Below are 72089 nucleotides of genomic sequence, written 5' to 3' on the forward strand. Positions count from 1 at the left end.
GTGACAGAGGACCAGTTTCAGAGCAACTGTGACAGAGGACCAGTTTCAGAGCAACTCTGATATGGGTTGAGAATGTTGCTTGTGATTGTTTTGGATGTGTAGTCCATCCAAATGATAAGGATGGGAAACAACAGGTTCCTGCCTTGGTAGTGACAAGAGCTGCAAAGTTGAGAAAGTTAGAAGCAAGGTTCAGAGGAAGTTAGACAAGAAGAAGCCAGCTTTGGAAGAACTATTGTCAGAACAAATAGAAGAGGTTTGTGAAGAAAAAGGATAGGACAAAGGAGAAGAGGAAATTTCTATGGTTGACTCACTCTATGAAGCTCTGTTACATTCAAAACTTCAAATTTCTCTTGACCAATTGCTAACATTAGTACCAGGGTTCAGAGATTTGCTGTTTCAAAGAATTCTTCAGAGAAAAGGTATTGATTCACCTCAAAGTAATTTTTCAATGAGCAATATTATTCAAGTGGAAGATGTTGATTTCAAAGTTCCTACCATATCAGTCAAATATCAGGGCCAGTCCATACGTGGAGTTCTTTTGGGTGGAGGATCAGGAGTTAACATACTTCTTGAGTCAGTTTATATTCAATTTGGGAGCCAAGAGTTGCATCCAGCACCTTTTCAAGTCAAAATGGCTGATCAGAGGAGATTACAACCTTTAGGTTTGTTAAAAAACCAGGAGATCTTCATTGCAGGGTTGAAGTTTATGGTCAACTTTGTAGTACTTAGGATGCAATCATGGAACTTGGCCTACCCAATGCTCCTTGGAAGACCCTAGTTCAGGCAGCAGGCTCAGTTAAAGCAAGATTGGGGAGCCAATATGGTAATCTTGAAATAGGGGAATTAGAAACAGACTTTACCCATGACATCTACTATAACTATGTCAAAGGAGCAAAGAGCTTTGTGGGCAAAAGGCATACATCTACCCATAACTATGTCAAAGGAGCAAAGAGCTTTGTGGGCAAAAGGCATACACCTGGTAGATGAAGTAGAAGATGATGAGGAAGAGGAATATTTGAAGGCCAATCCAGCAGTTGTCCCAGTGTTTGATATAAATGTGATGACTATTTTGGGAGATTATGAGGATTGTTTTGCTGTAGCTGCAGAAGGAGAGACAGACCAGCAATTACAGGATATTCAAACAGGGACTGAGATGACTAAGGAACAGTTTAGAGTTCTACAGGAATCAGAGCTGTCACAGTCACAGGAGATGCAGAATGGTCTATGCAAAGATATGAAAACAGTATGAAGAAATCAGCTAGAGTTATGGAGGATGATCTGAATGAATGGAATTTGGGAACAGAAAATGACCCTAAAGTTGTCAAAGTTAGTGTTCATGTGGAAGGAGAATTCAAAGACAATCTTCTGAAATTATTAATGGAATACAAGGATATTTTTGCATGGAAATATTCAGATATGAAGGGGATTGATCCTGCATTTTATTCCCATAGGATTAATTTAAAGATGCAAAGTCTGTTATCCAACAGAGGTACAAAATGAATCCTAACTATGCAAAGCAGGTTAAAGATAAAATTGACAAGCTGCTCAAGGTGGGATTCATTAAGCCTGTACATGAAGCAACATGGCTATCTCCAACTGTAGTAGTTCCCAAGAAAAATGGAAGAATCAGAGTTTATGTGGATTATAGAAAGCTCAATGCAGCCACCATCACAGATCCTTTTCCATTACCTTTTGCAGATACTCTGCTAGATTCAGTTGTTGCAGGGCATCAAATGTATAGTTTTCTGGATGGGTTCTCAGGATATAATCAAATCAGGATGCACCTTGATGATGAACACAAAATAGCCTTCATTACAGAGTGGGGAGCATTTGTGTTCACAGTAATGAGCTTTGGATTAAAAAATGGACCACCAGCTTTCTCAGAGGTAACTCCGTAGGCACTACTGCTTCCAACCCATACACCAACTTGAATGGTGTCATGCCAGTAGTCACTTTAAATGCTGTTCTGAAAGCCCAGAGTGCTGTTCTGAAAGCCCAGAGTGCTGAGTCCAACTTCTCATCCCAATCTGTCCTGTTCTGGTTCACCAACTTTTTGATTATCCTAATCAAAATCTTGTTGGTACTCTCTGCCTGTCCATTAGCTTGAGGATAGTAAACAGTTGATTTTTTATGCAGTATCATGTGTAACTCTCTCAGTTTACTGATCACTTTATTAATGAAATACCCTCCTTGATCAGAAACTAACTCAATTGGACATCCAAATCTGGTCATAATATTCTTATACAAAAATTTAGCCACACTCCTTGCTTTGTTATCCCTCAAAGCCACAACTTCTACCCACTTTGTACAGTAATCAGTTACAACCAAAATATACCTGTTCTATGTGAACCTAGCAGGTGGCTTGATGGGACCAACAAAATCTAATCCCCACTTTTGAAACGGTTCCAAAGGCAAGATAGGTTGTAGAGGCATTCTGTGCACATTCAATCTGCAATGACTGTAAATGGTTTACTTCTTAATGCTAATCTTTTCCTCTGATCCTTATTCATTTGTGCAGGCAACACTCCTTCAATTAAAAGCTGAAGCATATCCTCATACCAGCCCCCTGATTGGTCACCCCTGATTGGTCAGTCACCTAAACTAGAAATAACTCTTCATCATGCAACTTATCAGGTACCCCTGAAGAATCACCTTCTCCTATCTCCAATCTACTTAGATAATCAGCCAATACATGAAGTCTTCCTGGAGTATGTATCACCACATAATCAAACTCAGATAATCAATACATGAAGTCTTCCTGGAGTATGTATCACCACATAATCAAACTCCTGCAGAAGCAGTACCCACCTGGCCAACCTCCCTGAAAGGTGGGGTTTATTGACCAAGTAAATCAATGCCAAATGATCCACATGAAAAATTACCCTATTTGCCAATAGGTAATGCCTGAACTTTTGAAGTGCATAAATCATCCCCAAGCACTCCCTTTCAGTAACTGTGTAATTCTTCTCTACAGGTGTCAGAACCCTGCTTGCATAGTAAATTGGCCTGAACCAGCCCCTGATTGTTTCTTGCATTAAAGCTGCACCCACTGCTACATTAGATGCATCAACAAAAATATGAAATGGCAACTTCCAATCTAGAACAATCAAAACTGGTGCTACAGTCAACATCTTCTTCAGAACCCTGAATGCTTTATCTTGCTCTTCTCCCCATTCAAATACAACACCCTTCTTTGTAAGCTTTGTTAATGATGTACATACATAAGCCAAATACCTCAAAAATCTCTTATGAAACTTCACTTGACCCAGAAATCTGCTCAACTATGTAATTATTCTCAGTGCTGGTGCCTTATAGATAGCCTCCACCTTTTGTGGATCAATAGACACACCTTCTTCAGAAATGACATGTCCTAAAAGAACTCCTCTTTTTACTGCAAATGCACATTTGGCTGGATTTAATGATAGGCCAAACTCCCTGCATTTTTTGAAAACACAACCTCAAGTGTTCAAGATGCCCCTGCTTTTTTCCAAAAACACTAAAATCATCCAAGAAAACCCTCATGAATGTTGTAAGGAAGTCAACAAATACTCTCTGTATCACCCTTTGAAATGTAGGGGGAGCATTTTTCAATCCAAGTGTCATCACATTACTAGCATAAACTCCCCATTCAGTCACAAAAGCTGTTTTATCTCTGTCTTCAGGTGCCATTAATATTTGGTTGTAACCACTAAACCCATCCAAAAAACTGTAAATCTCATGTCCAGCTACTGCATCCAGTAGTGTATCACAAAAAGGCAAAGGAAATGGATCAATGATTGTAGCTGCATTCAGTTTCCTGTAGTCCACACACACCCTGATCTTTCCATTCTTCTTTGGAACTACAACAATAGCCAAGTAACCTCATCCAAAGGATAAATGAATCCTACAGCTAACAATTTGTCAATCTCTTCTTTAACCTGTTTGGATAATTAGGATTCATCCTGTACCTTTGTTGCACAACTGGAACTGCATCTGCTTTCAAATTAATTTTGTGTTGACAAAAACTAGCATCAATTCCTTTCATATCTGTGTATTTCCATGCGAAAACATCTTTAAATTCTAATAACAATTCCCTCAATTGGTGTTTAAACTCATCCAAATCTACTGACACCTTCACTGTCTGTGGTTCCTCTTGAGTATTCAGATTCAGTTCCTGCAGTTCATCCTGAGTTACCCTAGTAGTTCTTTATATCTGATGTTCAAAGGCCCTCTCTACCTGCTTAACTATCTCAATAGCTTCCTCCTCTTCTTTGTTTATTATCTGCAAATTCTTTAGCAGCTCACTACCCATTTCATTAGTTAATTGCTTACCCTCCTAAGTAATCACTAGTTTCTGAGTTAAAGACTGTATCCCATCATCTTCAGGCTGCAAAACATACTTGGTTGCTATCTTTTGCACATCAACTTCAAAGATAGGCACAACTGATGAATTAGTTTTAATTAGTTCTAAGAAATTCTTCTTCTACATCCTCTCCAATCTCTGCTACCATATTCAGTCCTTCTGCATGCAATGCCCTGAAACCAAGTGGAATTGCCTTTTTTGCATGCAATGCCCTGAAACCAGGTGGAATTATCTTTTTTGCATCCATCTGCATTCTAACTTTCTTCTTCCCTCTTTTCATTACTATGGAGTCTGATCCCCATAGTTGCTTCACTCTTGTTGCTCTTAACCAAGGTCATCCCAACATCATTGGATAAGAACAAGCAGATTCTTCCAACCTTAGGACTACACCCGTCTCTGCCATCTTCACCTGAAAAGGTGCTAGATCCCACTTCAAAAGATTCAGATGTTGGCAAGTCGACTCCGGAATGATATTGACTCCTGACCCCCCATCCAAGAGCATGCCTGGAAAAAACACCTTTCCAATAGATGCCCCAACTACTAGTGCCTTGTAATCAACATCTAGGGGTTGCACTTCACATATTTCCCCACAAAAAGTTTTCTCAGTTTCTATTTCTTGTCCCTGTGTCTTTGCTTCCAATTCTTCAGTAGCTTTTTCAGCAATTGTCGTCGTGAAAATGCAGGTACTAACCTCAACATTTGCTTTACAGTAAATGCTATTGGAGTAGACATCACAAAGCTTCATAAAATTCATCACCATTGTCTTACTCTTTCAGTGCAATCTTGCTTCCTTCTGATTGTCTAATTCCCTGGTCATCCAAGGATCTAATAACAAAATTCCATTCATCTGGTGGTACACTTCCGCTTTGAAATTTCTGCACTTCTTTGAGTGCTCCTATTCTAACTGCTTTCTGCTCCTTCCAGTTCATACTATCCGGATTTTCCTCATCTTCCAAAATTGACTTCCTTGTCTTTGCTTTTGCCCTTGTGACCACCATAGCCTCAGTGCATCCACTTGTCTCTGGAATATCCTCAATTTGGATACACGTCGCACAATCACAATTATAATGTTTAGCTATTCCCTAAGCAACTTGAGACTCCTGTACTTTTTTATCAATTTCTTGTTCCTCCTTATGAAACTCTATTGGTTTCTCTTCAATCCATTCTATCTCAGTCCATTCTTCAAGTATCACCAAGTTAGCTTGACCTGGAGGCCCTTGCTGTTGTGGGAGAGGTTGTTGATTTTGAACAGGAGGTCTATTGTTATTGTTGTTATTATTGTTATTGTACCTAATAATATGGATTCCCCTATCATTCCTATGTCTGCACCACAGCTCATAATCAGGTCCTTGTCTATGTCCCACAGCTCATAATCAAGTCCTTGTCTATGTCCCACAGCTCCACAATAGTAGTTACTTGTTGCATATTATTTTGACCTCTATCGTGATATCCCCAATTATTTGGGTTCTAAAACCTTCTTTGAGGTGCAGGTCCCTGATACCTTCTATTAGGACCCTGAGGAGCCTCAGCTTTTGAGTAATATATTCACGTCTTCTTCCCCTGAAGTCTGGATTATAATAACAATTCCCATACTGATGTCCAAATCTTTGACATACCTGACAGTATGGTTTCTCTGACATTCCAAACTAGCTCATGCCAATTGTCTGCAATTTATCCTGAATAATTTTGTTGACTAAGTCTGCAAAAGTCACCACATCCTTTTGCTTCCTTTCCTTCTTTGGAGTACCCTTATCCTCCTTCTGCTTCTTCTTTGCCTTAACCTTCTTCTTTTTCTTTTTTGAACAGTCTTCTTCATCTTCATCAGTGTCAATTTCCACTTCAATATCCTGATCTGAATCCTCATCTTCTGACTCTGAATCTTCTGATTCTGAGTTTGAGTCCTCGCTCTTCTTTTTGCCTTTTACAATTGTCTTACCTCCATACCTTCTTTCAACTCTGGCAGCTGCTTCAACCAAGTCAATGAAATCCTGTACATTGGCTAATGGCGGTCTCCCTGCTACTGCACTTCTATATTGCTTGTTGAGACCCTTACAAAAGTAATCTCCCAACTGCTCCATGGAAGGCTGTTGTGCTACTTCCAACCTATTATTCAAGTTTCTGAACTTCTGTGCATAATCTTCAACCAACAAATCCTTTTGTTTCAATTTCCTCATCTTCTTCAAAATATCTTCAGGTGTTTTATCTTCCCTGAACCTCAATAAAAATCTCTGTTTCAAATCATTTTAGTTCAGCAAAAGCTGCCATGCCATATTGTAAGAACCAATCCATGGCTTTTCCTTGCAGTGTTGCTGCAAAATGTTCCTTCTTCACTACATCCAGATGTAATACCTCTCATAGCCACTTGCAGACCACCTTGTCTGAAACTAACCAACATGGCTTTTCCTTGCAGTGTTGCTGCAAAATGTTCCTTCTTCACTACATCCGGAAATAATACCTCTCATAGCCACTTGCAGACCACCTTGTCTGAAACTAACCAACATGGCTATCAGCATCTTGGGACTTTTTCCCGCTGAACTTTGCCGCACCCACTTTGGGATTTGGTGCAGCCATTGGGGGTATCGGAAGTGGTTTGAGTGTTCTTACCGGAAGTGGGTTAAAAGATATATTAGATGTCCCTGTTGGTGCAAACTGTAACTGTCTTCTTGCCTTCAAGACTATCCGAGTTAACAATACATTGACCAATGTTGTTTGTTGGCCTTGTTGGTTTGCAGGTGGGTTCTCCTGTAGCCTGTGTTCAGGTCCTTGCAATTCAATCCCCTCCCCAACAATTTCTACTCCTGCAGCTTCCCGCCTTATAGGTTCTTCTTGGTCATAACTACCAGACTCATCTTCTTGCCTTGCTCGTGCTGAAGCTTCTCTCCTAAATCTAAACCTTGTGCCATATGAATGCTGTGGTACATTGAACCCTCGTCCCGACTCACTTCTTCTTTGTCTTAAGTACTGTACTAGCACTTTCTTCTCATCATACAGGCTATAACAATTAGGTAAATTGCAAGCACCAAAAGGTAAGAATGATGTAACTACCCTGTCAGCAATGGAAATCTTGATTTCTCCTGGTAGGTTGGAAAGAATTCCTGCAGAAACTTTGTTGCATACTCCTCAGCCTCTTCTTGTGGGTTTACCCAATTCGAGAATTCCCTCAGGTGGTCTATGTCAACCAACATGTTAGTACCTTGGTGTATTCCTGAATGCCATACGGTTCAAACTGAATTCGATACAACAACAGGATCGCCAAAGTGTTAGGGGCTTACCGCCTTAACAGCTATTCAATCAAGACACATGCAGTTCAGGGGAAAACACAACAGAAGACTGCACATATAAGCATGAAACTACACAGTATAGAAGCAATAAACATCATAACATAGAGAATCAAAGGTACTGCTGTCTTGTATTCATCATCATCAAACTACAAGTCCCAAAACACACAGTACAACAGTAGGATGATAACAACTAACTGCTCATGTAGCATGAAAAACTACTTCTTCGCCCCAAGAGATCATTCGGGTACATATAACTACCAAGGCACTTGTGTAAACATGCCTTTAAGGTTCAAAGCTTCAACTTTGATTGCTACCAAAGAGTAAGTAAAGGGTAATTACTGACAGCTCAGGCACTAACATATATCAATATAGACACGCTTATAAACGTACGGATAGACATGCTTATAGACTCCATTAAAGACGTGCTCTAAAAGTTAAAAAAGTTTCCAAAGAGATGCCTGTACAGTTGTATAGTTGCTTATAAACGTACGGATAGACATGCTTATAGACTCCATTAAAGACGTGCTCTAAAAGTTAAAAAAGTTTCCAAAGAGATGCCTGTACAGATGTATAGTTGCATTTTTAGCACAAGCAGGTCTCTCGTTTAAGGTTTTGCTTACTTGTACATAGACGAATAAAGATAAGCAAAGATATCAACATAAAAACTTAAATTACAAATAGATATGCACAAAAAGATTTGTGAACACACTTCGAATATTGATTAAAGACGGTGAGAAATTACATTTTATATCCAAAAATTTATCCATACATGATCGTAGCCACATAAGGTTTGAATAAAAACATAGATACATAAAGAAGATGAAAATTTTCATCTTATATCTAAAAAGTTGTCCATACATGATGGTAGCCACATGAGGCTTGAAAAAGAAACATAGTTGCATAAACCAAAACTATACATGAAGAAAAACTAGCGGGCGACTACTCGAAGGAGTCATCACTCTCCGAGTCATCTTGTCCACCTTGTGCCTACACAAAGTGAAGATATATATAAATAAATATATAAAGTATTATAAAGGGCGAAACATGTTTTGTAAATAAAAATAAAAAGTATTACCTGCATTGCTGCTACAAGATGTCAATTGTGCATTCCTTGTGAACTGCGCATCCCTCTACAGTACTACTACATATTGAGCATCCTAGCACATCACATCCTAACGATCTACAGTACTACTACATATTGAGCATCCTAGCACATCACATCCTAACGATCCTTGGAAGTGAGGGAAATTTCTACATCTCGTTCCACGTCTGGTACTTGGCTACAGTGGACCAGCGAGACAGATCTTCACTACATCTTGACCATCCTAGCAGATCACATCAATGTACTCACCAGGAAAATGTGAGAGGTTTATGATTGAGAGGCCAGATGCAGCCTGCCAAAAATCTTACATTTTATGTTACTCTCGATGCATGAACTCGTTAATGCTCTAGATGCCACTCTAGCAAGCTCTCCCTTGGTTTCTTTCATATGGAGTCTCCGCACATGTGGTTCCATGTTCTTAATTGAATAAGTCGTTATTTTTAAGTGCTTAAAGTGCATGACGTACTGTTGGATTGGAGGTAGCGGTAGTGAGGCACACACACATGTAGATGTAGCAAGTAGAGAAGCAAGGAAGCACAACACTCAAAGATGGATAGAAGAATACTAAGTGAAGTACAAGAGAAGTGACCTAGTTAGGTCACTTACACACTCATAAGAGTGCGTACACACACTCGGGGGAGAAAACCTTCTAAAGAGGGAAAACGTTCCTTAGCCCATTATTAGCCTAAGTCCACATATCACTACCATATAAATGGCTACAAATACCTGTTGTTATAATGATGATGTGAGCATGTACAGGTATCATGTGGTTGATCAATCCCCAAATGGAAATAAGCCCATATAAATGGCTACAAATCCCCGTTATAGTGATGATGTGAACATGTACAGGGATCATGCGGTTGATCAATCCCCAAATGGCAATATGACCAAAGCTTTGTAAAAATCTTTGAGCTTCTCATGCGGGAGAGCCTACGTAAACATATATGCCATGTTATCATGTCTAAAGAAATAAGCTAGGCTAATCTCTCCTCCTATATGAATCCTCTCTCCGACATAACAATGCACCTTAATGTGCTTTGTGCAAGCATGGAACATTAGCTTCTTTGCAACTACCAATATGCTTAGGTTGTCAATGAAGATAGAAGTGGGGGACTGTTGTCCCCACCAAGATCTGCCAAAAGATGTTTGAGCCATACACACTTCACTACCACTATAAAAGCGGCCCTATAGTCGGCTTCATAGCTTAAAGTCACTACTACTATGGGCTGCTTCTTGCTAAGCCATGATATATATGAGTCACCGAGGTGAAAGAAAAAAATACTAGTGGACACTTGCATGTCGTAACATCAAGCCTAATTAGAATCATTGAAAGAATGCAACTAAATATCACCCCCTTGGCGTAAAATAACCCAAGGGATTGATTACCCTGTAAGTATCTAAATACTCCCTTGGCAATGCTAATGCTTAGTTCTAGGACTTTGCATAAACTTGCTCAATTGTGAGACCCCAAACTAAATGTCTACCCTTGTACTGTGCATAAATAGATAAGGCACCCTAACAACTTGCTGATAAAGTGATGCATCAAATGGTTCACCTACATCTTGGATACTGAGTGTGGCACCTGTCTCAACTAGTGTAGAAATAGGCTTACAATCTTAAAGACCAAACCATGTAAGGAATCTTTGTATTATTTTTAATTGCAACATCACAATTCCAACATCACGCTGCATAAATTGTATGCCTAAATAGTAATGTACTGGTCCCAGATATGATATCTCAAACATAGCATGTAATTCAGACTTGAGTTGCTAAAATAATCCCATCATCAGGGCCTATGTCATCAACGTATAAAACGATGACCAAAAAAACATCTTGAGTCCTCTTAACATAGAGGGTACCATCAGTTGGACTGTTGCAAAAATCATGTGTAACCAAGTATGCATGTATCTTTTTATACCATGCTCTAGGAGTATGCAAAAAGCTTTCTTAAGTCTACATATTTTATTTTCTTGCCCCTTTTCCATAAAACAACAAAGATGAAATACATAGACTTGCTCATGCAATTCACCATTTAAGAAGGTAGCCTTTATGTCCTCCAATAGCTGATGTACAATCCACCCACGTAGCCAATGCAACAATACACCTAATGGTAATAATACATTGAATGGAAATCATAAGAGATGTGGGAGAAAAGGTCTCATCAAAATCAATGACCTTCTATTGGGCATAACCTTTTGTAACAAGTCTTGCCTTGTAGTGGTCAACGCTATCATCTGTCTTTCTCTTTAGCTTGTAAACCCACTTTGCACTAATGGCCTTTTTGCCAAGAGGAAAATCTACCAAATCCCAAGTGTCATTTTTTAGTATGAAACCATATTCATCTTGCATGGCTTGCATCCAATGATCATCTTCCTATGCAAGAGGCAAATCTGCCAAATCTCAAGTGTCATTTTTTAGTATGAAACCATATTCATCTTGCATGGCCTGCATCCAATGATCATTGGAAAGCACGGGCGATTCCTCCAGGATAACTTTTCTCTAACGTAGTCAAAAGCCTTAACTAACTGAACTGATCTGACCGAACCCGTAAGTCCCATAGTCAGATCAGGGAAAAGATTGTACTTGGATCATAGAGACCAACGCTTTTTTCCTCATTGAGAGGCACAGCCATTGATTCTTTTCCATAGAACAATTTTTGTCCGGGATTTACTTCATCTATCGAACCAAAACAGAATTGAGTCTCAATTTAGGGATCCATCAGTCCAGCCTAACCCCATCCGGTCCCATGGATTAGCCAACCACCCAACCACTGTAGTGATGGGATCTAATTAAGAATTTAGTTAGATTGTCCCGGGTACCAGGGAAAAGAGTTCCCAGGTCCCCTAGCCGGATATTGATGCAAACTTAAAACTAGTCACACCACTTACACAGCCAATATGAAATCACCTTTTTCACATATTCAATAGTCTTTGAAACAATCATTTAATGAAACCATAGTGTCACTGATCATAAGCCTCTAATTATCCAGTTGAATCCTTATTTCCAAACATTCCTTCATCGGTGTACCTATGGTATCATTGGCAACCAGAACGCTCACCCCCTGTCCACTCAGGGGCCTTTTTGATAGTTCCTAGCTCACAAGTATTCACTTTAACAAAAATGGAGTCTCCGTTGAAGATCAGCAAGATCAACCAACAGATCCATATAAAAGAGCCATGGACTCATTCATTGAGGACCAGCAAGGTCAATCAACCAGATCCATGCCCGAATTCAGAAAACAATTCTTACTCCTTATTCCAATATCTTCCCCGACATACGTGTGGGTATCTTCGGTGACCTAGAGCCCGGCCGAGCACCGTATGGTCAGCACCCTCTAGGATCCTTTGCAGGTCACCTAGCGCTTCACTCATAGGCCGCTTCCTTGGTCCCTCATCCACTGTACCAGAAGCTTACCATTCAAATCAAACCACGGCTGTCCAAGACCTCCCTCGGCCGACCTCACTACGCGAGACGTCCTTTGTTGACTCTCCGTCTCAGCAGTTGCAACTTTAACAGATAGGTCTCCACGACCTCATTCACAAGACGGTCAAAATGCTTCCCCAGCATTCTTGACATAAAACAATCATTTAAAAACAGATTTCACATACAAATACAGTTCCAACAATATTTCCATCTTTTCTCATCACTCCACATCCTTTCACATTAGTCTCCATCTTTTCTCATCTTTCCATAATTTTTTTTTCTTCATCGATCCCTATCACATCACATCATTCCCACATCAAATCACATCCAAGCGCATCATCCACACATCAATCCACATCATCCATACATCCATCCACATGAATCCACATCATCCATACATCCATCCACATCAATCCACATTATCTACACATCCATCCACATCTTCCATACATCCATCCACATCAATCCACATTATCCATACATCCATCCACATCAATCCACATTATTCACACATCAATCCACATCATCCATACATCCATTCACGTCAATCCACATTATCCACACATCAACCCACATCATCCATCCACATCATCCACATCAATCCACATCATCCATACATCCATCCACATCAATCCACATTATCCACACATCAATCCACATTATCCACACATCAACCCACATCATCCATACATCCATTCACGTCAATCCACATTATCCACACATCAACCCACATCATCCATACATCCATTCACGTCAATCCACATTATCCACACATCAACCCACATCATCCACATATCCATTCACGTCAATCCACATTATCCACACATCAACCCACATTATCCACACATCAACCCACATCATCCACATATCCATTCACGTCAATCCACACATCAACTCACATCAATCCACATTCATTTCATAAGTATTCCCATTCTCATCTAATCATATCTTTTTCTATCTCATCACTTATTTTCTCATTTATCCTCATCAGATCTCATCCATTTGCATCTACCCATACATCTCATCACTTCACATACATTAACATCTATCCAGTTTACATCGCATCTTATCACATTCATTTCACATTACATCTCATTCATTCATATCCTGATTCACATGCTAACACATTCATTCACGTCCCTTATCGTTCATTCACATTCCGATTCACATCACATCACATCCATTCACATCCCTTATCATTCATTCACATCCCGATTCACATGCTATCACATTTATTCACATCATACATCATTCATTCACATCCCGATTCACATGCTAACACATTCATTTACATCCTATATCATTCATTCACATCCCGATTCACATGCTAACACATTCATTCACATCCTATATCATTCATTCACATCTCGATTCATATGCTAACACATTCATTCACATCCTATATCATTCATTCACATCTTGATTCACATGCTAACACATTCATTCACATCCTGATTTACATGCTATCACATTCATCTATTCATTCACATTTATCTGATTCACATCACATCTTATCACATCTATTTATAGAATGTAAGAGAATTCTTATTTTTGATATAAAGATTCTTTACGCATCTATTTATGCATAAGAACAACTTCAGTGAGAAATAACACTTTTATAAAAATTCATTTATGCATCTATTTATGCATAAATTCAATTTTAAGAAGAATAACACTTTCGAAATAAAAATAAAGCTTTTATGCATCTTTCTATGCATAAATTTAATTTTAATGAGAATAACTCTTTTGAAATAAAAATAAATTTCTTTATGCATCTTTCTATGCATAAAATCAAAATTGATAAGAATAACTCTTTTGAAATAAAAAATAAATTTCTTTATGCATCTTTCTATGCATAAAATCAAAATTGATGAGAATAACTCTTTTGAAATAAAAATAAATTTCTTTATGAGAATAAAATCAAAATTGATGAGAATAACTCTTTTGAAATAAAAATAAATTTCTTTATGCATCTTTCTATGCATAAATTCAAAATTGATGAGAATAACTCTTTTGAAATAAAAATAAATTTCTTTATGCATCTTTCTATGCATAAAATCAAAATTTGATGAAAGTAATGCTTTTATAATAATAAAAAATTCTTTTATGCATCTATTTATGCATAAATTTAATTTTAATGAAAGTAACACTTTTATAATAAAAAATTCTTTTATGCATCTATTTATGCATAAAAATTAATTTTGATGAAAGTAACACTTTTATAATCAAAATATTCCCGATATGCATCTTTCTATGCATGGAAATAATTCTAATGAAAATAACACTTTTATAATAAAAATATTTCTAATATGCATTTTTCTATGCATAGAATAAAAATAACACTTTTAGAATACACAAGCGGTGGGGATTACTCTTTTTCAATAATAAAAAGATAAAACTTACTTCACCAAATTTAAGAAAATTTTACCATAACCTCCTTTGTATGGCTGATCATTTTTTAATTTTTTCACTCTAAAATTTACTAGAAATTATTCAAGATGATTTAAATCATTCTAGTCTAATCAATTTTCACTTTATTAAGAGTAAACAATATGAAAAGTTTAATTCCATCAATTTGATTACACATCTAGGATAAAGAAAGGCTGAACTCAATAATGAAAAGAAGGGGGAAAGTCTTTCCAGCAAGGCATAACATCCATTTTTATTTTAAAGAAAGCAAAAATCAAAAAACCATAAAATAGAATAAGAAAAAGTAGAATTTCTAACTTACTAGAAGTTTTGTGAGCTTTCTTTTGGCTTGATGGTTTGAGGGATCTACTCTTGTTTGCAACAAGAGTGGCCACCAATTCTTTTGAAGAGGAAATGGTCAAAAACAAATGAATTATCAATGAATTCACTGTTTTTGGCTCTGGGGAGAGGAGTAGAGTAACAGTGCATAAAACACTATTAACCATTTACAAAGGAGGAGGCTTCATTTATAGGAAAAAGTGAGCCTCTAACCAAGCAAACTGATTCTAGAATTTTCCAGATCAGTTTGGTCAATTTTTGACCATTTTTAGGTCAGTTTAGCTTACTTTTTGGATCTAGTTGAAGAAGCAGGAGAGAGGAGAGATGAAAATATCTCATTATTTGTGAGTTTAAAACTCAACCACACATATGAAATAGGCGCCTCCTTCATGAGGGGAATTTCCCACACTGATGTGTCAAAAATGCATCATTTCTTCTAAATATCTTTTCTTTTTTAACTAATAACCTTGTCCTTAGTCAACTCTTCATCTTATGTGAGCATTTACTCATTTTTGGGGGATCTCATTTTATTCTTCCATTTATCTCCTCCCTACATTTGGATTAATCTATAGGAACTTTAATTTAAAAATTTTAAAAAATCTGGACCCTTAGGGGGGCTAAGGTCCTTTTTACCTGATTTCAATTTATTCCAATTACACATTGGAAATTTCTTTTTGAATATCTGTTTCAGGGGAAACCATTTTAGACACTAGGAGGATTTTTATATCCAAAAATATCTCAATTTTGAATTACCTCCCTTTAGACATTTTCTCTCTCTAGGTCAAAAACAGGGTAAAACATGATCTTTCTTTTATTTCAGAGAGGGGAATAATTTTAAGATCAGAAGGGGAGGTTCTCACACCTACACACCTCAAAAGCCGGAGGGAGGAATCTTACATTGTCCATGGTCTCAACCCACACATGTTCATCTGCTAGATGCATCAAGGAACCACATAACATAGAGCCTAGTTAAGTAGGTGGGATAAACATTTAGCCATGGTGCACTATCTAGAGGAGCACAATATTTTAATGGTATAAATGCTTTTGAGAGGATGTGCCTTTACTTGGTGCACTATCTAGAGAAGCATAATATATTAGCAGCACAAATGATTTTGAGAGGTCATGCCTTTACTACTTGGTGAAAAGATCTAAAATGTAAGCTCACTATGGAAAGCCTTCACAAAGATATTTGTTCAGGCTTTTGTGAGAGAGCCAGTTGAGATTGTTAACTTTCGCTGACCTTAGACCATACAATTCGCTAACTAGTAGGTTATCTGATACTTTCACCCAATAATTTAGAGAATTTATGTATAAATTCTTAATTCTTTTAGATCATTATGTCTACCTTTTCTTTTTTTAGGAACTTTCTCATGATTATTAGAATGAAGTATGGTATAGTACCATAAAGTCCTTTAAGAATGTGTTACAGTTTGTTCTTATCTATGATGATAGAGTGGTGGGCCACTTGGAAGGATATTGTGGGTTATTTTGAACATGGAAGCGGATGGAAGAAAAAAGAATAGAAATGGTAAAAGAAACTACCAACAAGTAGTCGCTAGTTGTAGCAGTAGAGGTAGGTCTTTATTCTTGAGCAATCTAAATCGAGGCCTCTTAGAAAGAAACCTTAATAAGATCCTCCTTCTATGGCCCTTGAGGCTTGTAAAGGGGCTTGTTTCAAATGCCATAGGCTTGACGACTTTGCCTATAATTGTCCATTCAAAAATATGTTTCTAGGTGGTGGTGGAAGTGGTGGTAAAGCAATGCAATAAACAAGTGATTCAATCTCATGATTATGCATATCTTGTATATTCTTGTATAGTTCCATGTAACTATTTATTTCATCTATTAGTGTTTATTTATTCAATGCTAGTTGTGAGAACTACCATTTTAGCATAGGAGTTTTTTGGTTCACATGACTTAATTTGAGTAATGGGTGAAGTTATGGAAACTCTTGTGCATGTTTTAATTGATGATAGAAGTACTCACAACTTTATTGATGCTTCTTTTATATCGAGAGATTACCTATCCCTAAAACATTGTAAATTTTACACGTGGTGTGAGTCAGTATGTGCTGATAAAAAAAAAGTTCATCGACAGATCCGAACTATGAGGAGGAGCTATTTTTTCGTACTCGATAAAAGTGGCCCTTTCTACAAATTGCCCAATGTAAATATTGACTATGTTCATCATGTAATCACTTTTGTATACATAATGAGAAGGATTTAACATTGTTTTGAGATGTTTTCTAGTCCAATGAGAAGGATTTGTCATTGTATGGAGACCTTTCTAGTTCGTGTCTTCTTTTAATGAGCGTTCTCATGAAGATAATTATATATGTTCGACTTTGGAAACTCCAAAAATGGTTTGTAATAAATAATGTGATGTTCTTTATTGTATCTAAAGAATGAAGTTAAATGTTGTGATAATGTTTATGCTTCTCATATTGAGAACAAATATGAAGCATTTCTTGATTTGAGTAGTTCAATCTATGCTAGTTGTTTTCCATAATGTGACGTTGACATTACGTGTGTGTTGATTGCTACTAAAGTCATGGATTTGGCCCTTAGAAAAGGGAGAAAAGAATGATTCAATTCTACCTATAAGTATGCTTATTAGGGATCTACAAGCTAATTTGAGTTCTCATACCATGGATTTGGATGAGTCAAAAGTTTTTGATCTTTGGTGTGTCGATACACATGAGGAATGACTCTTTTGAGATATTATGTCTAATTTTTCAAACATGTTTCTAAAGGAACTATTATAAGGTTTACCTCCTCCAAAGAGGAATGTAGTAGAACATAGAGCTATTACGTAGGTGCACAACTAGTGTTTAGGTAGCCTTATAATAAGTTAAGCCTACTTACAAAGGATGAAGTACCATACAAATTCAAGAGTGCCTTTAAATAGGTCAAGAAGCACAAAATACTCCAAAAAAAATGGATAACTCTTAGTTAATTCTTCTACTCATACATCAAGAAGAAAAACAAGGTCTATGAAAGTGGGACCAAGAGACTGTACAGTGGTGATTCAGGATGGTTCACATCTGATACTGCATCCATTGAGTCAAGCCAAGAGAATTTGCTTAATGGGAAAAAAAGAAGTGAGTGACACAAAAAGAAACTCTCTCAAATGTATTGTATGTGCCAGGTATTAAGAAGAATCTCTTATAAGTTTCAGCCATTGTTGGGTCTGGCCTTGTGGTCTATTTATGGATGAGAGATGCATTGTACATGGTTGCAGTGATGGGGATATTATTATTACATCCGTCACTTCATGTCATGGTCTTTACAAACTTGGTGCATATAGGAGAGAGTTGCATATGATGAAAATGTAACTTATCTAGTACATCTAGTGTGAGAGATGCAGAGCTATGGCATGCTCGGTTAAGGTAATAAAATGTATTTTTTGGGCTACAATTTAGAGAGAGCAAAGGGTATCACCTCTACCATCCTACCTTATAGTGGATCATGGGGTTAGTAGAGATGTGGTGTTTATTGAAAATTTATCTCAGCCCTTGCTTGCATGCAAAAAACAACCACATGTAAGCTCTCACAAGATCTTTTTGATACTCTCCTCCCCTTGTTTGGAACACACATTATTAATGGTTTAACATACTACCTCACAAGTACAAGAGAGAAGAAGAAATCGCATGCAAGGGTTGAATCTGGTGATTTACACTTGGCCAACCCTATTAGGGTTAACTCCCCAATGTGAGGCTGCTAGCGGCTCACTCTACACTCTATTTGTGTCACCCAAAGAGAGATCCAAGCAAGCTAGGTAGGAGCAAGAGGGAAGGAGCTATGGAATGCTCAACCTCTACCTCACGCCAATCATATGCAAACAAGACAAGGTTGAGAGGGATGAGAGGGGAGTGAAGAAGAGAAGGGAGAGGGATGAGAGGGGAGTGAAGAAGAGAAGGGAGAGGGAGTGAAGAAGAGAAGGGAGAGCAACACCATCCCTATTCACATACACCAACAATCACAAGCAAGCAAGCCACCATGAGAGAGAGAGAGAGAGAAGGCAAAACTCAATTGAGACAAATGAGATTGTCCCTTTTCATATTTCATAAAATGTCTGGCCACCCAATTACAAATGGGGGCCCACAACTAGTTTTCCTACTTTATCTAGCTCTATTTACATCAATTCTGTATGACCAGGCATTACACAAGCTGTAAGCTCGATCATCCCATTTCTCATTTACAATTGGCACCTAGCGTGGTTACCAAAACATGGATTACAAAAGGAAGTGTAGTAGTCACATGAAAGGTAACCAGAGTGGTTAACGTACTCCCCTCCCGATTGTAGGTCCGTCCTCAGAACTGGTTGAAGAAGTTATCTGTAGGTAGATAGAGTAAGTGTGGATGAAGTCCCATCACGAAGTAGGAGCAGGAGGAGCATGATGGAAGATGCGGTAGCTTGTCCAAAAGGTCATCTCCATCATGTCTTCAAAAGCCTAGAGCTGCCAAGCAAGCATCCACATGATTCGTTTGTAGTAGCCGAACAGCTACTTGAGTGTGGGTCCTTTGTTGATGTCAAAGGTGAGGCCTTGGTCTCCCTCAAAGTAATGGTCCCATCTCGAGAAGGACTCCAACAAAGTGATGATAATGTTGAAGAAGCAGATGGTGGCAATCAGGGCTGGGTTGGGAAAATGGTCATAACGACAGATGAAATCATTGAAACACCAAACCATGGATTCTTCTATGCATGGATTCTGTAGTGATGAGGGGCACGAACTAGAGGAAGTTGAATTGCAACTTCAGGTTCTTTTATTTTTCGTCATTGAACGTCTTCCAAGCCCACTGTCTACAAATGGGGAGGTAATCTGGGGTAATCTTCAATGCGCGGGGCGCGTTGCAATAGACCTCCTAGATAAAGTGTTTGCTGAGGAGGAAGGGCCATCACCAGGCTGGCTGCTCACCCATGAGATCGAAGGTGCTAGGACAAGCAGTGCGGCGTGGGTGGCCGATGGTATCCACCACACGGGTTTTGGGTGATGATCTTACTGCCATGTCATGTGCTTGGCATCAAGGTATGAGCAAAGGACATGGAGATTGAGGTGGTCGGTGATGTGGGTGATGGGGTGCTATTGGAGCTGTCGAGACCGAGCAGGACGGTGATGGCCTACTCGAACTCTGTGTGGTCTATGGAATTGCACCAATTCAAATAGTTTTGGCAGAGGGTCGACTTCCTTACGCTCGGATGGTGGTGGTGGTGGGATCTCCCCTTCTTCAAGTGGTGAATTGGTAGCAGAGTCGGCGACAAGGGTGGAGGGGGGGTGTCAATGATGAACGTCAGGTGAGGCTGGCGTCAAGAAAAAGTGGGGGTCTAGCAGAGGTGGAGGGGATATCCCTAACTGTTGTGTGCATTCCTAAGTTGAGGGATAGTGAAGGTGGTGAGGGGGGTGTGGGTGATGGGGGTGGAGTGGGAAAGTGAAGGGGGGGAGAAGAAGTTGGGGCACCAAAAAGTGGAAGAGTGGAGGTTCTTAAGGGGGGTGGTGGGGGTGGGGGTTATGTGTGAGGAGATGCAGACAAGGAGCCGGATGGTGGAGGAGGAGGTGGTGGTGAAGAAGCTTGTGGGTTTGGAGGTGGCAAGTTGCCCTACCCATCTATGCCATCATCATTGTTGTCAGTTGGGGCAGGGCCAGCTTGCAAAGCGGTAGCCTGAGGACCGTGGGCATAGAAAAAATTGACTGCGATGGTAGCCTCGGCTTTGCCAAACTCCCATGGAAAGGCAATGTGGGTGTCATCAAACTAGCATATGCCAGTGGCCTCCATGACCTCAATCTGGGTGAAGCAATGGTGGTAGAGAATGAGGAGGCTAGGCGCCAAGTAGGGTGGTAGAGGATCATTGAATGACATGCCAGCCAGCAGTGCAGAGGTACTATAGGGCCTGGCTTGAGAGGAGGGGGTGATAGGGGTAGGGGCTAATGCCATTTGGTAAGGATAAATCAATGATATCATATGGGGCTATTGGCAGAGAAACCATACAAAGCAGTAGGCTCCAGGGTGTAGGGTGTCTTGAAGGGGGCGGAAGGGGAGTTTAAAGAAGTCATGAGGGTGTTGTTGGAAGGTGATCATCCCCTAGAAAAAAAATGGGGGATGAGGCTTAGGCTATCGATGGTGGGGATCTTGGATAGAGCATAAGTATATTGTTGGTGGGAGAGGGACTCCTCTATATTGTTGGTGGGAGAGGGACTCCTCTATATAAATATCGTGTTGAAGAAGGTTGAGGAGGCGGATGGCTCGAAACAATAGGTCAAGGAGCTAAAAAGGGGGTTTGAGGGGGGAATGCCAAAATGGGGAGCTCTGTTGCGGTCTCCATGAGTGCTTCGACCTTGTGATCGACGACGGAGCTAGACAAAGGAGCCGATGGAGTGGTTGGCAGCTGGGTAGCCCGAGCCTCAGCCTCTGCAAGTTGTTCTTGTAAAGCGATGGATGGTGGCATTTGTTAAGTTGCAGTGCCTTGAAAAATCTCTGATGGTGTGGGCTAGAGCTTCCTCTACTGTTTAGGCCCGGCTCATGTCCTCCTGATGCAATCTATGACAGCGAGCTCTTTGTGTGGGCTGTCGTGGGGCCGCTGCATGGGCTTGCTTAACCTGTTGCTGGAGGTTAATAATTCTAGAGATATCCATGCCCAACTGCTCTATTTGTTAATTGATTTTTTTTGTAGCTCCATGAACTTTACATTTGTCTGGTATAACTCCTTAGACACTACTCTCTCTTGGGCTTTGGCTAATAACATTTCCTGCTGTGAAAGTTGTGCCACTTCTTGTTGTCGAGAGATGTAATCTATCATCTGTTGTATGATCTCCCGTGCCATATTAGCAAAACCTTGGGAAAAATTGGGCACATCTCCTCGGGCCACATGGATGCCCTGTGCATAATTTTAGGTAGAACTGAAACTGCCGCTGATGCAAGCCCAATGAAGAGTGTTGCTGTATTTTGGGTGTCACTGGGGGATGAAGGTTCGGCCTGCTGATCATGAGGAGGCATTTCTGTGAACCTGCCAGGGGATGAGGTCTCATATAAACTTCTGTTCAAGAAATCTTGCCTCTTGCAATCCTCTTCCTCCTCTGCGGCCTTCTTGGCAGCTTCTTGTGTGGGCCTAGGGCTTGGGGGTGATTGAGGTTGTTCTCTAGGTGTGGGTTCATGGTGAGGCCTCTTGGCTAGTGGAGAATTAGGAGACGTGGATGGAGGGGTACAAAGAATAAATGGTGGCATCAGGTTCACTCAACTGGATGGCATCAAGTTTGCTCAACTGGATGGCACGTGGCAGCCCCTCCCATCCCACTGTGTAATAAAGAACCCTAGTAAGTAATGTTGCTGCCGCCAACTTGCCTTGGGGGTTGGAGCAGACTGCATAGAGCTCTCGGAAGAGATAGTTGGCCCAATTGACCTATTGCCCTTGGTGCACACGAGCTAAGGTTGTCAAACTGCACCTTCTAAACCTGGCAGTCCACTTTGTGGTGAGGAGAAACTGCAGAGCGCATGCTGGCACATCACAAGGTCAACCTGGGCAATGTTGCCCCACTCAACTCCATCCTTGGTAGCATTCCCTCTCTGTACAGGCTGCAGGTGAGCTTAAGGACATTAACCAGGCATACATATGGTTGTTCCATAGGTGGGAGTGCAAGTGCCTCTCGCACAAGCCCTATGCTGAGCTAGACTAGATGCATGTGGCCCTTGATATCCAAGATAATTCATTTGTGTTGATTTGCATCATAAGATTCAATGAAGTATAAGGCGTTTTACAAATCTTCCCCCTGCTGAAGGCTCCAGGGTGGGTAGGCAGCCCAATCCAAGCTATTCCAATTTCTGTACCACTGCTGGTGGGTAAGCTCGATAGCTCCATAGTAGCAGGGACCGGTGTAGTAAAGGAGCTTGTGCTTGACTTTACAATGGTTCTTCATCAGGAGGAGGAATGGACAGTGTGTCCATTGATCTGCTTCATCAAAGCTTCGCCGAGGTGGGAGAGCTGGGTGGGGTGCTTTAGGTACTCCTTAAAGCATCCACTGGTAGGTCTCTTTCTCCTCAGGGAAGTATGGTGGAGCACCTCCAAGGAGGATTCGGAAGCTTCTGACATCTTGAAGGTTGTTTGTGATGGTAAGGGTTTCAGGAAAAATTTTGCAAGAGTTTGGCTAGGCTGAGAGTGAAAAGTGAGAAAATGGAAGGATGGGGCACATATTTATAGCTCTATGAAGAAGACACAGTCGTGGCAAGTTCAAGGAATGGGCATGCAAGTGTAAGCATACAGGAGTGGCAACTCAGACCGCAAGTGAACAGGCATGGTAAGCTGAGCAAACGGTCATGGGGCAAGCTGAGCGAATGGCTGCGGGCTTGCGGGCCTAGTTAGAATAGGCTGAGGGCTTTTGAATAAGGAGTCGGCACATGACTATGGGAGTGTGCGAGAGAGGAAACGGTTGTTCCAAACTGGGAACGTCCGTGGGGCAAGTTAGACTTTAAGAAGGGAACGGCCGTGAAAAACTTGAAACGGCCGCAGGATTTGTGGTTGAGGAAGGAAGGGCCATTGCACAGAGAATTCTGAGAAAGGAACGACCGTTGCACTGATAACTCTGAGAAAGGAATGCTGGTGGCACTCTTCTTCTTCTTCTTCTTGTGTGTACCCTATCATAGGTTTTGTACACCCACCAGAGGCTATGCTTCTAGCACCCTGTTTGCAGGTTTTGTACTAACCGTGTGTCCAGTTTGCCAAAGAAAGGAGTTTATGCCAATTAGGTAAGGCGTGGGTGGTAAGGAACTAGCTGGGGCTAAGGGAGCTGGAGTTTTATGGTCCTGTCGAGCCTTTGAATGATAGGCAGAGGAATTGCTGATGTGGAGGCATATCTGTAAGGAAGTTAGTCGGCGGTAAGTTCCTGCCATGCCAACTTGGCATCCTTGATGCTAGCGATGTGACTAATCACATCATCACCTAAAATTAATTCAAATCTTTCTTTTCTTAAATATCATAAAATTTTTCTTTTAACTAAATACCAACATCTATTTTTTGAATAAGCTTGAAATTCCTCTTTTTCTCATTTAATGAATGCAATCCAAATGTCATGGGAATTCCTCTTTTATCATAACTTAAATCTATCTAAAATTCCTCTTTAAATTAAATAAAAATATTCAATATTCTAATATACCTAAAATTCTTATTTTTTCATTTAAATGATTGAATTCCAAATATGATGGGAATTCCTCTTTCATCATATAAATCTATTCATGCATAAAATAATTTTAACTAAAATTTCTCTTAAAAATTACATAAAAATATCCATTAATCCTAATATGACAAGAATTTCACTTTTTCCATTTAAATGATTAAATTCCAATTATGATGAAAATTTCTCTTTCATCATTAAAATTTTTCATGCATAAAAATAATTTATCTAAAATTCTTCTTTAATTTTGAATAAAATATCCATTATTTTAGTATTCCAAATTTTCTCTTTCTCCATTGGAATACATGGATCTCCATTATCATGGTAATTTCTCTTTTATCATAAAAATAAAATTACTAAAAATTTCTCTTTTTTTCTTCATATTATGCATAAAAATGATTTATGTGTTAATTTTTAAAAATTTACCATAGCTCCGCTGCTGCTGCTGCTATTTACTGATAATTTTTAATATTTTCTAAGAGAATAAGACTTAGTAATAGGATTATGATAGATTAACTATCATTTGGACCAATATCCAATTTATGGACTTAATTCCTAAGTTTGCCATAATTTATGTAACATTAAAACATAAAAAAGCCATCTCTTTGGCCTCTAGCTTGACTAGTGTGGCTTGAAAAATTGATATATTTTATTTTTAATTTTGTACATATTTTGATGGTTTCTCAATTGTAATAAGGCAGAAGCTTGTCCAAGAAGATTGCGGCGCGCCACAATGGAATAACGGCGTGGTGATGCGGTAGCTTGGCGGCTACCCTAATAACAGCATTCTATCTTCAAATATAATGGTTTTACTTGATTTAGGGTGCACACATTGTAAATGCCACAAGTATGCTTTTTTAAATACTTTGGTATGGTAGATACGCTAGTGATGTGAAAAATAAAAGTGGGCCTTCATGCTCACATGGATTTTAATTGTATTATTAATATAGTATTCACCATAAGGCTACAAGTTGGGGAGTGTGGAAGGAGTGTGGAGGAGTGTGTGTAGGTGCATAATTGGGAAAGATTCTTCTAGAATGCCTAGATGGAAGAGGAGAATTTCGCCATGTGTAAGTGGGATCTCCACCTAAATGCCACTTAGACTTGGCTATTATCTCATCACACTTTCAAAGTCAAAAAATCTTCAATTTAATAATCAATAGAAGACTTAGCCTAAGAGGACAATTGATGGTAACATCTACCCTAATGTCAACAATGAAGAGTTAAAAATTTTTATGTTGTAATTTTTAACAATGGAAGAGAGGGTGATTCTCCACCTATAAAAGGAGCCCTCTCCCTTTCAAATCAAAGGAATGAAGCCTCCTCAATTTTTAACAATGGAAGAGAGGGTGATTCTCCACCTATAAAAGGAGCCCTCCTCTCCCTTTCAAATCAAAGGAATGAAGCCTCCTCAATTGAGCATTTTGTGTCATTGCCATTCTCTTATCTTCAAACACTCTCTTTACATGTGAATGTCTCATTTAGCATTAGCTCCTCATGCTTAACCCAATTTTGGACCTCTTTGATGATTCATGATAAGTGGAATAAGGAGTTATTATCTTGGTGGGCCTGTGACTTTTCAAGGTAGCCCTTGCCTTATTGCCGCCCTTGCCTTATTGCCGCCCTCCTTTGGAGGTACCAATGGTTTTAGCGGTAATGAGCATGTGGAAAGACTTTGGGGACCATAGGTAAATCTTTATGATTGTCCGCTGAGCAATGTTAACCCTCACCCTCTAGCTTGAATCATGAAGGAGATGAAAGGCAAGAGGCTTTATGAAATTGAGGTTTCATGCAAAGAGAGGGAAGTGCAGTTTTTGTGGTCTAATACCCAAATTTCAACCATCACTCGGGTATTGGTTTCTAAAATTGATCATATGGCTAGGAAGATCTTTATATGCTCTTTCCACACTCATGTAACTAATTTCTTAATCCTTTACACTTCATTGATGATCAAAATTTCTCCCAAAGTTGCTAACTTTTAGGCAAATTTTGGTAATTTTATAGTCTTGTAGTAAAATGCTCATAACTTTTCGCTCAGTTGCCTGTTTTCAAAAATTTTTATATAGACACAAAGCTCTCTTCAAGCTCTACGTACTTATGTTATCCTCTTTTGTACAGTCTATATCGATTTAAAACTGTAATTCTCTATGTATCTTTGTTTTTATAGACTTTTGGCTATTATTTCTTCTTAATAATGATTAATTCCTCTTAATCTCTTATCAAGAATCAAATACCATGTATCTTATCATCTTGTAAGTGATTGCTATATTCTTTTACTTTAAGATGTTCCGTCCAAATCACCCAATTCAAACGGATGAACCTTACCAACATTCCCCGTATGTTTCCGTTCACATAATCTTGAGTCGGAAGATTTTCTTCCAACAAAGAATTGCCCTCTCGTTTGGAGCTGCAAGACTGGCAGAAATTCTTGCTTCTCTCTTGATCCTTTCATCTTTCCTTCCATGAATTAGGATCTCAACTTTGAGGTGGTTATCTTTATCTTAACCTAGGGAGAGAAAGGGAGGTGAGGAGGCTGTGAGGTTTCATACAAGTGTTTTTTGATTCTAAGAAGTGATCGAAGTCAGAACCCCAACTTTGTGCCACACTAGCATAGAGTTTGATTTTAGAATTAGAAATTGCTCCATGAGAATCATCATTTGAATCGAGAATTGGTCATAGGAATGACCATTCTTTGGGGGGGAGGGAGATATACATAAAAAACATCCTAAATTAAGCATAAATGTAAAATTGCTCCATGAGAATCATCATTTGAATCGAGAATTGGTCATAGGAATGACCATTCTTTGGGGGGGAGGGAGATATACATAAAAAACATCCTAAATTAAGCATAAATGTAAAATTATGTGATTAATCATTAACATTCATTAGAGAGCTTTATTTGCATTGAAAAACCATTCAATTGAATACTTCTCAAGCTTGAGAGGGGTTGAGAAGTGAAAAACATTTAGAAGATTAAGAAAAACCATAAAATCACACCTTATCTCTTGTTTTGCTTGATTCTCTATTCTTAGGTGAGGCCCCCAATCAATCAATTGGTTAGTATGTTGAGGAAAGCTCCAAGAAAGGTTGAAGAGAGAGAGAGAGAAGATCCAATATCTCCCAAATGTAGAGTATTTTTAGGGGATAATAGAAAATATACTTATTTTAAGGTAATACTGGCGTGGTCTAGTTCACATATGAGAATACAAAAGAATGAGGGTCTATTTATAGGTTAGGGAGGCCACTAACTAAATTCAACAAAGTTTTAGAATTTTCTAGCTTCAATTTGACTGAATTTGCACAAGATTTGGACCAGTTTGGCTCCCTTTTTTATTTGGTTTGATCCAGGAGAGAGGAGAGATAAAAATATCTTAATATTTTTGAGTTTAAAACTCATTCACATCTGTGAAATAGGCACCTCCTTGAAGGCTCCCCTTTCCTTACCAAGGTGTCAAAATTGTATGATTACTCCAAAGTATCTCATTTTTTAGTAATATTTCATAATTTTTAACTAATAAATATTGTACTCAATCAACTCTTCATCTTATGTGGACATTTACTCATTTTTGGGTATTTTCTTTTATTCATTGGATTTATCTCATTCCAACACTTGGATTAATCTTATTAGTCCATAGGAACCTTAATTAGACCATAATCCAAAAATTTCAGAAAATCTTGACCCTTAGACTAAGGTCTTTTAAATCATTTTTAATTGATTCCTAATGCACCTTGGAAAATTTATTTTGATTTTCTGTTTCAAAGAAACATATTTTTTATATTTGTAGAATTTATATATCCAAAAATATCTCAATATTGAATTACCACTCTCTAGAAATTTTTATCTCACTAGCCAAAAACAAGGAAAATTTATATTTTCTTGTATTCAAAAACAAGGAATGATTTTAGGGGATTGAAGTAAAGCTTATTCATTATTTAGCCAGAGGAGGAATCTTATAAAAGACAAAGGCATGATGTATGTATAGTTTCTACCACAAAGGCAATGGGTGATGCTAAGCTATGGCATGCATGCTTTGGTCACTTGAACTTTGGTAGTTTGCTACATTTGCATAAACATGACATGGTGTCTAAGCTGCCACGTCTTGAAGCCCCTATCAAATATGTTTGTGAGGGTTGTATTCTTAGAAAAATGGAGTGGGCATCATTTCCCAAAGATCGTGATATATGTGGTCCTATGAGAGGTCACCATCTATTGGGGGCTACCTCTATTTTTTCACATTTATTGATGATTATTCCAGACATACCTAGGTATATCCATTGAAACAAAAGTTGGAGGTTTTTATGTACTTTAGGCACTTTGCTGCTATGGTTCAAAATGTTTCTACATGTAACATTGGTACCCTACATACTATCAGGGGGTTGGGGGGAAGCATATATCTATGGAGTTTCATGCATACATGGCTGGTCATGGGCTAAAACACCAATGTATTGTGCCCTATACACCTCAGCAAAACAATGTAGCTTAACATAAAAACAAGTCTCTCATGGAGATGGCACATTATGTGGTCAAAAGTCAGGAGTTACCTCATGGTTTCTAGCTAGAATCAGTCACGTGTGCAAGATATGTTTTGAATAGGTGTCCTACAAAGGCTTTGCATACAATTATGCCTTTTGAAGCTTGGAATGGTAGAAATCCCTCTGTGGCTCACTTACGCATTTTTGGTTGTCATTCTTATGCACTTTGTACCTGAGCAACTTTGTAGCAAGCTTGGCGATAAGGCTATTAAGTGTATTTTTGTGGGGTACAACTTCGGAAGTAAAGGTTACCATTTCTATCATCCTGCTATCAAGTGGAATCTTGTGAGTAGAGATATTGTATTTATGGAAGATGCAATTCAACCCTTGCTTTTATGTAAAAAACAGTAAAATGTATATTTGCGGCACATATTCGACACTCTCCTTCCTTTGTTCAACGCAAGACACGTTGATATAGAGAATTTGGGTAATCAAAGGAATGCTAAAAATTAGCCCACATAGGTTACAAAAAAATAGCATGCTTTTCAGCCATGACAGATCAACCTAATGATGAGGCATTTCTGGATGATGCAATTGATGAGGAAAGAAGGAAAACTAAGGAGTCAAAAAGTATGCCAAAATGGCTGGTGCAAACACTACGTGACAGAAAATTAGCCACTCCTTTGCCTAGCAAAACACATGCAGGTTCTCTTCATGCATCTCATGTTAATGCAGGTTATGCTCTTATCGTCGCCAACTTATGTGATGAAGAGGAACCTGACTCCTTTGATAAAGCAAAGGAATCTATAAATTGAATGAGTGCTATGCAATCTGAGTATGATTCGATACTCAAAAATCATACATGTATTTCATAGACTTGCCTCTAGGCAAGAAGGCCATTGGTACGAAATGAATTTACAAGCTCAAATGTAGAGCAGATGGCAGTGTTGAGCAATACAAAGCTAGGCTTGTTGTGCAAAGGGTTAGCGCAAGAGAAAGGCATTGCCTATGGTGAAACCTTTTCATCCACATGTCGTATGACTACCATGTGGAGTATCAATATGTCGTATGACTACCATGTGGAGTATCAATATGAATGTTTATTTTTATACCCAGCTAATGATATAGCATAAGTGGGTCTTGAGATAGGCGATCTGACCTTTTCATCCACATGTCGTATGACTACCATGTGGAGTATCAATATGAATGTTTATTTTTATACCCAGCTAATGATATAGCATAAGTGGGTCTTGAGATAGGCGATCTGACATTCAGTCTGCCGATTTGGGATGTAGAATTGGATATTAGATAATAATCGACAATTGACAATTGAAAGACTAGAACGATTCGATCGAGGTGATCAGGGTGATCGAAGGTTACATCAGGGCGATTGAAGCGATCAAGACATCTGGATGATCCTAATGATTGTTTGTTAAAGATTGCATCGTGATGATTAAAAAGTGTCCAATTATTAAAGACTGGCTCCAGGTGCAGACGGTTTCGGTTTGATCTAGGATAGAAATGCTTTATAGCTTCTATTATGTGTAGACCTGCATAAACTGGCTCTCTAAGCCAACAGTGTAACTCAAATCTAGCCTATTGATCGTGATATAGATCAAACTCCCCACAATCTTCATGTACATAGTGGAACTAGCTTAGTACTACGTAACTCATCTGGCACATGCACATATGCAACACATCCAAAAACTTTCAAGTGAGACAAATCAAGTTTCTTGCCAATAAACTTCTCCTCTGACGTTACATCATGTATGGCTATAGTAGGAGTCATGTTCATGATATAAATTGTTGTAGACACAGTCTCAGCCCAATAACTATGGGGCATATTCTTTTCTGCCATCAATGCTAATGCTATCTCTGCAATGTGCCTATTTTTTCTCTTAGCAACTCCATTTTGCTGCAAAGTGTATCTACATGTAAATTGTCTCTGAAGAATTTAGAGAACTCATTAGAGAAGTATTCTCCCCTCCATCTTGTTGAGATATCGAGCTCATCTAGTGAGGCGGTGGACACTGATGACCCGCCTGGGGGATAGGCTCCACACTTACACCACTGGCATGGTTGGTGAGATCATGGGAGATATGCGGCCAGTGGGATGACAGGCTGTGTGACAGCCATTCTAGAGACTGGCATAGTTATAGCGCCAGCTCATTTAGTCGGGTTCACACTATAGAGAACCCGTGTATGTATTTGGTTGAGTACCTTTCATATTGTGTGTACTCTTATCTTGTATATGGTGTGTTGAGTGCTGAGTAGAGAAGAAGAAGATTTTCAGCCTCTCACCTTGTGTGTTCTCTATTAGGGTTTTGTGAGTGTGTTTGTGTGCTTGCAAGAGCTCAAGCTCTCTTGCCCCCTACATCTTTTCATGGTATCAGAGCCTGGTTCGTGCTAAGGGCTGAGCTGCAAGCAAGAGAACTACAGGAGGCGGTACGAGGGTAAGAGCTTCAACTACTCTTCCCTATTGTGTTGGTGACTACACCCTTGTCGAGAGCTCTACGGGAGGCACCGGCAAACGATCTCTGATTGAGGAGCTTTCTTCGCGAGAGTAAAGCTATAGGGCAACTATATAGTCCTATCGGATTGAGATTTTCGGGCCGACAATGCGTTTCGGGCGCGTCTGGACCTCCGTTTTTTCAGAAAGCATGCGATTTCGAGCACTGCGGGTAAGTCATCGATTCTCTATAGAACCCTGTTTTAAGAACTGCAGGAAGACAGATTGACTGTGCAGACACTGTGTGTGCTGCAAAGAGGTCTACAGTTGCCACTGGGTGTATGTATGCACATTGAAGCCACTGGTTGTGACATTTGAGAGTACTGCAGTACTGCTGTGCAGAAAATACTGGAGGTTGTGAAGAAAAACCAGAGTGCAGTTTCTGGTGAAATTGTGTGTTTGGCAAAATGTCTAATGATGGCATAACACAGATTGTGGCTGAGAAGCTGGATAAGAATAACTTCCATGCTTGGAGGTTCAGGTTGACGAATTTCCTGATGGGAAAAGGCTATTGGGACTACATAGAAGGTGAGCATAAAGAGGCACCACAGATACCGGATATAAATCCGACTGCTGCAGATGTGAAAGAGTTTAAAGACTGGAACCAAGGAGCCAGGAAGGTTATGTATTGGCTCTCCATTAGTATACAGGACACCATGATTGGGCACATTCAAGATGCCAAGTCCCCTAAGGAGGCGTGGGACACCTTGGTGAAGCTCTATGAAACAAATACCAAGGCACGTAAGATACAGTTGAAGAATGAACTTCATACTGTGGAGAAAAAGAGCATGTCTGTGAATGACTATGCGCTGAAGATAAAGGGTATTGTGGAATCCCTTGCATCTATTGGTGTGTTAGTAGATGATGATGACAAGGTGGAAGTCTGTCTACGTGGCCTCGGGCCACAATACAAGGCGTTCAAGACGTCCATTCAGACTCGGGAAAACATTCCCAACTTTACAGATTTGGTGTCTATGCTGATTATCGAAGAGAAGAGCTTGGGTGAATACCAACAGTCTTCACAAAGCAAGAACAGTTCAAAGCAACAGGCCTTCTACACGAGTTCAGGAAGAGGACGAGGTAGAGGAGGCCGTGGACGCGGTCAAGGAGGTGGCCGAACAGGTAATCAGAATTATGGTCAACAGCAGCAACAACAACAACAGTCCCAGAATCAACAACAACAACAACAACACGCAGGTGGAAGAGGCAAATTCAGAGGCAAGGGGAGTCAAAGAGGCCGTGGAAATTGGCAAAGGCAATATAATGATGCACGTGAATGCTATTACTGTGGTAAGCTTGGACATGTGCAGGCAGAATGTTATAAGAAGCAGGCTGACATGCAAAATGGGAAAGTGCAGCAAAACAACTATGCATCCTCAAGCAGAAATAATGAGGATAATGAAAGGTTGTTTGTTATGCAGCATGTCGTGAATGCCATGTCTGAAAATGTTGATGCAGCATAAAAAGATAATGTATGGTATGTGGATTCAGGCGCTTCGAACCACATGACGAGTCATGGGGAGTGGTTCAAGGAGATGAAAAACCCGGAAAGACCAGGTTTTGTGGAAACAGGGGATGACACTGCTCATCCAATTACCCACGTTGGAGATGTGCCATTGTCTATGCAGGATGGCAAAGTGAAGTACCTTGCAGATGTACTTCATGTACCGAACATAACAAAGAATCTGGTTTCAATTGGCCAGATGATTGAGCAGGGTTTGCAGGTTCGGTTTAACCCTGATGGGTGTTATGTTGAAGATTTCAAAGACAAGTGCAGGTTGGTTGCAAAAGGCAACAGAGTGGGCAGAATGTTTACATTAAATGTAGACATGCCTGAAATGAGTGCTGCGATGTTTGCAAATGGTTCAGGAATTGTTGCAGACACAGACATTTGGCATAAAAGGATTGGACATGTAAATGTGCAGAGATTGAAGTCTATGCAGACAAAAGGAATTGTGACAGGGCTGCCAAAATTTAAAGTGGAAGGTATGCAGAAAATATGTGAAGCATGCCAATTTGGGAAGCAAACAAAGCATGTGTTTCCACGTAATAGATATGTGAGCAGAAATGTACTAGATGTTGTGCATTCAGATGTATGGGGTCCTACGAAGACCATATCTATGGGAGGCTGCAGGTATTATGTGACTTTCATTGATGACCACACAAGGAAAGTGTGGGTATATTTCATGAAGGAGAAGAGTGAGGTGTTCACTCACTTTCAGAATTTCAGAGTTTTGGTTGAAAAGCAAACAGGGAAATATGTAAAGTGCCTAAGGTCAGATGGAGGGGGAGAGTACTTCTCCAATGAGTTCTCTGAATTTTTGAAGAAGAATGGTATTCGGAGACAGTTCACATGTAGATACACTCCGCAGCAAAATGGAGTTGCTGAGCGAAAAAACAGGCACATTGCTGAGATTGCGCGAGCATTGATGGAAGAGAAGAATATGCCGCATTGCTATTGGGCTGAGGTTGTTTCTACAGCAGTATACATCATGAACAGGACTCCAACTGCAGCCATACATGATGTAACTCCAGAGGAGAGGTTTACTGGCAGAAAACCAGATTTGTCTCATCTGAAAGTCTTTGGATGCATTGCATATGTGCATGTGCCAGATGAGCTGAGAACTAAGCTGGATCCGAAAGCTGAAAAATGTGTGTTTATTGGATATTCCCTTGAGCAAAAGGAATACAGGTGTTATAACCCTGCTACACGTGAGTTGAGGGTAAGCAGGGATGTTGTCTTTGATGAGATGAGCAGCTGGTATGCTGCTGAAAAAGAAGCTGTTGGGACTGATGTGAGTGGAAGTGTGGTTGCACAGAATGCAGGTCAGCAATCACAGTCTTTGAGTGGACCAAGAGAGTCCTCATCTAGTGGGTCTGTTGATAGACCATGGAGTGGCAGGCTGCGTCATAATACAAGCCCTGCAAATGTGATTACTACATCACGTAAAGGAAAAGAAAAAGTAGTTGAGCCCCTTGGTATGCCTGACATTTCTACAGGGCATTCTCATGTTGATGGAGAGTCTAGTGGCTCAGATATGAGCCTTGATGAGGAGCTTGGGATCCCAGCTATGAGAACACCTGGTGTAAAGAAGGCTATGGAAGCCATGAATGAAAAGCTGCGAAGATCTGGTAGAGTGAAGAACCCTGTGCAAAGGTTTACTTATGATGGTTATGTGGCACATCACTATGCATATATGGCAAAGGTTGTGCAGGTTGTTGAGCCCACATGCATTGATGAGGCTGTTGGAAATGTGTATTGGGAGAAAGCCATGGACGAGGAGATGGATGCACTATATGGAAATGAAACTTGGGATTTAGTGCAATTGCCTGAAGGCAAGAAAGCCATTGGATACAAGTGGGTGTACAAAGTTAAACATAACAGTGATGGAAGCATAAACAGGTACAAGGCTAGATTGGTAGCCAAAGGATATGCGCAGACATATGGGATTGATTATGAGGAAACTTTCAGTCCAGTTGCCAAGATGGCAACGGTGAGAGTTGTGATAGTAGTGGCTGCGTCAAAGTAATGGTCTTTACATCAGATGAATGTAAAGAACGCATTCTTGCATGGGGATTTGCAAGAAGAGGTGTATATGTTGCAGCCACCTGGATATGAGGATGTGGGTCACCCCGAGCATGTTTGCAGGTTGAAGAAAGCCTTGTATGGCTTAAAGCAAGCACCAAGAGCATGGTCTGACAAGATTTCTGAATATCTTGTCACTATTGACTTTCATGTAGCCAATGCAGATTTCTCATTGTATGTGAGACATGATGATAGAGGAGTTGTGCTTGTTGTCATCTATGTAGATGACTTGATCATTACGGGGGACCATGATGCAGAGATCTTTGATGTAAAGATCTTGCTTAGACAGAAGTTCGAGATGAAGGATTTGGGGGAGCTCAGATATTTTTTGGGCATTGAGGTGATTAGGTCACCACATGGTATTGGATTACTGCAGAGACAGTATGGCTTGGACATGTTGTCCAAGTATGGTATGACAGGCTGTAAGCCTATTTCTGTGCCATTGGATCAGAATGGCAAGTTGAGTGTAGATTCAGGAGAGATCTTGGAGGATCCTACTATGTACAGACGCATAGTAGGAAGTTTGATCTACATGATGATCACCAAACCAGATTTGAGCTATTCTGTTGGGTTGGTGAGTCAGTTTATGCAGGTTCCAGGGAAACCGCATTTGGATGCAGTGAGACGCATACTGAGGTATGTGAAGTCTACTTTGCATTGTGGACTATTCTATGAGACTGAGACTGAGACTGAGATATGTGTACATGGGTACACAGATGCTGATTGGGCTGGTAGTATCTCAGATAGAAGATCTACCAGTGGATTCATGTTTTCTTTGGGGAGTGCTGCTGTGACGTGGAGCAGCAAGAAGCAGCCTACGGTTGCTCTATCAAGTACAGAGGCCGAGTACAGAGGAGCTGCTATGGCAGCATGTGAGGTAGCTTGGTTGAGAAAGCTACTTGCAGATTTGGGTCTATCAGTGGATAAGTTGTCATTTTTTGTGACAACATTAGCAGTATACAGTTGGCCCAGGAACCCAGTTTTTCATGCTCGTACGAAGCACATAGAGGTCCACTACCACTTCGTTAGAGAGAAGGTCTTGGCAGGAGATCTTGACCTTGTTTATGTCACTCTTATGTCAGCACAGAGGATCAGGTAGCTGACATCTTCACCAAAGCATTGGGTACAGAGAAGCTCCGCAGATTCAGGGCTTCGCTTGGTGTACATGAGATGGAGTTGAGCTCGAGGGGGAGTGTTGAGATATCGAGCTCATCTAGTGAGGCGGTGGACACTGGTGGGGGATAGGCCCCACACTTACACCACTGGCATGGTTGGTGAGATCATGGGAGATATACGGCCAGTGGGATGACAGGCTGTGTGACAGCCATTCTAGAGACTGGCATAGTTATAGCACCAGCTCATTTAGTCGGGTTCACACTATAGAGAACCCGTGTATGTATTTGGTTGAGTACCTTTCATATTGTGTGTACTCTTATCTTGTATATGGTGTGTTGAGTGTTGAGTAGAGAAGAAGAAGATTTTCAGCCTCTCACCTTGTGTGTTCTCTATTAGGGTTTTGTGAGTGTGTTTGTGTGCTTGCAAGAGCTCAAGCTCTCTTGCCCCCTGCATCTTTTCACATCTGACCTTAATAGGCACTTCACATGCTTTCCTGTCTGTTTTTCAACCATCACTCTGAAATTCTGAAAATGAGTGAAAACTTCACTCACTCTTCTCCTTCACGAAATACACCCACACTTTCCTTGTGTGGTCATCAATGAATGTTACGTAGTACCTGCTTGCAGCCACGTATAGATAGAGTCTTCGCATGACCCCATACATATGAATGCACAACATCTAGTACATTCCTGCTCACATTTCTGTCATGTGAAAATACATGCTTTGTTTGCTTTCCAAATTGACATGCTTCAAATACTTTCTGCATACCTTCAAATACTTTCTGCATACCTTCAACCTTAAACTTAGGCAACCCTGTCATAATTTCTTTAGTCTGCATAGACTTCATTCTTTGCACATTTACATGCCCAATTCTCTTATGCTAAATTTCTATATCTACAACAACTCCTGAACCATTGCAAACATTACAGCACTCACTTCAATCATATTTACATTCAATGTAAACATTATGCCCACTCTGCTGCCTTTTGCAACCAACATGTACTTATCTTTAAAGTCTTGTACATAATAACTATCAACGTTAAACCGAACCTACAAACCCTATTCAATCATCTAGGCAACAAAAACTAGATTCTTTGTAATGTTTGAAACATGAAGTGCATCTACAAGGTACTTCACATAACATCCTGCATAGACAATGGCACATCTCCAACATGGGCAATCGGATAAGCAATGTCATCCCCTGTTTCAAAAAAACCTGGTCTTTCAAGACTCTTCATTTCCTTGAACCACTCACCATGACTTGTCATGTTGTTCAAAGCACCTGAATCAACATACCACACGTCACATCATCATTACACGGTGCTATATCATTTCCAAACACAGCATTAACTACATGTTGCATAACAAACAACCTCTCATTATTTCTGCTAGAGGATGCATAGTTGTTTTGCTACACTTTCCCATTTCGCCTGTCACTCTGCTTCTTATAGCAATCTGCCTACACATGTCCAAGATTACCACAGTAAAAATAGCCTCGTGTATCATTATGATTCCTTTGCTAATTACCACAACCTCGTTGACTCCCCATGTCTAAACACCTGTGTGTTATTGTTTGCGAATCTTGGAAAACTGTTGTGCTGTTGTTGCTGACCATAATTTTGATTACCTGTTTGGCCACCACTTTGGCCACGTCCATGATCTCTACCTCTTCCTCTACCTGCACTTGTGTAGAAGGCCTGCTTCTCTGAACTGTTTTTTGTTTTCTGAAGATTGTTGATCTTCACCCAAATTCTTCTCTTCAATGATCAGCATTGACACCAAATCTGTGAAGTTGAGAATATTCTCCTGAGTCTGAATAGACGTATTGAACGCCTTGTATTGTGGCGCGAGACCATGTAGACACACTTCCACCTTATCATCATCATCACAACAGAAACACCAATTGATGCAAGGGATTCCACAATGCCCTTGATCTTCAAGGCATAATCATTCACAGACATATTCTTCTTCTCCACAGTATGAAGCTCATTCTTCAATTGAATCTTTTGTGCGACCTTGGTGTTAGTTTCATACAGCTTCATCACCAAGGTGTCAAATGCCTCCTTAGGTGACTTTGGCATCCTGTATACGCCCACCAATCATGGTGTCCTCTATACTAATAGAAAGCCAATACATAAATTTCCTTGCTCCTTGAATTCTTTTACATCTAATAACAGTTGGGTTAATCTCCGGTATCTCTTGTGTGCCTCCTCATGTTCACCTTCAATGTAGTCCCAGTAGTCTTTTCCCATCAGGAAATTTGTCAATCTAAACCTCCAAGCATGGAAGTTATTTTTATCAAGCTTCTTTGAAAAAATCTAGTTTATTTCATCATTCGACATCTTGTCTTCAATACAAATTTACCCAAAAAAAGCACTCTTGTTTGACCTGCACAAACTGTTGTATTCTTTGCAGAAAACGGTACTATACTGCACCCAAACTATCACAACCAGTGACCTCAATTTGCATACATACACCCAATGGCAACTTTAAGACCTCTTCGTAGTACACACAATGTCTGCACAACTGATCACCCTTCCTGCAGTTCCAAAAATAGAGTTCTGCAGAGAATCGAAACTTACCCGCGCAGTACTCGTCTTGTGAATGCCTGCTAACTAAAAAATGGAGGTTTAGATGCGCCCAAAACCCATTTTTAGCCTGAAAAAATTATCCAACGGACTTTATAGTTATCCTGTAGCTCTGCTCCTGCGAAGAAATCTCCTCAATCGGAGTTCTTTTGCCGGTGCCTCCCAAAGAGCTCCCGACGACAAGGGTGCAGTAGCCAACGCAAAAGGGGAAAGAGTAGATGAAGCTCTTACCCTCGTACCACTTCATGTGCTTCTCTTGCTTGCCGCTTAGCCCTTAGTATGAACCAGGCTCTGATACCATGAAAAGATGTAGGGGAGAAGAGAGCTTGAGCTCTTGCAAGCACAACACACTCACAAAAACACTAGAAGAGAACACACAAGGTGTGAGGTCGAAAATTCTTCACACAACAAAAGAGGTCTACAAAGAAGATAAATTGACCAACACACATAATAGAGTATATACAAGCGGTCCATAATGTGAACACGCTAAGCAGAGTGGGTAGGTGTGGACTCCGTAACGCTCAGTGTTTTACCACTGTGGATCGCTCCAGTAAGTTCTGAATGCTCATCCCATGCAAGCATACGTGCACCATTATCATCAAGTATAGTAGATGCAAGGTCAAATAAATATTGTTCATCGCCCTCTATAATACTCTTCCGATGGAATGTATTGTCTTTAAAAGCACTCACCACCAATCTCATTCCATGTAGAAGTTACGTCTATATGGACCCACCAACGGGGTAGCTTCACGAAATCATTGTGTGGCAGCCTGTGTTTGAATCAATTCCTTGAATTCTGAATGCGTCCATGATAGTAGTAGCAGTACCTTGAAGGGCTTTGTGCCCAGCATGATAGTAGCAGCATTACCTTGAAGGGCTTTGTGCCTAGCAAGGCGACAGCAGTGGAGGTTAATATATTCTTCATTTACTTTTGCATTTCTAATGGCACATCTTGTTTTCACATGGTGACAAAGCAACGTCTATATTTATCCCTGTGTCCAGAGTCCTAAAGTAAAGAAAAGCCACTTTGTAATTAATTGTTTAAAACTCAATTGTTATTAGAAAAGATATTATGTATTCAAAAGAAAACTTACTATTTTTTTCTCATAATGGATTAAGAGATAGATATTTATGTACCGTCATATAGCAAACTACCAATGTATAGTGTATACTGACCTTCATCTATGAACAATTAACTTTTGGTGGATTTCCTATATATTATATAAATCCATTATATATCAATAAACATATATATAGTATATATTCGACATCATACCTAAAATTTAGACAAAAATGTCAATTATCTAGATATTACTTGTTGAGGATTAATTACCTTCTACTACAAACATCAATAATTGTTGATTTGCTAACTTCACTCATTTGTTCCTCTCCTATTGACATCCGTCGTCATGTACATCTTCTTTAGATTAGAGACCGACTAGCTGCTAAGTTTGCATGTGAATACTTGGGATTTTGAACTTGATTGATGTCGAAGGCTTTGATGATGAAAGTAACTTCACTTGCAATGGAGCCATAAGAGGTTTATCCCTTTGGTGATGAAAGTAGCTTCACTCACAATGGAACCATAGGAGGTTTATCCCTTTGTGCACTTACTACATTACTTTTCTATATACAAAACATTATTTTTCACTATCATTTTTACTTAGAATAATGTTATTATGAGTAGTGAATGTAAGATTTTCTCTTTAAGTAGGAAACTGTAAACCATGTGCTTCGCACTAAGAGGGAGATGGTGGGTTACCATCACTATAATCATCACCTGATTCATACTTGTTAGCAGTAACTTCTTCCTAGGAAATTTTTTTTACGAGCTTTTTACATAAGCTTTTAAGAGCATCTAACAAGCTTTTAAGGAATGCCTCATGTTTTTCTTCCAAATATTTTAATAGGATACCTCAATTCAATAAACATTATTTAACACCATAGTACCTTTGAAGAAAATATATTTTTGCATATTAAAAAAACAAGGCAATTGCAAATAGATATCTAGATCTACATAATCAAATCATAGATTTCCACTATGCAAATGCAATGCTCATGCATGCAGATACATATGCAGACTAGGCAATTTTGTAAGCCACACGCGTCAAAATATGCAAGGTAAGAAGAGTATAGAGATATTACCTTGCTTATTGATGCTCGTCATCGTTGCATTCCCTCTCATCAACATTACCTTCTACTAAGCTTCCACAACGATGAGAAATGACAAGTCCCTCATCTTGTAACCTTTGTATTACATGCTCACAATGAGTCCATAGGTTTAGATAAGTAGAGTCAGCATATGAGTAAAGTCGCCTCTCTTATCATATAAGAATACCCTTTTAACCTTTTAACCTCTATGCCTACCGGTTGGAATCACATCTTGTGCTTGGGCCTTCCACTTTTGTGTTTAGGTTTAGTTTTGTGGTTGTGCTCTCAAGCGGCCTAGTTCCTTGTGATGAGTGGGTTAGAGGGTGAGATGACTTTCTCGATGAGTAAATTTACTCTTACAAAGTGATATACCTCCAAACTTGCGAGCATCCAATCCAAAAAGAGACATGTTTGTGAGTTGAATATTTCAAGTACTTTTAAAAAACACTTCGATATTAACAAAATAATCATGCAATGTACGAAAATCAATTCTACAGTTTGTTTGCAAATGTCAATTATAACAAACATTTTAGATCACTTATTTTATTAAAAATCCCACTACAACCAATAAAATGATAATGATAGCTCAAGTAAGGGGTTTGTCTAAGACCAAGTTTAGAACCCCCTCCCCCTTTGGTGCTTTCTAGACAACATTACCTGTGGGCGGATAATTAAGCGCTTAGGAACGGTGAAAAATCGGTTGCTACCAGGGCCAACGGCCAATCAAAAAAAAAAATCCCACTACATAAATCTATCATGTATTGTATTAATATGCAACACGTCATATACTGTGTGCTAAGTAAATTGGTGTTGAAATATTAGAACTTACGTTATGATATAATATTTCAAGCATATTAGATTATTATTTTTATTTTTATGATAGCATTAGTATCTTGATATAAATTACGTTAGTAAACTTTCAACTTAATACAACATATTTACCAAAAAGTCGAGAATTATAATATTAAAAATACCTTTAATTATATTCTCGTTCACGAGAATATATATATATATATATATAAGCTCCTTGTATCAGGTCTCCAGAGTTTCATACAATTACTAATTGGAGGAGGTATTTTTCCTCCTCTGAAGAAGATGAGGCGGATTTATCAGACGTTCAGCCAAGATGAAACGAACCCCTAACCGTGCCTGGAAACATTTAGGTGTTAAGAGGATTTTTATGTAAGGTTGTTTCTATCAAATGCAAGGAAAATAGACTTGATTGACGACATGCTGCCACCACCTTGGAAGTTAGAATGTCAGCCTTCAGGCCTAGGTGAGGCAGCTGGCGGCCAGCAATATAGCTGCCCTCCTTTAATTGCCATTGAAGTCATATTTTGCATGAATAGATTTGAAAACGTTCCAAAATTTGAATCGATTTGGTGGTACATGGAAAAATGGAGTTTGTTGTTTAGTATCCTGTCAAGGCCTGAGATTCCAAAATTAAAAAGGCTTTATCTTTGGACTAACTATGGCACAAACGGCTCTCACGCTCTTGCTTGGCAAGACTGCCATGGCCCCTAAACAGCTGACTGGGGAATAAGTTAGCCTAAAAACTTAAACCAAATGTACAGGAATATAGTCAGCATATATAAATTACCAGGAAAATAACTTAACTTTATAAAGACAACCCTGTGATGGCGAAGGGGAAGACTTCTAGCCAGATCTCAAGGGAAGACCGTGAACGTTCGGCTCAGAAAAACCTCCACTGAGACAAGGTGTGTTACTTTCTCAACGTGCAATTCTGGGACACAAAGTCCCTGACCACAACTGAATCATTGACCAGGCCTACATCGCCAAAGTCCAATCTTCCTAGTCGCCTGCCCATGACATAGGTAAGGATGTAAAAGATCAGAGGCCTTCAAGTTCTGTATAGAGCAGCAGTTAAGCACCTTCCAACATGTCGCTGCTCAAACCTGTTGTTGAGCCGTTTGTTGATATCTGTCAAGTCCTTAGAGGGACTCTGATATGCATGGGTGCTTTCCCCAAAACAGGCATAAAGACGTCGAGAGTGAGGGGACAAAACCTGAAAAAAAAAAAACTCTTGAAGAGGGAAAGAGGGCACCATTTGGTGTTGGACACATCATGTCTGTAGCATATCTGCTTCTAGTATCAAATAAGAAAAAGCATTCAAAACAGCAGTATGTGGATGAAAATACATGCTCAACAAGTGGTGTATTGAATATAAGAAGCAACTGATCTGCATTTCAAACCAATTCATACCACGTGTGCATTCAATAACCAGGTACGGCATACCTTTGAAGTTTTCAGAGGTGAAAAATGGACATTGTGGCTTGCAGACGCTTTCTTCGGTGATGCATCAGGGAGAGATTGAAGAGGAGATGGTCCAGGTGAACCTACAAGTGGACCAGGAAAGTAAGTATACGCTGAAATATGATTTTGTTACGAAGCACTTGAGATGGGAATAAAAGTGAGACACATAATTACATGTTACCTTCAGTTCTGTCACCATCATCATTCCCACTGCTGGAAGTCAGCCGAGTACTCAGTTGGATCAAAAAGCCTTTGGCCGAAGGAATGAAGACATCGTTGTAAAACTGAATGATATCCCCTGTTTCTTGACCTCCCTGCCAAAACAAAAGGCAATATAGCATGGAAAAGAGGGGAGAGAGCTACCTCAATGCATGTGACAAGTAGAAGCTTAAGAAAGTGATCTTCGTACAGGCTCAGGATGGATCCATGTCAGGTCATCTTTGATAATTCTGTTTTTCCCATTTAGGAAATCTGACTGCCTTTAGTCCTGTTTAGTACCACTTTAGGCGGCATCAAATAAAACTAGTTAAAGAGTATAGGTTGCTACCTTTATTTTCAAGCATGGCATGACCAAGTGGTTTCCTTACCACCATTTGTTTTGTTTCTTCGGGTATGGCCTGTTGGCTACAACCAACTGCAATGCACTTGCCTTTGACCAAGTGGTTTCCTTACCACCATTTGTTTTGTTTCTTTGGGTATGGCCTGCTGGCTACAACCAACTGCAATGCACTTGTAGTTGACATAGACATAAGAGTAGAAAATGCATGGTATGCATGCTTGCAAGTTAGTATAAACAGACCAACAATAGATTGGTTCGCTCCAAACCCAAGGCCACACCTTGGGAAACTTTCTGTCACACAATTAGCATACTAAGGCCAAGCCTTATTAGCCTCTCTGTGCCTCTCACGTGCATTCCGCATTTGAATGCCACAAACATATCTAAACAAGAAGGTGCACGACCCGGAGTGAAAATTGGTCCCATGTGAGCCCAATCCAAGACAAGTCAACCAAGGTTCCACTCTACGCATCCAAGGTCAGGTGTGCATTGTCCTGCACAAGAAGCCATGCCAGTCTGTACTGTGAATCTCCCTCTGGAAGGATATCAGATGATCTGTGTGTTGGGTTTGCCACCGGACACCAGACGTTGGTAGAAGAATGTAGGAATTGCATTTAGAAACGGAAAGGCTCATGTTTCTTTCATAAGCTTTGGCCTTATTGAAGGTGCATTGGCTATGATCATGGACTCAACATATGAGCCGATGTATGAAGACATGGTTTGTAATCAATTTTTTTTTAATTATTGTGACACCAACATCCGTTGTCCCTTCAGTGCTTTCTCCTAGCATTGATTCGCTAAGCGTAAGTTGTCTCTTGTGAGTCTCTCATTCCTCGGAATGTGGTCATTAGCACTCTTAGTTTTTTGCATCTTTAGGCTCTGAAATATAGCACATATATATAGATAATTATATAATTATATATACATACATATCCTTACCCTCAATTAGATGGTTAGGAGTTTTTTTACATCTATCACATGGCCTACATCATCGGTAGCTCAGAGGTGGTTTTACTCTATTGGGATAGGTTACATTGGGTTGTGGAATTTCACTCTCTCTCTCTCTCTCTCTCTCTCTCTCTCTCTCTCTAAAAAAAGATGATCTGACTCCACTTCCTTAGGAGCCTCCATGAAGTTTGCCGATGCCGTTCCTTCTCCACTGGGTTTGCTGTAGCAGTCTCTTGCCATGTGTCCTGGCTTTCCACAGTTGTGGCAAGTGAAGGTCTTTCCTCCTACTCTGTCTCTTCCTCGTCCTCGTCCTCAAGAGAATCCTCCTCGGGTGAAGAATGCTTTTTCCTCTCCTGTTGTTGAGTCCAACCATTTCTTCTCTTTGCCTCTGGTCTCTTGCTCTAGTAGAGAGCCTTCTATCTCGTGTAGCTTACATTCTTTAGTGTTGCTACAATGTTTTCATATTCACCTTTGTCCACACTCTTCAGAAGCACTGCTAGTGCCTCATCATCTTCTGCCTTTTTGCCAATAGCTACCAGTTGTTGCTTAATGCTTTTATATTTGTTCAAGTGTGTGATTAAAGGTTCACTTTCTTTCATATCTAATTTATAGAATTGTATTAACAGATTTATCTTTGAATTTTTTGCTTGTGTGCCAAATAATTTATTGAGTTCATCCCATGCATCTTTTGCCCATTGTATCCTTGTGATGTGATGAATGATTTCATCATTTAAACTGAGTGCGATAAGCCCCAATGCTTTTTCATTCCTGCTCTTCCACTCATTTTTCTCACCTCTGGACATTCATCTCTTCCCTCAACTAGCCCCCACAGATTTTTCCTCATGAGCAGATACATGGTTTTTGTCTGCCATGTGTAAAACTGCTCCCCAATAAATTTGGCTATCTCTTGTGCCGTACTCATGATGATGTGAAGGGGGTCTTACCTCTTGATCCAATTTCAAGATTCAAGGACAGTGTCTATCCTTTTACAACTCAATCTGGTGTTTAGGTGATGATTACAACAAATTTATCAGCATAAAATCACCAGAAATTAAATTAAACCAAGGATAACAAATCTATAAAGAATGGTTGGAGTATCAAACCATCTCCGAATTGCAATCTGAAGTTATAGGGATTTGTATCAGATATCCAATGGTTAATTTGAACCCTCAATTGCACCAAAAAAATAGTAATTAGTGTTAATTAATCACTAATTAGTAAATTAATCCTTTCTTGTGTGTGCAAAAAACAGAGTATGCGAGGAGTCCAGATCTGAGAGCTTAGAGTTAGAGCTACGTCAAAAGAGAGTATGATGCTCTCGATGAGGACATTGGGTATGCTTAGGCTACCCAAGAGAGGCCAAGCAAGCTCCAGGCCTTGCCCACCAACCCAAGGAGGATCTACGCAGGCTGTCAGCCAACCCAAAAGGGCTTGGCCAGGTAGCCGACAAGCCCATGGGCCAACCCAGCCAGGCGACCAGGCCAAAGGACTGCCCAACAGCCAGTCGGCCAGTGCAAAAGGATGGCCCAGCGGCCTGCACAGGCCTGGGCAGCAACCCACAAGGCGGCCAGACAAATCTGAAGACAGTCAGGGCAGCAGTGTGCACACGACGGTTTATTAAAGCACATTATTGCTGAGACCAGGTCATGGAAAGAAAATAGAAACAACCGACCAGCATGAATTCAGTCATTGAATCTCATTATTCAGTGGATCGCTGCGTTCCAAGGACCAGGACAGCCAAGGAGAAGTGCTCAACCAAGGTGAAGAAGTGCAAGTCTCATTCTAATGAAGCAAATACACCATTCGTGGTGGGGACTCTATAGAGGGTACTCCAGACCCAATACTCTCTCTCTTTCTCTCTCTCTCTCTCTCTCTCCACATCTTCTTCTATGTTGTGCGTTATCTTCGTCACGAACGATTGCTGAATTCTGAGCATTGAAGTTACCGATTCTTCCTCCGAGCTTCCGCATGTTACATTGATATCAAAACCTTCTTCAAGTGTGAAGATTCAGCCAGAAAACCCCCAAAAAAAAAACTCGCTTGTGCGGTTGGTTTCTAAACTCCGGCGGACCACCTCTTTCAGTGTGACTCCTGTCCCTAGGACAGTTGGTTTTTAGCCTCCGGATGTCTCCAACACGCATAGTGGATGGTCAGATTACGCTCCAAAAAGGAAGTGCATTTTCTCGCTATTGCGAGCTTCAACGAAGAGAGAATGACGAACTTCTAAACAAAGCACTAGGCAGTCCTTCAAGGGCGGCAAACATGAGTGTGCATGATATGTTCCAGTAGATGATACGAGCAATCATAGAACAAAGCACCAAATTGGAAGAGCAAAAGCCACAAATCTTGGCCCTGGAAGAACGCATCCATTTTCCAATCCCTTTTTCTCCATCTCCTCCTCCCTTCCCTTCTGTTTCTCGAATTCCAATAGAAGATCCTCTACCGAATAAACCTTTTGAAGAGTTACGACCACAACCAAGTTCGACACTCGAGTTGTAGATGCGAGCAATGGAGATTCGATTGATAGAAGACCGTGCGGCGGCATCCCGTGCTGCTACACAAGAAGACGCCAAGCAACGCATGGAACATGAAAGATTTCTTGCAGCTTTAGATGCAAGAATGACACCAGCGGCTTCCTCGAGTCATTCTCCCGAGAAGATGAACTTCAATAAGTATAATAGTAAGCTCAACCTTCTTGGTCTATGATCGAGAACTCCTAGCAATTATTCAAGCCTTGAATTTTTCCTTTATGACCGTGAGTTTGAGGTTCACTGACCATCAAGCATTATGCTAGATTCAGACAATGCCAAGTGCATCGTAAAGTGACTGTCAGCACCACTGGAGCCAAATCTTTCAACAATTTAGTGTTATGATTGAGTAGCTTCCAGAAAAGGCTAACCCAGTGACCGATACTTTGAGCAAGAAGAAAACAGTGACATTGATTCAGACCAGACTCGACCTTGTTAAGTTATTGATACGGAACTAGATGACATGAAGCACACATACACGGATTTCAAGAAATTAGATACACAATGAAAGCAAGCATTGGATGCCAAAGAACCATGCCGCTTTTGGATATGAGATGGTTGGCTTTTCTGCAAAGACCGACTTTGTGTCATGAAGTTGTTCAAGACAGCTCTTCTCCATGACCCCATGACTTCCATCACTAGTGATCACTGGGACATGAATTCGACTCTGGAGAAGTTAGAAAGGCACTATTATTGGTCAAGAATAAGACACAATGTGTTCACTCATGTGCAACACTATGACGCTTGTCAAAAAGTGAAAGCTTCTTGTAGAAAGAAGATTGGGTTGTTACGCCTTTGTCAATTCTCTATCCAACTTTATTGACGGACTATTTGGAGACTATGCAACTTCTGTAAAGTTAAGCAGAAGGGGATGTCACGTGCATCCCGCACTTAAATGCCACAAAAATATCTGAACAAGAAGGTGCAAGACCTGAAGTGAACTGATCCTATGTGAGCCCAAACGAATCAGCTAGGGTTCCACTCTACACGTCCAAGGTCAAGTGTGCATTGTCCTGCACATGAAGCAATGCCAATCCGTACTATGAGTCTCCCTCTAGAATGATTTCAGATGATATGTGTGTTGGGTTTGCAACTGGCCACCACGTGTCCGCAGAAGCATGTAGGAATTGCATGTTGAAATGGAGACGAGCCCATAGCACTACCCCAAAAGAGAGTATGATGCTCTCGATGTGGGCATTGGGTATGCTTAGGCTACCCAAGAGGGGCCAAGTAGGCCCCATGCCTTGCCCACCAGCCCAAAGAGAGGCTGGATAAGCTGTCGGCCATCTTAAGAGGGCCTGGCAGCCAACAGCCCCATGGGCCGGGCTAGCCCAACGGCCAAGCCCATGGGCCATCCCAGCCAGGCAGCCAAGCCAAAGGGCTGCCCAAAGCAGCCAATCAGCCAATGCCCAGGGGCTGCCCAGCAGCCTGTGCAAGCCTGGACAGCAGCCCAAAGGGCGGCCAGACAAATCTGAAGGCGGCCAGGGCAGTAGTGTGCACACGACGGTTTAATAAAGCATATTATTGCTGGGACCAGGTCGTGAAGGGAAAATATAACCAGCTGACCAGTATTGTCAAGGGGTATAAATACCCATGATAGAATTCAGTCATAGTATCTCATTATTCACAACGGGTCACTGCATTCCAAGGGCCAGGACAGCCAAGGGGAAGTGCTCAACCAAGGTGAAGAAGTGCAGGTCAAGAACCAATCTTTATTTCAGATTTACATCATTCTAATAAGCAAATACACCATTCGTGGTGGGCCTCAGGAGAGCCCCTGCTGGTCAAATTAAACGCAGTCTGAAGATCTGTTTCCTTGCTCTTCCAATCGCCTATGCTCTTGCTTGCTGAAGAGAAGATGTGGAATACTTGATGCTGAATGAGGGGGCTGGCTGGTCTGCTACTCAAGCAGGCCTGCAATATCTGCTACTTTATCCAACTGCCCTTCCCAACCAGTGTTTCCAGAGTGGTGGGCCGGTGGCCTACCCAGGCCCTGCCTCCAAGCAATCTGCCCAAGGGGTTGTCCAGCTGGTTAATCTGAGAGAGAGAGAGAGAGAGAGAGAGAGAGAGAGCTGAGGCTGTAACATGTGGAAGCTCGGAGGAAGAATCGGTAACTTCAATGCTCAGAATTCAGCAATTGTTCGTGACGAAGATAACGCACAACATAGAAGAAGATGTGCAGAGAGAGAGAGAGAGAGAGAGAGAGAGAGAGAGAGAGAGAGAGAACTTGGGCTGAGATCGGCCAATTGATCACCTTTTGAACTTCAAAATGTTCAGTTGTACATATTATTTGTTGTATCTACTACAAGGATAAGGTTAAGGTTACTCGTGTGTGATTGTGTTTGCAAGTCGTCCACTACACATCTTTCTCTGTCAGCATTTTCGCAACACTAGTTCTTTAGTTGGTATGAGAGCCCAGGATATCTGCAAGTTTTCTTCTCCAGCATCCCATGTGCGTTGCCTGCCTAACTAGGGTACAATCAGTCCAAGCTGTCACCAAGAAACCAACCAGCAAGCTTCATCGAATGCCAATCCCCAGATTGCTATGAGAAGATACTTTATGGATTTCAAGGTGGGATTGCCAAAGAGCCGAAAATCTTCTCTCTTCTCTCTCTCTCTCTCTCTCTCTCTCTCTCTCTGTGTGTGTGTGTGTGTGTGTGTGTGTGTGTGTGTGTGTGAGAGAGAGAGAGAGAGAGAGAGAGAGACTCGAAAGGTCTCTCTGTGATGCATTTGGGAACAATCAACCACATAACATTACGATCCAAGTGTGGTTTGACCTTCAAGATGCTTCATTGACAACTTTTCTCTTTTAAAAGTACCTTACAGAACTGTAAACATGCAAAAAGCTTACTATACACTAACACAAGCGCATACATGTGCAACATCTGTTGGTTTGTCAGCATGCACAGTGTCGTCAAGCATCCTGGCAGTCAGTCAATCATGCGTGTGTTAAGGTGGCATACCCCTCTTGAATCAAGGAAAACAGTTCGGAATACATAGGACTTGTGTTGAGGCATTTGCTTGTAATTCTGGACGATATCTTTGAATGTTAATTTAAGCAATTTAACCTGCCAAAAAAAAAAAGCCAAGGAAAAATCTCAGTTGTTCTGAGGAAGCTCAACCAGCGAGAAAGTAAAAGTACTTCAGCAAGCAGTGACCTTGTTGATCACATGACAGCGAAAGACACGCACGCACACACGCACACACAACTTTCACAAACCTTGCAAACTCCATATAAACTGCAAAGGATGATTTGATCAATATGCCTTTTGAAAAAGAGGTGTGTCTCTTGATAAAGAATGTGCTGAACCAGTTTGTAAACATCTTCCATGAGGTGATTTGGGCGCTTGAGGAATTCACACAAAAGCTTTGTTCTAACGGCAGCAAGCTTTAGTACCTGTGCAAAGAGAGAAAAAAAACTTATAACGGATCTGTAAAAAGAGTGTTTACTTCCACATAAAAGAGCTTCAAAGTAACATCACCTGACCTTTTGGAAAAAGATGTTAATCACAGTATCAGCACATGTTTCTCCTCCACCAGCTGACGTCGGTCTTTGAGGGCTGGAGAACGCCGGAGACATGCTCAGTGTCTGTTGAACAAATGAGGGGTATGTATCCCCAAGGAGAAATGCAAGTACATGATCACAGAAGCATTGACTTCCCACCGAAACTATGGCTTTTGGCTACGACTTGATGATTACCTGGCAAATGCAGACTGCAAAGGAGGCTGCACCAGAGCTTTCGTAGGAGTAAAAACTGAGAAAGCAGAAGACTTATCTCTAACAGGAGATAAAATCATGGAACTCGATGGAGCTGCACTGGAAGTAGCATCCACCTCTCTAATAGGTAAGGTTGAAACTGATGTTGAAGGCAACAAGGAGCCATGCAAATCATCTGCAAAGAAAAAGCTATCAAGCTGTGGCAATTTCCTAACGCACTGGGGTTCTCACTCAGAAAGGCATTAAACAGATGCATTGGCACATGCTATCTTTCAATGGAAACACCCACAAAGCAGAAATGATGGGTGAGCCAACCTGGTGTAGGTTCAGCTTTGGTTTTTAGCTGCAGTAGTGGTGAGCTCTCATTTGATAGCTGGTACAGGTGCTTGAGACCTTCCAATGATGGCATAGGATCTGCCAGAAGACCCAGTCTATGAATCTCAGACCTCCAATGTGGCTTTGCTATGATAAGGGAATTGTACATAGAAGAACCTCTTTCCCACGCTAACATTTCAAGAAGCCTCTCCTCAATTGAGTTCAGGTGTCTTTTCAACTCTCTAGGCAAAGTTTCCTCATGTCTGACAAAGCTCTCTATCACCTTGCTGAGGTCAAACGCAGTGATCCCCATTGGATCTAAAACTACTGGAAAAGTCATCGAAACCGTCTTGTGTGTAGCAAGAACCACCTCTGCAGAACAGGCCAGCATGCACCGGTGAAACCTCTCATTAGTGAGGAGAGCTGAGAGATTGTTGCTGTGAAGCCGCTTAGCCTCTGCTTGGCACATCGCACCCAGAACTCTGTAGTATAATTTGAATGCTTCCAGCTTTCGCTGAGGGGCCCAAACACTGCTCAGAGATGAGATATCTTTCACATCTCCAATAGCAGAACTCCTTATTGCCTGAACAGAAAACACAGAATCAAGTAGCAATTGTGCTCTGTATGTGACCTCTTTGGTGATGTTTGTGTCACAGGATCTAAAATATGAAGCTAGTTCTGGAGAAGGCTCCGCAGGTAAAGGAACAATAACAGAGCGAAGCCACTCTGCTGAGGTCATACTGACAGAAACTGGCATTGGTGGAGGCATCTTAAGGCTGGCCGACTTTGTTGAGGATGGAAGAGGAGAACCACCTTCAGTTGAGACATTTGCTTTCAAAGCTATGGGTTTTGAAGGGGATGAGATCATATCATACTTTCTCTACAGAAAAACAAGCTGTCTATGTCAGAAATCTTCATGCACATGTTAGGAAAGCTGCAAAGATTAAGAAAACATAACATGCCTTGGCACATTTAGGCGAGAGCATCTCATCTGATCCACTCAGACTGTCCAACGCTGAATCGATGGCAAAGCTGCTTTCGGGAAGAAATGAGCGCTCATCTATCTCTCCTTGTTTATTATACACTTCTGCATAGTTCTTATCTAAAATTTTCATGTAAGACAGCATTGCATGCTTCTCCAAGAGGCCTTGGAAGTACATAAGACCCTCTGAGAGAGGCACAAGAAAGTAAGAAAGATTACACAGATTAGTAGATAAATAGGGAGGCACTCAACATATAAACAAAGAGCAAGGTAGCATAAGCATCAACATGAAAGGTCATCACCACCTGTATCCATTCCCGCAGTTTGCTCTGACTCATCAAGCAAAGAAGGCTTTTGATTAGATTCAACAAGCAACTGAATCATACAATTCGCTTTCCCCAGCATTATTTTCACATCAACTTCTGATGCATCATACAGATGACAGAGAGAGGATATGATGTTGACACCTTTGGAACTGCGCACAGCTGCATTTCCAAAAATTCAAGTTAGCTCCATCTCAAATTTCTTAATAAAAGCCGACCAACAGTAGCTTCTCAAATCAATGACAGACAGTACAACAACATACCAAATATTGAGGAATCATGCAAGGGGACCTTCCTCAAATGGGCGGGCATGTGAATGATCATGATAACCTGAGATAGAAAAGAAGCTGCATTCAGTGTTTTGCATATATAGGCTGCTTAACTCCAGAGAAGCGTGCACTTGATTAAGAAAAGCTTTAAAATGTCCACAAAAAAATGCTTCTATAGATCGCATGTGCAATTGAGGCAAGCCTTGCAGAAGACATCAACGCTTAAAGAAAAATGCCCTACGGGTATAGTTCACCTCTCATCTTCTTCTTGATCTCTAGAAGCAGAAGCATATTTTAACATTAATACTGTTGGCATGTAAGCACCCAGAAGTTTGACGCAGATGGTAAATTAGAGACTAGAGACATAGCCTTAGGTGCAACCTTCCATTCCTGGCCACTGATTTAACCAGCACTCCACTTCAGCATAGAAACAGAGGCAAGCGTTCTGCTTTAGACAACTGCAGAACACACTATTCCACAAGCTTGTTGAGTAGCCAGGCTTGCTGCTCTGAATCTAGGTAATCAGGCCAATGTATAATTAAGACATCCGCATGCAAAAAATATGGCCAGATTTCATCAACAAAAATGAAGGAGATAACCTAAGGTCAAGGACACAGATTCATATTGCACATATCTAAATTTTATAATATGAGCAAATACACCATCTTTAGGGGTTTTGAGACCCAACCGAGTGTCTGGTGTCTCTCTCTCTCTCCCCTCTCTTCACAAGTGTTTGCACCACAGTAATTGCACAGTTAACTCAACAGTGTATGATTAAGAGTTTGCATGTGAAAAACAGTTTAGGTATTCAGGCCAAATTCTACAAGGTCCTGAATTTCCAAAAGCAAAAAGTGCAACAGCTCTTTCAATTAAACCCCTAGGCCAAGGCTTTATAACTGTAGAACCTCTGCTGCTATGTGATAACTGTAGTTTGTGGGTTGTCACATGGACTGTTTGTATGCCTGCTGACTTTCACCATGGAGTCCTACTACTTTCATTCAGACTATGACTTCAACCCAGAGCCCCTGGGAACTGTCATCTTGAACATTGAAAACCTGTGTGGTTGCCTCCAAGAGATGATTTTTAATTTAAAAAACCAACCCTCTTTCGTTAGCACAGAAAATTTCCATTCTGCAGAAACCAAGAATTCTACAGAGCAAAGAAGACATGCACAAACATCATGAAACTTAGAAATGGGATGCTAAATGCTTACAAAGATGGAAATAAGGCCGTTGGCACAGGTCATCAAGTCTACAAAATGACCAGGTACATGCATTCGGAGGGCTAGAAAGAGCATCCAACCAAACCTCAGGTAGATCATTTTTGCCACCCCCCCACCTGCAATGGAGGAAGAACCCTCTTCCAGTAGCTTTTCAGTCGGTATGAAAAATCTGGAAAAATTCTTTTCATAATTCCTGCAAATGCACCATAGAAGGGAAGTTTGTGACTGCTTGTGGTCATTAAAGCTCCAATCAAGAAATTAAATAACACATTTGTTACTTACTCGTAAAGAGCTGAAAGATGGACATAGTTGGATTGCACTTGTCTTAGTTGCTGCAAGGCCAAATACATGGCGTGAGAGGTCCTTCCAAAATAGGAATAATGGAAGAAACCCAAGCAACCCACACTCTTCCCGACACGCCCCCCCTCCCCCAACAACTCTCCTGACCCCCCTCTTTATCCTCTCCTTGCGCCTGCGCTCAAAAGCCAATCAGAAAAGGGCGACCAGATAATGACAAGGAAAGCGCTGGTAAAATTTGGCACTCGGGAATACCTGTTTAAAATCGTCGCAAGCAACCCCATACATGGATCTCATAACAGGATCCGCTTTTTGTAAGAAATAGGACAGCTCTCTGAAAAACTCCATGACTCTGTAGTTGTGCACATAACAACCACTTATCAGGGATGCTCTCGTGTTCCTACTGCTGAGGGCAAGTAACACAAGAAAAACAATCTTACGGTGAGTTAATGGACGTTAACAGTTTGGTAAGAGTGATTCCATCGGCGCCAACGGGACGGGAGCATCTGCTCAATCTGAAGGCACAATATATGATGCTTGCAATCCAGCACTTGACCAAGTCACCCTCCTGCACAGAACCATACACGAATCAGAGGTGCACCTGTGTAGATGAATATATTAAGCCTGCATTCATTTAGCACATACTGTTCCAGAGCCGAGGGCACCCATGGTGGCTACTATGTGATGCTCTGTCTCTCTAAAGAGCCGAAAAGCATCACGCCGAACGTTCTCATCAAGTCGGAAATCTACCTGCTACAGAAAAGAAGCAAAACCTATGTGTGAAGGTCGACCTTAACCCTAGCTCTGTGTGCAAAGAATAGAAGCACAGACCTGCGAAAGCTGAACGAACAGAGCCTCCGCCTTCGCAGCCTTCCCCGGCTTCGAAGGGTTTACAACAGGGGCCTTCGAAAGGTCATCTGGAAAAGAAGAAGGAGAAGGAGAAGGAGAATAAGTGTCAAAGTCTAACGCTACTTTGTGCTCCATCGCTGCGCTGCTTTTCACAGTCCCTGCGAAACACACGTAGTCCTCCTGTCAGAGCAGGATATGAGAGAAGGGCGCGCAAAGGGGGAGGGTATAGGACACGAGAGGTGAAGTTACAGCAGAGAGAGAGAGAGAGAGAGAGAGAGAGAGGGAAGGGAGCGAGGGAGGGAGGGAAAGGGGCAAAAAAGCGCGGGAAACGAAGCTCCGGTCCACGTGGCCCAAGACACTGATGAGGAACTTAATTAAGAAAATGTGACAAGAGTAGGCAAGGGAACGTTCTACTATTATCTAACCCGGTTAACGTCCCTTCTACGTGGCGGATTTTTTTGATCATGCCTGGCTCTGGCCCCTGGGTTCATTTAGCATGCAATCGCTATCTACTGCGTGAGGACATCGTGCACCTGCATGCGTGCTTGGCGCTGCGCCGTCTTCCCGCTGCCGACATTTAGCATGTAACCGCCGTCTGTTGCCTGAGGACACCATGCACCCGCCGACATTAACCATGCATGCCACCCTTCTGCCTTGCCTTCCTCTCTGCGTTCCTGTTTGCTCCCCCGTTTGCTCTACCATACCTGCGTTTGAGGCTCTCTCTCTCTCTCTCTATGTGCAGGTGTCTCCGATTGTTTCTCTCTGGGGGGCTTCGTCATCATCTCTGGGGTGGTCGCCTTCGTCATCTTCCGGTCTGCCTTATCGTCGCTTGAGAGCAGTGTTCGGGAAATTTTATAAATTGAGCTATGTTGAAATCCTCCTCTAATGAGTGAACCGGTTTCGGAAAAAATGAGCAATTCATATCCTCTTCATATCTACACGAGCCGGCCAAAGACCTTCCTTGGGTAAATTTGAACAAGTTTTACATACTACAAATTTATACTTTGCTAGAAAACAAGTAGCCAGTTTTGCTAACCAAACTAATCGGAGACTAGTAGATGGAAAATGCTTCTCTTGAGAGCAATAACAAACCCAAAACATGAAACTTTAAAAAAATAACTTTAAGTGTTGTAAATGTTTCAAGAATCATACCTTTAAACTTGAGTCACATTTGGAATCAACATAAGTTTAAAGCATCCACCCAATCCTCCAAAATCTTGAACATCGAATGCTTCTATAATTGCACGAAATATCTGTAATAATAAACAAGCAAATAGATATCTATTCATGATATTTTCATATCAAATGAGTAAAGTTAAAAAGTAGCATGCAAGGTAATCACCTCCAAAAGCATGTCTCGTAAACAAAGAAATTTCGCCATCTCCAACCTAAGAGAGAGTAGGGGATTTGAACCCCTTCGCCATTTTACATGGCTACACCATGCTCCCTTGGGAAAAAGAGGAGTAGTCTATCTACTCCTCTTTTTCCCTCTTCATAAAAGTGTTAGTCATGGATAATAATTGTTTCAATAAACAATAAAAGAAATCACTATTGAACAATAAGTGAACAAATACCTTCTGAACTAAAAAGATGTCGATGAGCCTTTGCACTCCAAATCTCAATGCATTCTAGAAGCTCTTCCTCACACAATTTTTCTGGCCCTTCAATAGCAATCTTCATAAGAGCATCAAGACTTTTAGTCTCAAGCCTATTTCGAAGGCGAGTCTTGATCATGGTTCTCGCACTAAAGCCTCTTTCGCACACTGCACTGCTACAACATTGAACTAATGCAACTTGACATAGCGTTAGTAAATTGGGATATATCGCTCTCCATGAAGCATTGCTGGCTATTGAAGAAGCGACTTCTACTAGGCTATATCGGACAAAGTCTTTTGGAGCTTGATTTTTGAAAGTTCTAAACTCTTTTTTTAACTCATCACCATCAACCAATGCTTTAAATTCAAACATACCTAGTACATGATCCTTACCATAAAATGACACTAACTTACTAACTTCTTCGATGCCATATGCTTTCAATGGTCGCTCCAAGAGTGGATGTTGTGCAGGAACAAGGATCTTCATGTTGCTAAGTATGGAATTATCTTCAAACCTTGTTTGCAAGTTAGCAATGATAGAAGAAGAAAAAGAGGTTTGAAATTCTAAAGCTCTCTTTAAATCTTCACCAAAAATATCGCGTTTTATTGACTCATCAAAGAAAACATTACCATGAAGTGATTCACGAAGAGAAAAGAGGTGACCTTTTTCGGATCCATATTCTGGCAAAATTTCAAAGCCTCCTACTCCATGTGTAAAAGCATTGCAGTCGGGTTGTGGTTCTTCCATGTAATATTGTTTGATGCGATCAATCTCGTTGTCAACTAGACCATTGATTGTGGTTACATCAACATGATCTTTTTGAAGCATTTTACTTAAGGAAGCCAAACCTTTGAGTATATCCGCCAAGAAAAATAAGCAATAAATAAACTCAAACTCCGCAATGTCATTGTAGAGATGAGAGTTTTTCTCTCTTACCTCAGCCAAGATGCATCAAATGACAGATTTCAAAGCATTATATCGACTTAACCATCGAATATCATAAGTATGTTGTAACTTCAAAATGGGACAAGCCAAATCCTCTTGCAAATCATGTAGTGCTTCTTTGCGCTTAGAGCTCGCATTGTAAAAAGTAGCTAAACTATTGACAAGTTTATCTATCCTTTTACAAGTGTCATTACTCTTAGCTACATTAGAGACAGCAAGTGCAGTTCTATGAGCTACACAATGTATTGATGTAAGAAAAGGATTGACATTTTTCTTTAGAAGAGTTGAAAGTCCATTTTCCTTACCTGTCATGGTGGAGCATCCATCAGATCCAAAAGCAATTAGTTTGGATAGGTCCAACTTGCACTTCTTGAGTTCAGCAATCAAAGTGTCAAACAAACTTTTTGAAGTTCCATCACTCACGTGCACAATCCCATAGAAAGAGACTTTTGGTATGCACTCAGATTCTATGTAAGAAAAGTAGATAACCATATGGCCATGAGTGGTAATATCGGTGGATTCATCAACAAGCACCCCAAACCATGGACTCTTTGCAACTTTCTTTAAAGTATCATGCATCAAATAATTAGCAATACAATAGACCATTTCTGCACAAGCTTTGTCATCATTATACAAGCTTGTAGTGTATGGGACACCACAATCTTGCATGTGAGATATCAAGTGTGGAAAAAGTGCAAAGGATTCATTTCTCTTAGCTATGAAATATGCAGATTTAAATAGTGTCAACAAAGCTTCATCTTTCAAGTCTTTCACTTTTTTAATGCTACTTTGTATGCTTTCCTTTCCCTCCATAAAACATGCTTGCATAGCAAGCTTATGGCAATCAGTAGTGCAATGAGCTTTGAGATTACTTACCTTGAAGTTGATTGATCCACTCAATGAATATGCACTGTGATGATGTGGATACTTTTTACAAAACTTACAATACAACCTTGCCTCCTCTCTATTGTACTCAAGCCACTTGAAGTCTTCCAACCACTCTGCTTGGAAAAGATCTCGTCGACCTTGTCTTCTTTCCTCCTCTACCCTTTCCTCAGGAGATAGAGTAGAGAGGTCTACTTTTTCTGCAATATGAGATGACATACTTGCGAAAGTAATTTTTTCTTTATTACGTGGAGCTTTAGGATTACCTTGAACCCATTGAAGAAGGTTTCCTTGCCTCTTACTAGTCTTTCTTTTCTTTTGCATGCTCACTGGTCCGAGCAACCCAAATGCAAGGACTTCACTGCTCAGACACACAAAGAACAAGTTAACATCACTAAATCGTACCTCTCTCTCTCTCTCTTACAAGCATGCATCCATCAGATCCCACAGAGAGACCTGTCAGCTTAATGAATTCCTCACCAGGAAGGAGATGGTGGTGCAGGCCGTTTTCGACCAACAGGCAACAGGTTTTCGGGCTGGAGGCTGGCCGCCGCTGGAGCAATGTAGCTATGAGCTTTGAAAGTTGAAACAGTTACCTTGCGAAAGTTGAGGGCTCAGGGAGGAACTCCATGCAGACTCGCAGAGTTAAGCAGAGGCCGGTTGGAGACTCCACTTCCAGAGGCTGGAGGCGGGGGGCTGACGATGGCCGGTGGCACGGGTTGGAGACTTCTAGACTCCAGAGGCGGGCTGGAGCGGCGAGCCTGGAGGCTCTTGGAGCTACGATGGCCGAGGCAAGCCGCAACAGCAGAGTAGTCCAGACTCCAGAGTCCAGACTCCAGAGCCAGGAGGGCCAGACGGCGGAGGCTGGAGCTTCACCTACGATGGCCGCCGGCCGGTGGGTCGGGTGTGCTGCGTGCAAGCAGAAAACCAAAACAGGTTGGTCGCTGGAGACTCGAGGCTGGCCGCTGGAGACTCGAGAGTCGAGAGCCGTGAGGCTTGAAAGTTGAAGGTTGAAACAGGTTACAGAGTCCGTATTCTTCGAAAGTTGAGGGCTCAGGGAGGAAGTGCAAGTCTGCATGCAGCGACCCTTAAGGCTTGCCGCTCGAGCTTCAACGGCTTGCCACCTGCGCAGATCTGAGATAATACGTTGGCCAATGGCAAGGTATGATGAATCATACCTTGGCCAATGGCAAGTTACCTAACTTACCTGCGTTCAAACTTCATGTGTCCAGCCGCCCACATAATGCATATGTGTCCACTGTCCAGCCGCCCACACAATGCACTGTGCACTGTGCAGTGTGCACATGCTCGAGTCCGGACTCCGAGTCCGGACTCCCGAGTCTCCGACGCTCATAAGTATATTTATATTATTTATATATAATAAAATCCTTCTCCTTTTAAAATGAATCGGCTCTATTCCTTTTCAAAAAAAAACGAGAAGGAAGCTATTCCTTCTCAAATTTTTTTGAGCCGACTCGTATCCAATTTGAGCCGGCTTTAGGCTAAGTTGAACCTATCTTTTCCCGAACACTGCTTGAGAGAGTGTGCCTTTGTCATCTTCGGGTCTGCCTTATCGTCGCTTGAGAGAGTGTGCCTTTGTCATCTTCGGGTCAACCTCATCGTTGCTTGAGAGAGTTTTTTTTTTTGTGCGTGGGGCCATGTGTGTGTATTTCAAATAGCTTTTTTTTTCCTTTTTACTATGCGCAGGGCCATGTGCGTGTGTATTTCAAAGAGCTTTTTTTAAATATTTTTTACATTTTTACAGTGCATTGTGTGTGTGTTTGAGAGAGCGTCGTGTGTGTGTTTGTTTGTTTTTAATATTTTTTTAATTTTTATAATGCACCATGTGTGTGTGTTTGTTTTTTAATTAACATTTTTACAGTGCGCAGTGTGTGTGTTTGCTTGTTTGTTTTTTATATTTTTTAAATTTTTACAATGCGTTGTGTGTGTGTGTTTGAGAGAGACCTTTTTTTAATGTGTGGAGGTCGTGCGTGTGTGTGTGTGTGTGTGTGTTTTAATATTAATATTTTTATAGTGCATCGTGTGTGTGTGTGTGTGTGTGTGTGTGTGTGAGAGAGAGAGAGAGAGAGAGAGAGAGAGAGAGAGAGAGAGAGAGAGAGAGAGAGTGTGTGTGTGTGTATTTGAGAGAGTTTTTTAATGTTTTGGTGAAAGTATTTTCTTATGTGCACAAGCCGTGTGTGTGTGTGTGTTTGTTTGAGAGAGTTTTTCAAATTTTTAATGTTAATGTTAAAGTTTAAGTTTTTTTAAATGTAAGTATTTTTAATGTGCACCATGTGTGTGTGTGCGTTTTTTAAAATGTCTTTACGTATTTTTAATGTGCATGTTATGTGTGTGTGTGTGTGTGTGTGAGAGAGAGAGAGAGAGAGAGAGAGAGAGAGAGAGAATGTGCATACATACATTGCCGTGTATGTGTGTGTGTGTGTGTGTGTGTGTGTGTGAGAGAGAGAGAGAGAGAGTGTGTGTGTGTGTGTGTGTGTATGTGTGTGTGTTTTTTAAAATGTCTTAAGTATTTTTAATGTGTATGCCGTGTGTGTGTGTGTGTGTGTGTGTGTGTGTTTTCACAATTTAAAAAAAGTGTGTGTGTGTGTGTGATAGAGAGAGAGAGAGAGAGAGAGAGAGAGTTATAATGTACATCGTAGTAAGTTGTGAGTGTGTGTGTGATAGAGAGAGAGGGGGAGAGAGAGAGAGGGAGAGAGGGAGTGATTGTTTACATTGTGTGTGTGCGTGCGTGTGTGACAGAGATAGAGTGAGAGAGAGAGTGAGTGAGTGATTGTTTACATTTTGTGTGTGTGTGTGTGTGAGAGAGAGAGAGAGAGAGAGAGAGAGAGTGCCTTTGTCATCTTCCGGTCAACCTCATCGTTGCTTGAGAGAGTTTTTTTTTGTGTGTGCGTGAGGCCATGTGTGTGTATATTTCAGATAGCTTTTTTTTACTTTTTACTATGCGCGGGGCCATGTGCGTGTATATTTCAAAGAGCTTTTTTAAAATATTTTTTACATTTTTACAATGCGTTGTGTGTGTGTGTGTGTGTGTTCGAGAGAGCGCCGTGTGTGTGTGTGTTTGTTTTTAATATTTTTTTAATTTTTATAATGCACCATGTGTATGTGTTTGTTTTTTAATTAATATTTTTACAGTGCGCAGTGTGTGTTTGAGAGAGCATCATGTGTGTGTTTGTTTGTTTGTTTTTTATATTTTTAAAATTTTTACAATGCGTTGTGTGTGTGTGTGTGTGTTTGAGAGAGACCTTTTTTTAATGTGTGGAGGTCGTGTGTGTGTGTGTGTGTTTGAGAGAGCATCATGTGTGTGTTTGTTTGTTTGTTTTTTATATTTTTTAAATTTTTACAGTGCGTTATGCGCGCGTGTGTGTGTTAGAGAGACCTTTTTTTAATGTGTGGAGGTCGTGTGTGTGTGTGTGTGTGTTTTTTTAATATTAATATTTTTACAGTGCGTCGTGTGTGTGTGTGTGTGTGTGTGTTTGAGAGAGTTTTTCAAATTTTTAATGTTAATGTTAAAGTTAAAGTTTTTTTTAAATGTAAGTATTTTCAATGTGCACCATGTGTGTGTGTGTGTTTGTTTTTTAAAATGTCTTAAGTATTTTTAATGTGCATGTTGCGTGTGTGTGTGTGTGTGTTTTTTAAAATGTCTTAAGTATTTTTAATGTGCATGTTGTGTGTGTGCGTGTGTGTGCGTGTGTGAGAGAGAGAGAGAGAGAGAGAATGTGCATACATACATTGCCGTGTATGTGTGTGTGTGTGTGTGTGTGTGTGTGTGAGAGAGAGAGAGAGAGAGAGTGTGTGTGTGTGTGTATGTGTGTGTGTTTTTTAAAATGTCTTAAGTATTTTTAATGTGTGTGCCGTGTGTGTGTGTGTGTGTGTTTTCACAATTAAAAAAAAGTGTGTGTGTGTGTAATAGAGAGAGAGAGAGAGAGAGAGAGAGAGAGAGAGTTATAATGTACATCGTAGTAAGTTGTATGTGTGTGTGTGTGTGTGATAGAGAGAGAGAGAGAGAGAGAGAGAGAGAGTGATTGTTAACATTGTGTGTGTGTGTGTGTGTGACAGAGATAGAGAAAGAGTGAGAGAGAGAGTGAGTGAGTGAGTGATTGTTTACATTTTGTATGTGTGTGTGTGTGTGTGTGTGTGTGAGAGAGAGAGAGAGAGAGAGAGAGAGAGATTGGTTTCACTTTGTGTGTGTGTGTGTGTGTGTGTGAGAGAGTTAGAGAGAGAGAGAGAGAGTTTTTTAATTGTGTGTGTGTGTGTATTTGAGATAGTTCTTTTATTGTGTGTTAAAAATCTTTGAAATAAAAGACAATGCTTGGTGTGATAGAGATGAAGCACGTCAAGTGTTTCAAGAAGTTATTAAATGTATCCCTAAGTATAAGTTATTAAATGTATCCCTAAGTATAAGTTAATTAGAAAATAAATATTCGTGTGTGTGACCAAGTTTCACTTACACCTAGGGGGAGTGAAACACAATTTACTTTCTTATTCGATGAATTGTGATGTAAATAATGAAGAAGTGTTGCCTCTCTTTCTCTCCCTTTTTTTATGTGTATTTGGTGTGAAACGTAGCTAGGACATGGTGAGAAAAATATAGAGACCATAAGAGTTATAATTGTTTTGATGTTTGTGTGTAATTGTGTAAAGGCAAGCACAAGGACGATAGCATCAAAGTTGGTGGTTTCGAACACCATTCTCTCCTCAACTTGAGGTTAGTTTTATTGTTCCGCTTTTGTCTCTATCTATTTTTGAGTTTGGAGTTAATATGTGATGCATACATAAAGAGATTTGCTTTATGTTGATATGCTTGGTTAGCAAAGAGAGAGAGAGAGAGAGAGAGAGAGAGAGAGAGAGACGGAGAGAGAGAGAGAGAAGAGCCTACACATTCAAATACTTTCTATATCTCTTTGTATGTTATGGGTGTTTTTAATATTGTTTATCAAATTGTGATCTTTGCCACGTCTAATACTCTTGTGTGTGCACATAAGTGCAGTTTATAATATTGATATGATATGCTTGGATGTCTAAGCTAAGAATAACAAAGAAACATTCTTAAAAAGTAAAGACCTTTAGTTTTCTGAGACTACTATTATTGATGACAATGGGTATCCAGCATACATGTGGCGAGACGATGGTAGTTTCATCCAAGTAAAAAATCATAGAGTGGATAGTCAATGGGTTGTTCCACATAATCCTTTTCTTTCTATGAGATACAAAGCGCATATTAACATAGAAGTATACTCTACTATTACAGGAGTGAAGTATTTATATAAGTATATATACTAAGGACATGATAGAGCTACTATAGAGTTGCAAGATACACATGGGGTTATTGACGAGATTAGTCAATATCTGGATGCACGGTATGTGTCTATGTTTGAGGCATGCTAGTGTTTATACCAATAATGATTTGCATAATGAAAAGCCTGATATACAAAGGTTGCATATTCTTCTTCTGATACAAAATAATGTGATATTCAATGACCACGATGATTTGCGTGATGTAATTAGTTGTATGACAGAAACCAAATAACTACTCTCACCAAATGGTTCAGAGCTAATGAGTTGGATGCAAATGCAAATAGCTTGTTATATGTTGATTTCCCTTGCAAGTGGGTTTGGAATTCAGCTCTTCAATCCTGTACTAAAAGGAAAAGGGGAAATATGATTGGCCATATGTATAATGTTAGCCCGAGTGCAGGTGAGATACTACTACCTACGCATGTTACTCACAGTGTGTAAAGGATGTAAATGTTTTGAGGATGTACGAACTGTAAGTGGACAATTGTATCCCTTTTTTAAGGCTACATGTGAAGTCAAAGGAATGCTGGAGAGTGATGAGGAGTGATGTATGTGTCTTCAAGAAGCTGCATTGTAGAAAACAGGATTCAAACTACGTCAACTATTTGTCACTATATTGGTTTTTTGTTGTGAGCCTATATCCCCTGGATAGTTTTGGAGCAAATTTTGTACATAACTTTCAAATGAATTTTTCCATGGCTTGCAGAGAGGGTGTGATTTGTCTTTCTATAGCGAAGAACTAAGCTATGTTGCACATGCAAGAGCTCTTCCAACAACATGGCAAACGGCTACATGATTTTGAAGGGTTGCCTATTCTTGATAGATTAAGTGTTTCTATTATCAACAATGGTTTACTAATGGAAAAGATGATATTTGATTCAGTTCAACAGGTTGATTTGTTTGTATCCATGGAAAGGAGTCTAAATAGTTGTCAATTAAGAGCATACAGTGGTGGTGTTTTTTTCCTTGATGGACCAAGTGGATCAAGCAAAACATATATTTATAATGTCTTGCTATCTCGATTACATGGAGAGAATCAAGTTGCTTTGGCATGTGCATCGTCCGGAATTGCTGCATTATTACTATCAAATGGTCGTACAGCACACTCACGTTTCAAAATCCCATTGGTTCTGAATGCTTCTAGCACATGTGGTATCAAAGGTAATAGCCCATTGGTTGAGGTGTTGAAGCTTGCAAGGTTGATCGTTTGGGATGAGGCTCCAATGATGCATCGGTATGCCTACTATGAAGCATTGGACAGGACATTAAAAGACGTTATGTAAAGCGATATTGTGTTTGGTGGGAAAATTATGCTATTTGGTGGTGACCTCAAGCAAATCTTACTAGTTGTGGCAAAGTGATCGTGTGAGGATATTGTTGATGCAATGTTATGCCGGTCATATATTTGGAGATATGTGAATATTTTAAAGCTCACCCAAAACATGTGGGTCGGACAGAGTGCATTTGATTGTACAGAACTAGAATTTGTCAAATAGACTTTACAAATTGGAGATGGCTCTTTAGACCATCCAAACAATCAAGGTAGAGTGGTGATTCCACCACTAATGTTGATCCATGGAAACTCCCTTTTGAGTTTGGTTGAATGGGTGTACAAAGATGTTCAAAGAGTGGAGGACTATGTATGCTTCTTCAAAGACCGTGCTATTCTTGCACCATGAAATCTAGAGGTTGATGAGATCAATGAACTAGCCTTGAGTGCATTACCAAAAGAGAATACCTCAGTGTAGACACGATTGTTTCATCTGAGAATGACAGAATAATGTATCCAATTGAGTACTTAAATAGTTTAAATTTAGGTGGTGGATATCCACCTCACCGCTTGCTTCTAAAGATGAATGCTCCTATCATGCTGCTCCTCCCTAATTTGGACCCTCAGCGGGGGCTTTGCAAAAATGGTACCAGACTGATATGCAAGTAATTTCACTCAAAGGTGATAGAAGCAGAAATTATTACAGGTACAAACATTGGAGAGAGGGTCTTTATTCCTAGGATAACATTCATACCGACTATGCGTGAATTTGTTTTTTAATTAATATTTTTACAGTGCGCAGTGTGTGTTTGAGAGAGCATCATGTGTGTGTTTGTTTGTTTGTTTTTTATATTTTTAAAATTTTTACAATGCGTTGTGTGTGTGTGTGTGTGTGTTTGAGAGAGACCTTTTTTTAATGTGTGGAGGTCGTGTGTGTGTGTGTGTGTTTGAGAGAGCATCATGTGTGTGTTTGTTTGTTTGTTTTTTATATTTTTTAAATTTTTATAGTGCGTTGTGCGTGTGTGTGTGTGTTAGAGAGACTTTTTTTTAATGTGTGGAGGTCGTGTGTGTGTGTGTGTGTTTTTTTTTAATATTAATATTTTTACAGTGCGTCGTGTGTGTGTGTGTGTGTGTGTTTGAGAGAGTTTTTCAAATTTTTAATGTTAATGTTAAAGTTAAAGTTTTTTTTAAATGTAAGTATTTTTAATGTGCACCATGTGTGTGTGTGTTAGTTTTTTAAAATGTCTTAAGTATTTTTAATGTGCATGTTGCGTGTGTGTGTGTGTGTGTGTGTGTGTGTTTTAAAATGTCTTAAGTATTTTTAATGTGCATGTTGTGTGTGTGCGTGTGTGTGCGTGTGTGTGAGAGAGAGAGAGAGAGAGAATGTGCATACATACATTGCCGTGTATGTGTGTGTGTGTGTGTGTGTGTGTGTGAGAGAGAGAGAGAGAGTGTGTGTGTGTGTGTATGTGTGTGTGTTTTTTAAAATGTCTTAAGTATTTTTAATGTGTGTGCCGTGTGTGTGTGTGTGTGTGTTTTCACAATTAAAAAAAAGTGTGTGTGTGTGTGTAATAGAGAGAGAGAGAGAGAGAGAGAGTTATAATGTACATCGTAGTAAGTTGTATGTGTGTGTGTGTGTGTGTGTGATAGAGAGAGAGAGAGAGAGAGAGAGAGAGAGAGAGAGAGAGAGAGAGAGAGAGAGAGAGTGATTGTTAACATTGTGTGTGTGTGTGTGTGACAGAGATAGAGAAAGAGTGAGAGAGAGAGTGAGTGAGTGAGTGATTGTTTACATTTTGTATGTATGTGTGTGTGTGTGTGTGTGTGTGTGTGAGAGAGAGAGAGAGAGAGAGAGAGAGAGATTGGTTTCACTTTGTGTGTGTGTGTGTGTGTGTGTGTGTGTGTGTGAGAGTTAGAGAGAGAGAGAGAGAGTTTTTTAATTGTGTGTGTGTGTGTATTTGAGATAGTTCTTTTATTGTGTGTTAAAAATCTTTGAAATAAAAGACAATGCTTGGTGTGATAGAGATGAAGCACGTCAAGTGTTTCAAGAAGTTATTAAATGTATCCCTAAGTATAAGTTAATTAGAAAATAAATATTCGTGTGTGTGACCAAGTTTCACTTACACCTAGGGGGAGTGAAACACAATTTACTTTCTTATTCGATGAATTGTGATGTAAATAATGAAGAAGTGTTGCCTCTCTTTCTCTCCCTTTTTTTATGTGTATTTGGTGTGAAACGTAGCTAGGACATGGTGAGAAAAATATAGAGACCATAAGAGTTATAATTGTTTTGATGTTTGTGTGTAATTGTGTAAAGGCAAGCACAAGGACGATAGCATCAAAGTTGGTGGTTTCGAACACCATTCTCTCCTCAACTTGAGGTTAGTTTTATTGTTCCGCTTTTGTCTCTATCTATTTTTGAGTTTGGAGTTAATATGTGATGCATACATAAAGAGATTTGCTTTATGTTGATATGCTTGGTTAGCAAAGAGAGAGAGAGAGAGAGAGAGAGAGAGAGAGAGAGAGAGACGGAGAGAGAGAGAGAGAAGAGCCTACACATTCAAATACTTTCTATATCTCTTTGTATGTTATGGGTGTTTTTAATATTGTTTATCAAATTGTGATCTTTGCCACGTCTAATACTCTTGTGTGTGCACATAAGTGCAGTTTATAATATTGATATGATATGCTTGGATGTCTAAGCTAAGAATAACAAAGAAACATTCTTAAAAAGTAAAGACCTTTAGTTTTCTGAGACTACTATTATTGATGACAATGGGTATCCAGCATACATGTGGCGAGACGATGGTAGTTTCATCCAAGTAAAAAATCATAGAGTGGATAGTCAATGGGTTGTTCCACATAATCCTTTTCTTTCTATGAGATACAAAGCGCATATTAACATAGAAGTATACTCTACTATTACAGGAGTGAAGTATTTATATAAGTATATATACTAAGGACATGATAGAGCTACTATAGAGTTGCAAGATACACATGGGGTTATTGACGAGATTAGTCAATATCTGGATGCACGGTATGTGTCTATGTTTGAGGCATGCTAGTGTTTATACCAATAATGATTTGCATAATGAAAAGCCTGATATACAAAGGTTGCATATTCTTCTTCTGATACAAAATAATGTGATATTCAATGACCACGATGATTTGCGTGATGTAATTAGTTGTATGACAGAAACCAAATAACTACTCTCACCAAATGGTTCAGAGCTAATGAGTTGGATGCAAATGCAAATAGCTTGTTATATGTTGATTTCCCTTGCAAGTGGGTTTGGAATTCAGCTCTTCAATCCTGTACTAAAAGGAAAAGGGGAAATATGATTGGCCATATGTATAATGTTAGCCCGAGTGCAGGTGAGATACTACTACCTACGCATGTTACTCACAGTGTGTAAAGGATGTAAATGTTTTGAGGATGTACGAACTGTAAGTGGACAATTGTATCCCTTTTTTAAGGCTACATGTGAAGTCAAAGGAATGCTGGAGAGTGATGAGGAGTGATGTATGTGTCTTCAAGAAGCTGCATTGTAGAAAACAGGATTCAAACTACGTCAACTATTTGTCACTATATTGGTTTTTTGTTGTGAGCCTATATCCCCTGGACAGTTTTGGAGCAAATTTTGTACATAACTTTCAAATGAATTTTTCCATGGCTTGCAGAGAGGGTGTGATTTGTCTTTCTATAGCGAAGAACTAAGCTATGTTGCACATGCAAGAGCTCTTCCAACAACATGGCAAACGGCTACATGATTTTGAAGGGTTGCCTATTCTTGATAGATTAAGTGTTTCTATTATCAACAATGGTTTACTAATGGAAAAGATGATATTTGATTCAGTTCAACAGGTTGATTTGTTTGTATCCATGGAAAGGAGTCTAAATAGTTGTCAATTAAGAGCATACAGTGGTGGTGTTTTTTTCCTTGATGGACCAAGTGGATCAAGCAAAACATATATTTATAATGTCTTGCTATCTCGATTACATGGAGAGAATCAAGTTGCTTTGGCATGTGCATCGTCCGGAATTGCTGCATTATTACTATCAAATGGTCGTACAGCACACTCACGTTTCAAAATCCCATTGGTTCTGAATGCTTCTAGCACATGTGGTATCAAAGGTAATAGCCCATTGGTTGAGGTGTTGAAGCTTGCAAGGTTGATCGTTTGGGATGAGGCTCCAATGATGCATCGGTATGCCTACTATGAAGCATTGGACAGGACATTAAAAGACGTTATGTAAAGCGATATTGTGTTTGGTGGGAAAATTATGCTATTTGGTGGTGACCTCAAGCAAATCTTACTAGTTGTGGCAAAGTGATCGTGTGAGGATATTGTTGATGCAATGTTATGCCGGTCATATATTTGGAGATATGTGAATATTTTAAAGCTCACCCAAAACATGTGGGTCGGACAGAGTGCATTTGATTGTACAGAACTAGAATTTGTCAAATAGACTTTACAAATTGGAGATGGCTCTTTAGACCATCCAAACAATCAAGGTAGAGTGGTGATTCCACCACTAATGTTGATCCATGGAAACTCCCTTTTGAGTTTGGTTGAATGGGTGTACAAAGATGTTCAAAGAGTGGAGGACTATGTATGCTTCTTCAAAGACCGTGCTATTCTTGCACCATGAAATCTAGAGGTTGATGAGATCAATGAACTAGCCTTGAGTGCATTACCAAAAGAGAATACCTCAGTGTAGACACGATTGTTTCATCTGAGAATGACAGAATAATGTATCCAATTGAGTACTTAAATAGTTTAAATTTAGGTGGTGGATATCCACCTCACCGCTTGCTTCTAAAGATGAATGCTCCTATCATGCTGCTCCTCCCTAATTTGGACCCTCAGCGGGGGCTTTGCAAAAATGGTACCAGACTGATATGCAAGTAATTTCACTCAAAGGTGATAGAAGCAGAAATTATTACAGGTACAAACATTGGAGAGAGGGTCTTTATTCCTAGGATAACATTCATACCGACTATGCGTGAATTTGTTTTTTAATTAATATTTTTACAGTGCGCAGTGTGTGTTTGAGAGAGCATCATGTGTGTGTTTGTTTGTTTGTTTTTTATATTTTTAAAATTTTTACAATGCGTTGTGTGTGTGTGTGTGTGTGTGTTTGAGAGAGACCTTTTTTTAATGTGTGGAGGTCGTGTGTGTGTGTGTGTGTGTTTGAGAGAGCATCATGTGTGTGTTTGTTTGTTTGTTTTTTATATTTTTTAAATTTTTACAGTGCGTTGTGCGTGTGTGTGTGTGTTAGAGAGACCTTTTTTTAATGTGTGGAGGTCGTGTGTGTGTGTGTGTGTTTTTTTTTTAATATTAATATTTTTACAGTGCGTCGTGTGTGTGTGTGTGTGTGTGTTTGAGAGAGTTTTTCAAATTTTTAATGTTAATGTTAAAGTTAAAGTTTTTTTTAAATGTAAGTATTTTTAATGTGCACCATGTGTGTGTGTGTTTGTTTTTTAAAATGTCTTAAGTATTTTTAATGTGCATGTTGCGTGTGTGTGTGTGTGTGTGTGTGTGTGTGTTTTAAAATGTCTTAAGTATTTTTAATGTGCATGTTGTGTGTGTGCGTGTGTGTGCGTGTGTGAGAGAGAGAGAGAGAGAGAGAGAGAATGTGCATACATACATTGCCGTGTATGTGTGTGTGTGTGTGTGTGTGTGTGTGAGAGAGAGAGAGAGAGAGAGAGAGAGTGTGTGTGTGTGTATGTGTGTGTGTTTTTTAAAATGTCTTAAGTATTTTTAATGTGTGTGCCGTGTGTGTGTGTGTGTGTGTTTTCACAATTAAAAAAAAGTGTGTGTGTGTGTGTAATAGAGAGAGAGAGAGAGAGAGAGAGAGAGTTATAATGTACATCGTAGTAAGTTGTATGTGTGTGTGTGTGTGTGTGATAGAGAGAGAGAGAGAGAGAGAGAGAGAGAGTGATTGTTAACATTGTGTGTGTGTGTGTGTGACAGAGATAGAGAAAGAGTGAGAGAGAGAGTGAGTGAGTGAGTGATTGTTTACATTTTGTATGTGTGTGTGTGTGTGTGTGTGTGAGAGAGAGAGAGAGAGAGAGAGAGAGATTGGTTTCACTTTGTGTGTGTGTGTGTGTGTGTGTGTGTGTGTGTGTGAGAGTTAGAGAGAGAGAGAGAGAGTTTTTTAATTGTGTGTGTGTGTGTATTTGAGATAGTTCTTTTATTGTGTGTTAAAAATCTTTGAAATAAAAGACAATGCTTGGTGTGATAGAGATGAAGCACGTCAAGTGTTTCAAGAAGTTATTAAATGTATCCCTAAGTATAAGTTAATTAGAAAATAAATATTCGTGTGTGTGACCAAGTTTCACTTACACCTAGGGGGAGTGAAACACAATTTACTTTCTTATTCGATGAATTGTGATGTAAATAATGAAGAAGTGTTGCCTCTCTTTCTCTCCCTTTTTTTATGTGTATTTGGTGTGAAACGTAGCTAGGACATGGTGAGAAAAATATAGAGACCATAAGAGTTATAATTGTTTTGATGTTTGTGTGTAATTGTGTAAAGGCAAGCACAAGGACGATAGCATCAAAGTTGGTGGTTTCGAACACCATTCTCTCCTCAACTTGAGGTTAGTTTTATTGTTCCGCTTTTGTCTCTATCTATTTTTGAGTTTGGAGTTAATATGTGATGCATACATAAAGAGATTTGCTTTATGTTGATATGCTTGGTTAGCAAAGAGAGAGAGAGAGAGAGAGAGAGAGAGAGAGAGAGAGACGGAGAGAGAGAGAGAGAAGAGCCTACACATTCAAATACTTTCTATATCTCTTTGTATGTTATGGGTGTTTTTAATATTGTTTATCAAATTGTGATCTTTGCCACGTCTAATACTCTTGTGTGTGCACATAAGTGCAGTTTATAATATTGATATGATATGCTTGGATGTCTAAGCTAAGAATAACAAAGAAACATTCTTAAAAAGTAAAGACCTTTAGTTTTCTGAGACTACTATTATTGATGACAATGGGTATCCAGCATACATGTGGCGAGACGATGGTAGTTTCATCCAAGTAAAAAATCATAGAGTGGATAGTCAATGGGTTGTTCCACATAATCCTTTTCTTTCTATGAGATACAAAGCGCATATTAACATAGAAGTATACTCTACTATTACAGGAGTGAAGTATTTATATAAGTATATATACTAAGGACATGATAGAGCTACTATAGAGTTGCAAGATACACATGGGGTTATTGACGAGATTAGTCAATATCTGGATGCACGGTATGTGTCTATGTTTGAGGCATGCTAGTGTTTATACCAATAATGATTTGCATAATGA

At 40.1% G+C, this 72089-nt stretch overlaps 3 protein-coding genes across 3 annotated transcripts; all 3 read right to left on the minus strand.

The window, feature by feature from the left end:
• Positions 1 to 5988: 5988 nt before the first annotated feature.
• On the minus strand, positions 5989 to 6420 carry LOC147606288 (uncharacterized). The gene has a single exon (XM_086791821.1). The coding sequence runs from the start codon at positions 6418 to 6420 to the stop codon at positions 5989 to 5991; it is 432 nt and encodes a 143-aa protein (XP_086647947.1).
• Positions 6421 to 42058: 35638 nt separating this feature from the next.
• LOC147606289 (retinoblastoma-related protein-like) lies at positions 42059 to 55003 on the minus strand. Its single transcript, XM_086791908.1, has 18 exons — positions 54743 to 55003; positions 54557 to 54664; positions 54352 to 54479; positions 54167 to 54263; positions 53897 to 53946; positions 53606 to 53807; positions 52387 to 52453; positions 52106 to 52285; positions 51781 to 51986; positions 50819 to 51698; positions 50486 to 50678; positions 50273 to 50345; positions 50006 to 50182; positions 49749 to 49853; positions 42935 to 43067; positions 42736 to 42836; positions 42396 to 42505; positions 42059 to 42299 (listed from the first exon to the last, which is right to left on the minus strand). Exons 1-18 carry the CDS (start codon positions 54893 to 54895, stop codon positions 42203 to 42205), a joined length of 3060 nt encoding a protein of 1019 aa, XP_086648034.1. The 5' UTR covers positions 54896 to 55003; the 3' UTR covers positions 42059 to 42202.
• Positions 55004 to 55666: 663 nt separating this feature from the next.
• LOC147606290 (uncharacterized) lies at positions 55667 to 59410 on the minus strand. Its single transcript, XM_086791822.1, has 5 exons — positions 59394 to 59410; positions 58783 to 59310; positions 57385 to 58547; positions 56335 to 57204; positions 55667 to 56013 (listed from the first exon to the last, which is right to left on the minus strand). The coding sequence occupies exons 1-5, from the start codon at positions 59408 to 59410 to the stop codon at positions 55949 to 55951; spliced, it is 2643 nt and encodes an 880-aa protein (XP_086647948.1). The 3' UTR covers positions 55667 to 55948.
• Between the last annotated feature and the right edge of the window lie 12679 nt (positions 59411 to 72089).

This window comes from Cibotium barometz, chromosome 57 (genome assembly GCF_041138505.1).
Source record: "Cibotium barometz isolate CiBa-2024 chromosome 57, ASM4113850v1, whole genome shotgun sequence".
NCBI lineage: Eukaryota > Viridiplantae > Streptophyta > Polypodiopsida > Cyatheales > Cibotiaceae > Cibotium > Cibotium barometz.

Coding starts and splice junctions, on each gene's coding strand:
- LOC147606288 (XM_086791821.1), bottom strand. CDS start 6,420: ATGGAGCAGTTGGGAGATTACTTTTGTAAGGGTCTCAACAAGCAATAT.
- LOC147606290 (XM_086791822.1), bottom strand. Junction 57,205..57,384: donor TTTGCAAGAGGATTTGGCTT/GTCCCATTTTGA, acceptor ATATACTCAAAG/GTTTGGCTTCCTTAAGTAAA. Junction 56,014..56,334: donor ACATCTTTTTAGTTCAGAAG/GTATTTGTTCAC, acceptor TTATTATTACAG/ATATTTCGTGCAATTATAGA.
- LOC147606289 (XM_086791908.1), bottom strand. CDS start 54,895: ATGGAGCACAAAGTAGCGTTAGACTTTGACACTTATTCTCCTTCTCCT. Junction 53,808..53,896: donor CATCTTTCAGCTCTTTACGA/GTAAGTAACAAA, acceptor GTGCATTTGCAG/GAATTATGAAAAGAATTTTT. Junction 43,068..49,748: donor TTTTCCTTGATTCAAGAGGG/GTATGCCACCTT, acceptor TTGTTTTGGCAG/GGAGGTCAAGAAACAGGGGA.